Source organism: Dendrobates tinctorius, unplaced genomic scaffold (assembly GCF_039654945.1).
Source record: "Dendrobates tinctorius isolate UK_male_01 unplaced genomic scaffold, ASM3965494v1 ptg000203l, whole genome shotgun sequence".
NCBI lineage: Eukaryota > Metazoa > Chordata > Amphibia > Anura > Dendrobatidae > Dendrobates > Dendrobates tinctorius.
This window is the reverse complement of record NW_027361870.1, coordinates 5,141,449-5,213,537: the sequence shown is the minus strand read 5'-3', so window position 1 is coordinate 5,213,537 and position 72,089 is coordinate 5,141,449. Positions and strand designations below refer to the sequence as shown.

Here is a 72,089-nt window from a genome sequence, read left to right as displayed (position 1 = left end):
AAACCATTCTGTTAGTTGCTGCCCACTTCTCCAGTTTATTTAAATCTTTTTGAATCCTCTCTCTCTCTTCTCTAGTATTAGCTATCCCTCCTAGCTTTGTGTCATCAGCAAATTTAATCAGTTTACCCTCAATTCCTTCATCTAAATCGTTGATAAAGATGTTGAACAATACAGGGCCCAGGACAGAGCCCTGTGGTACCCCACTTGAGACATTCTTCCAACTGGATGTGCAGCCATTTACGACCACTCTTTGGGTCCGATCACTAAGCCAGTTATGAATCCACCTAACAGTTGCCTTGTCCATTCCATACTTAGTCATTTTTTCAATAAGGATTGTATGAGAGACTTTGTCAAATGCTTTGCTGAAGTCAAGATATACTATATCTACAGCATTTCCTTGATCCACCCAATCAGTAATACCGTCATAGAAGGAAATTAAATTAGTCTGACATGACTTATTAGTTACAAACCCATGCTGACTCTGTTTAATCACTTCATTCTTATCCAGGTATTGACATACATGTTGTTTAATAATTTGTTCAAAGATCTTTCCTGGTATAGAAGTCAGACTCACCGGCCTATAGTTGCCTGGGTCCACCTTCTTCCCCTTTTTGAAGATAGGAACAACATTTGCTCTTCTCCAGTCTTCTGGCACATCTCCTGTTCTCCAAGAATTTTCAAAGATTATGGAGAGGGGTTCAAAAATTTCTTCTGCTATCTCCTTCAGTACTCTGGGGTGTAATTCATCTGGACCTGGAGACTTGAATTCATTTAGGTTAGCTAAGTGTTTCCTCACTATCTTTCTGTTTATAGATATCCTGGATTCTTCTATTCCCTTAATAGGACAGTGAATAACAGTTGATGTTACATTTCCTTTCTGAGAGAAAACAGATGCAAAATAGGAATTTAAAAGTTCAGCCTTCTCAACATCCTGTCTTACCATTTCATCATTTTCATCCTGTAAAAATCCTATAGCATCTTTGACTTTTCTTTTACTTTTGACATATCCCCAAAATCCTTTATTATTGCTTTTGACATCTCTTGCAAGCCTCAATTCATTTTCAGCTTTAGATAATCTGATTTGTGCCCTGCAGGTTCTGCAGACAGCATTATATTCTTCTTTAGATATGCCTCCCTCTTTCCATTTTATAAACATTTTTTTCTTCCTTTTTAGCATGTGCTTAAGTTCTGTGTTCATCCATCCTGGTTTCCTTAAATGCTTCCTATTCTTCCCTCTTTTCGGAATTGTTAACAACTGTGCTTTGAGAATTTCATTTTTCAAGATTTCCCATCCTTCCTGGACATTTTTGTCTTTAAGGATATCCAGCCATTGGATCCCTCCAATTCTCTTTCTGAATCCCTTAAAATCTGCCTTTCTGAAATCTAACCTTGACGTCTGAGTCTTCACAGGTCTTCCGCCTCTAGTTATCCAAAATTCTAAAATAGCATGGTCGCTACCTCCTAGGGTCCCAGCCACTTTTACCTCCTCAACCATTTCCTCCCTGTTTATAAGGATTAGATCCAAGGTAGCAGTTCCCCTTGTTTTCTCCTTTACCTTTTTACTGGTCCCCACACTGGCCGCAAGGCCTCTGGAAAGTGTCGTCTGAAGTAGGCTTCCTGCAGAGTAGTCACTTGTGACCAGGTGTCGATAAAGCAGTGAACATCTTGCCCGTTTACTTCAGCCCAGACTGTAGGGCTCACAGAAACTATATTTATGGGACTTCCTTCCCACTTCTTCCACCTTTCTGGCTCCAGGCTGCGTCCCTCAGCTGCGGAGACTACTAGTTTAACGGCTGCCTAGTTGGGGGGCCGTCTCTGGCTTGCACAGCCTCGAGTCCCCCTTCAGCACCAAGAGGTCTCACTCCCTGACGAGGACTGGTAGAAAGGCGAGATCCTGTAACATTTCTGTCTCGGATTGAGGAATCCTTCCTTGGTGGCGCTTGAACCAAAACAGGGTCTCTCCTTAGACTGGTCCATTCTCTCCGCATCTCTTGTATCTCCTTCAGTATCTCTCGGGCCCACTGAGGCTCTGCTGCAGGTGGAGTAGTTACTTCATAGCTGAACACCATCCTTGCAAGGTCCATCACCCCCTGCTCCTGCTCTCTTACGCGCGCCTATGCCCCACCTCTAACAAGATAATGCGTGGGCTAGCGCACAAGTGTTCTTGCAATGCCTGTTTCAATAGTGCATCCCTAAGATCAAACACAAATTGATCCCTCAAAATTCGGTCAGGAGGCCCCACTCCCATGATTCCCACATCTTCCCTTTTTGTAACGTGCGCATGTACCTCCTGCAATGTGTTGATATATTGCTGGATGCGACCAAACAAATGCATGCACAACTCTCCAATGTTAGTGGGGTCCCCGTGCATTTCTTCCAAAACCTGGACCACTTTTTCAAACATATCCCGCTCAAGTGTAGAGCCACCAGCAATAGGGATCCAATACTGTATATGTCCAACCACTTGGGGAATTATCAAAAGGGGTTTCTCATCCCCTCTCTGCCTCTCATTACATACAGTGCTGTGCAAATTAATTGGGACAAAGCATTTTTTTAAGTAAAATCGTAAGTTGTTTACCAGTCAGTGATTCAAACCAGTTTTAACTGCTTTGAACAGGTGTGAGTGCCTGTTCAAAGTAGTTAAAACTGGTTTGAATCACTGACTGGTAACCAACTTATGATTTTACTTAAAAAAATGCTTTGTCCCAATTAATTTGCACAGCACTGTATATACCTGAAACCAAGTTTCCCCATGACTAAGACCCGGGAGGGTCAAGACGTTGGGTGTTTCAGTCATATTACATTGAACCCATTTTCTTGTGGCACCTTTTTGGGATTTATTTGTTAAATAAACTTATTTTATTTTTCCAAACTATCTAATAGAGTGTGCAGTGAATTTCAGTTCTTATCATGTGAAAAGCGGAACATCACAGAACAACGGGCCTCCCTGTCTAGTGCCATTAACGCTATATCCACCTGTAATGCAGGAGCCATACGGTACATTTGCAGCATGCTCCTGACTCGCTCAGTCCAGTCCCACAACATCATGTTATCTCAAGTGAACTTCGGGAGATTACTAAGCATTGCCTCCAATGGCACACTGGACCAGTGGGCACCCATAGTGTACTGGTCTGCAACATCGGTATCCCCGGACTGCATCCTGCTGACTACATCAAGTGCAATATTCAGGTGCTGGGATGCAGTAACACAAATGCTGCAGAGCTGGGGTTAGCTATATTTAATTAATCAACAGTAGAGAACTCCACGCAGGGAGATAGCAGGGTAAAAGGGTAAATAACTAAACTGAATAAATGGTTATTTAACTAACAGTCTCTGGTTAACAGTTCACTTATCATGGCTCCGCAGCCTGTCACTCGTTGAAGGTCCCGTTGGTAGCAGAATGCTGTCGGCAGTCGGTGTGGTGCAAAAGAATAGAGCTCGCCGCATGATTCCTCTCTGCGTATGTCTCTTTGAGCAGCCGCTGTCACCTGAAGGGCTGAACTGAAGTGCTCTGCCCGACATGCACCTCTCTGGATGTAAGAGCTGCGATGCTTCGTCAGTCGTACTCTCCATGCTCAGCGCTGAAATCTCATCTCTCGAGATCTTGGTGCCGAGATCTCCATCCATGCTTGTGCCGCCCGTGGCAGCCATTTTCCCGGAGTCCACCGCACAGGAAACCATGGAACTGCCGGGGCTCTGGCATTTCACAAAATGTTGGCAGAGCCCCAGCGGCACTGGAGAAACTTGCAGCAGCACTGTGCAGCACCTGAAACACCCGCAGCAGCACTGGGCAACAGTGCCAGACACCCGCAGCAGCGCCGGACACCCGCAGCAGCACCAGACACCGCAGCAGCACCAGACACCCGCAGCAGTGCGCCCACATCGGAACACCCCCTCATCCCAGCCTGCGGACTGCAGCATCACCCCACTCCTGCCTCTTCCAGCAGTGACCCTGGGACCCCTCTTCACCGCAGCCACCACCCCAGGTATGCAATAAGGCGCATGGATTATTAGAAGCACCACCATTTTACAAAAAAAAATTCCTATTTTTCTCCTCAAATTTTGGGGTGCATTTTATAACTTGGAAAAATATGGTATTCTCAACACCTTTGAGAAAGAAAATTCCATAAGGCTGGCAGTTTCTGAAATAGTGGCTTTGCTTGTTCAGCACTGATAACCAGGTTCTGCTCAAAGTTGCTTGAATTGCTCAGTTTTCTCATTTTAATATGGGTTTACACTGACTGATACATGAAAACTTGCTCACTTGATTTTATGCAACACGATGACATTAATTGTCACTGAGCCAAAAAATATATTTTTGGAACGTGTGGGTTAACCCATGCAAAGTGCAGCCTATGGAGAACATACCAACTTAATGCTGATATTGATCTAGGTCTGAAGAAAAGAACCAGTATTATAGAGCAAAACCACAAACCACTGTTGCAGCTATCTGCCCTTATATATTTTACAATATATTTGTTGACCACAATTTTGAGCATAACCAAGAATATTGCATTTTACGCAGTTTTTTTTAAAATAGGCAATCCAAGGTTTATGTTCAGTGATCTGCATGGAAACAAATGATAACTTCCAGACTTCTGAGATGGCACTATTAACCCCTTCACCAACTTGAGATTTTCTGTTTTTGTGTTTTTATTTTTTGCTCCCCTACTTCACAGAGTCGTAACTTTTTTGTTTTACCGTTAATGTATTGGAAGGCGGGAAAAAAATTCCCTCAAAATTCATTTTTTTTACCATGTTCACTAAATGCTAAAACTGACATGTCATTATATTTTCCAGGTCATTACGAGTTTGTAGATGTCAAACATTTATAGTTTCTTTTTATTTAAGTGGTGGGAAAAAAAAATCAAAGTTTGTAAAAAAAAATGGCGCTATTTTCCGTAACATCTCCATTTTTCGTGATCTGGGGCTGGGTGAGAAGTTATTTTTGCGCGCCAAGATGATGTTTTTATCTGCAGCATTTTGGTGCAGCTACGATCTTGTGATTTCCTGTTATTGCATTTTATTGCAATTTTGTGGCTACGGAAAAAATGTAATTCTGGAGTTTTTATTTTTTTTCTTGTTACGCCGTTTACCAATTGGATTAATTCTTTTTATATTTTGATAGACTGGGCATTTCTGAATGCAGCTAAACCAAATATCGGTAAGTGTATTTTTTTTATTATTGCTTTATTTTGAATAGGGCAAAAAAGGGGTGATTTGAACTTTTATTTTTTTCTTTTTATATTTTTATAAACATTTTTTTCGCTTGCTTCAATAGTCTTCTTAGGAAACTTGAAGCTTCGATCTTCTGATCACTCGTGTTACACATAGCAGGGCTTCACGGGCTGGCGCCCAAAGCAAAGCTTCAATGACAAGCACTGGGGCCTCTTAGTACCGGAGCCCGCATCAAAGATGGGGAGGCGACCTATGACATACTTATACGTCATAGGTCGTAAAGGGGTTAATACTGTATATGTCTCTGTCTGAATACATTTCTTCTCCTTTTCTGATGAAAGGTTTAGCATTATAATTCTATACCACAAGATTATGTAATTATATTACATTTATTATATTATATTTATTACTTAATTCACAAAATATTTTGCCTCTTAATGACAAACAAGGAAAAAAAAATTCCCCTGTAGCATTTACATATTTTGTTTCTTCCAGGTAGGAAATTATCTCCATTGGATTTAGTTTTAACAACATCAATAGACATTTTTTATTAAATTAAGAAATTGATTTTATAATTTCAGCCATTATGTTTTTGCATCAATATCATCAGATGACAGAAAATGTAGTTACAGCTTCCTTATTGATCTGAGACATTGTGCTCTAAAGTACTCCTGCGACTGTATTATAAGCCGAAACTTGATTTTCTTTACTGAGCCACAATTTTCAGATCACAGGAGATGTGCAAAGACTGCTTAAATGTTACCAATACATTCTGCAAAAATCCATTACAGAAATCAGTTTTTAAGCAGGTGGTCATCTCCTAGAGATAGTCTTTCACTATGTATCATCTATCTAATCTACCGTAATCTAATCTAATCTATCTATACATTAAAAAAAGCAAAGATGAGCAGCACTCCATTGCAAATTCCATACAAAAAAAACTGATGTATTTATTCAGTTCTGGCTCCAGGTTTTTGTGGGCCCCGGGCAAAAGAATCTCAGTGGGCCCCTTTAACACATTTTAACACATACCACGATTCATGATGCACAGATATGGCAGAGAAATATAGGTATAGTATAATGCCAAAGATTTCACTTCTTACATTACATAAGTGATAACAACTGTAAATTAATAGCTCAGAAACCAGACAGTATGGTTCTCCATATAATATTATGAGCATCACATAATGCTCCATACAGAATAATGAGCCCCAAATATTGCAGCATACAGTATAATGAGCCCCACATATTGCTCAATATAGAATAATGAGCCCCATGTATTGCTCCATACAGTATAAGGAGCTCCATATATTGTTCAAAACAGTATAATGAACTCCATATATTGCTCCATAGAGAATAATGAGCCCCATATATTTCTCCATACAGTAAACTGGGCTCCATATATTGTTCCACACAGTATATTGCACCATACAGAAAAGTGAGCCCCATATATTTTCACTCACAGCTGATTGTGTTTAGCTGCACATATATTCAGCACCATGGGTCTGCTCCAGACGTAGTCGGCTCGATCTACTTCAAAATCCATACTTCAAAGTACATATTTCTAAGTACTCTGAATTAGACTAGAATTCTAGAAAGCATTTGGCCACTCATGACCCCTACAGTATTGTCATCATCACCATCTAACCGAGATGTTCTTCTGTTCCCACAGGTATGCATTGCTGAATTCCACCCCTCTCTCCCATGCTCCTGAATGCCCCATGTGAACTGCATTGTATTTTTATATGCTATGCATTGCTGAATTCCACCCCTCTCTCCCATGCTCCTGAATGCCCCATGTGAACTGCATTGTATTTTTATATGGTATGCATTGCTGAATTCCACCCCTCTCTCCCATGCTCCTGAATGCCCCATGTGAACTGCATTGTATTTTTATATGGTATGCATTGCTGAATTCCACCCCTCTCTCCCATGCTCCTGAATGCCCCATGTGAACTGCATTGTATTTTTATATAGTATGCATTGCTTACCCATCTTCTTGTATCCATAATTGTACTCCATTCTTGTTATCTCTGCCACACATCTAAGTGGTCTGTATAACCCCTTCCCCCATTTATGACCTTTGCTTAACTCTGTGCATTTGGCCTGGGCAGTCACACCCCACTTTCACTCACAGCTGATTGTGTTTAGCTGCACATATATTCAGCACCATGGGTCTGCTCCAGATGTAGTCGGCTCCATCTGCTTCAAAATCCTTACTTCAAAGTACATATATCTAAGTACTCTGAATTAGACTAGAATTCTAGAATGCATTTGGCCATTCATGACCCCTACAATATTGTCATCATCACCATCTGACCGAGATGTTCTTCTGTTCCCACAGGTATGCATTGCTGAATTCCACCCCTCTCCCCCATGCTCCTGAATGCCCCATGTGAACTGCATTGTATTTTTATATAGTATGCATTGCTTACCCATCTTCTTGTATCCATAATTGTACTCCATTCTTGTTATCTCTGCCACACATCTAAGTGGTCTGTATAACCCCTTCCCCGTTTTATGACCTTTGCTTAACTCTTTGCATTTGGCCTTGGCAGTCACACCCCACTTTCACTCACAGCTGATTGTGTTTAGCTGCACATATATTCAGCACCATGGGTCTGCTCCAGACATAGTCGGCTCCATCTACTTCAAAATCCATACTTCAAAGTACATATTTCTAAGTACTCTGAATTAGACTAGAATTGGACTGGAATTGACTTTAAGGTAACGGACTATTACACCACAATAATGTTTCACCTTCTTTTTACTATCACCCCCATACTACTCTTTTTCTACCTAACTCCTGCAATCCCTCCACCCAGTAAGGAACTAGTCATTTCCCCCTCCATCCTTCCCAGCCATCTCACCTCTTCGTCACAACTGTTCCTCCACATACAATCCTTTTTCTCTAGACACACACGGCCACATCATGTCCTATCCTGCTCCCACCTTCTAATGCTCGGTCTACTACTCCTCATTGCTGGGGATGTATCCCCAAATCCTGGCCCTCCTCAACACATCCACACACTCATTTCTAACATCCTGCCACAATCCTCTACATTTTTTTGCAACCATGACAACCTCATACCTATTCATCCAGCCCCCACTCCCCTGGTCCCCCCACCTGGAGCACTATGGAATGCACGCTCTGTCTGTAGCAAGCTATCGTTTATCCATGACCTCTTTATCACCAACAAACTCTACTTCCTTGCCATCACTGAAACCTGGCTCACTCCCTCTGACATAGCCTCTCCAGCTGCGCTTTCCTATGGCGGATTCCATCTCTCTCACACCCCTCGCCCCAGCAACAAACGTGGTGGAGGAGTGGGCTTGCTCCTCTCCGATACCTGCTCCTTTACCCCAATTCCTTTGCCACCCTCCGCTACTCTTCCCTCGTTCGAGGTGCACTCCGTCCGCATCTATTCCCCCTCCAACCTCCAACTGACTGTCATCTACCGCCCCCCAGAACTAGCCATTTCCACCTTTCTCGACCACTTCACCACCTGGCTACTCCATTTCCTTTCTGCTGACATCCCCACCATCATCATGGGCGACTTCAACATCCCCATTGACACTTCCACCCCAGCTGCCTCTAAACTTCTATCGCTCATGGCTTCCCTTGGCCTCATGGTCCTCTGTGGCCACTCACAAAGATGGTCACACGCTGGACCTTATCTTCACCTGTCTCTGTTCCCTCACTAATCTCAATAACTCACCCCTCCCCCTGTCTGACCACAACCTACTGACATTCTCTTCCCTCTCCTCTCCTACTGCGCAATCCCCACTCCATAAACTCGCTCACCCTCGCAGGAATCTCAAACACCTCAATTTACAATCACTCTCTGAGTCCCTTCTCCCTCTTACAGACATAGCTTCCCTTCATGACACAGATGCTGCTGCCACTTTTTATAACACCACAATAACAGCAACACTTGATTCGGCTGCCCCCCTCACACAGAGCAAAACTCGTACAATCAACAGGCAGCCCTGGCTGACCAGCCTGACCAAAGAACTGAGATGGGTTTCCAGGGCCGCTGAGCGGAGATGGAAGATAACCCATTCTACGGAGCACTTCAGCGCATACAAGCAGTCCGTTGCCAGCTTTAAGTCCACGCTCTCTGCTACTAAACAAACTTACTTCACATCTCTCATATCCTCCCTGTCTCACAACCCTAAACAACTCTTCAGCACTTTCAATTCTCTACTCCGTCCCACAGCACCTCCTCCCCCTCCTCTCATTTCTGCTGAAGACTTTGCCTCCTTCTTTAAGCAGAAGATCGACAAGATCAGACAAAACTTTGGCCCACAGCCCCCAATGCCCCTCTTAGCCGCTCAGCCCTGTTCTGCAAAAGCCAGTTTCATCCCCATGACAGAAGATCAGCTCTCCACCCTTCTGTCAAGATCACACCTCACTACTTGTGCCCTTGACCCACTCCGTCTCACCTCATCCCTAACTTGGCCACAGTCTTCATCCCATCTCTAACACACCTCTTCAACCTTTCACTTACAAATGGTGTCTTTCCCTCATCCTTCAAACTTGCCTCAATCACACCCATCCTGAAAAAGCCCTCCCTTGATCCATCCTCTGTGTCTAACTATCGCCTGATATCTCTTCTCCCTTATGCCTCAACACTACTGGAACAGCATATATATCTTGAACTGTCCTCCCAAGTCTCTTCCTGTTCCCTCTTTGACCGGTTACAATCTGGCTTCCGACCACATCACTCAACTGAAACTAACGACTTACTAACCGCCAAGAGCAAGCGACACTACTCTGTCCTCCTTCTCCTGGACCTGTCCTCTAACTTCGACACCATAGACCATTCCCTCCTGCTACAGACTCTCTCATCTCTTGGCACCACAGACTTGGCCCTATCCTGGATCTCATCATACCTAACAGACCGAACATTTAGTGTCTCCCTCTCACACACCACCTCCTCACCTCGCCTCCTGTCTGTTGGTGTTCCCCAGGGCTCTGTCCTAGGACCCCTACTATTCTCCATCTACATCTTTGGCTTGGGACAGCTCATAGAATCCTACGGTTTGCAGTATCACCTCTATGCTGATGACACACAGCTCTACCTATCTGGACCCAACCTCGCCTCCTTACTGACTGAAATCCCACAATGTCTGTCTGCTATCTCAGCCTTCTTCTCTGCTCGCTTTCTCAAACTGAACATGGACAAAACGGAATTCATCATCTTTCCCCCATCTCACTCTACCCCTCCACCAGACCTATCCATCAATGTCAATGGCTGCTTTCTTTCCCCAGTCCCGCACGCTCGGTGCCTCAGGGTGATCATCGACTCTGCACTCTCTTTCAAACCACATATTCAAGCCCTCGCCTCCTCCTGCTGCCTCAAACTCAAAAATATTTCCCAGATCTGCTCATTCCTCAACCACGAAACCACAAAAACACTAGTGTATGCTCTTATCATCTCCCACCTCGACTACTGCAACCTCCTACTATCTGGCCTCCCCTCTAGCACTCTGGCTCCGCTCCAGTCCATCCTACACTCTGCTGCCTGATTAATCCACCTGTCTCCCCGCTATTTCCCAGCCTCCCCCCTATGCCAGGGACTTCACTGGCTTCCTATTGCCCAGAGGCTCCAATTCAAAACCCTAACCATGACATACAAAGCCATCCACAAGCTGTCCCCTCCATACATCTGTGACATGGTCTCTAGGTACCTACCCGCACGCAACCTTCGATCATCTCAAGATCTCCTTATCTACTCCCCCCTTATCTCTTCCTCCCACAACTGCATACAAGACTTCTCCCGTGCTTCCCCCATACTCTGGAACTCTCTGCCGCAACACCTCAGACTCTCACCATCAATGGAAACCTTCAAGAAGAACCTGTTCCGACAAGCCTACAGCCTGCAATGATCCTCGGTCTACTGAACCACTGCACGACCTGCTCTACCCTCTCCTACTGTATCCTCACCTGTTCCTGTAGAATGTGAGCCCTCGCGGGCAGGGTCCCCTCTCCTTTTGTACTTGTGTGTCCCTTGTCTTACACATGTTTATTATACTTGTCTATATTTCCCCTTTCACATGTAAAGCGCCATGGAATAAATGGCGCTATATAAATGCATAATAATAATAATATATTTCCCATACAGAATAATGAGCCCCATATATTGATCTACACAGTATAACGAGCCCCATTTATTGCTCCATACAGTATATGAGTCCCATATATTGTTCTATACAGAATAATGGACCCCATATACAACTCTGGCAAAAATTAAGAGACCACTTTCAAATGTTCAGATTGTCTATTTTTCTCTTTATAGGTATATTTTTGAGTCAAATGTAAAATTTTTTTTAGTCCATAAACTTCTGACAACATGTCTCCGAATTTCCAAACACTACATTTTGTGTTTTTTTTCTGACAAAGAAAAATGGTCAAAATTAAAAAAAAAAAACTTCAGTTCTTTCAGACCTCAAAAAATGTACAGAAAACAAGTTCATAATCATTTAGAAACAAGAGTACTAATGCTTTAACTCAGGAAAAGTTCAGAAATCAATATTTTGTGGAATAACCATGACAGCTTGCATGCGTCTTGGCATGCATTCCACCAGCCTTTCACACTGCTTCTGGTGCAAAAATGTAAGCAGTTCTTCTTTGTTTGATAGCTTGTGACTGTCCATCATCCTCTTGATTACATTTCAGAGGTTTTCTCTGGGGTTCAGATCTGGAGAATGGGCTGCCCAAGACAGGGTTTTGATGTGGTGGTCTCTTAATTTTTGCCAGAGCTGTATTGCTCCTTACAAAATAATGGACCTCATATATTGCCCCATACATAATGAGCCCTAGATAATGCATATAATGCTCCATACATAATAAGCCCCATATAATGCTCCATACATAATGGGCCCCATATAGTGCTCCATACAATATATGATTGTCCCCATATAATGCTCCATACAGTATACGATGGGCCCCATATAAAGCTCCATACATAATGAGCCTCACATAATGCTGCATACATAATGAGCCCCATATATTGCTCCATACAGAATAATGAGCCCCATATAATGATCTATACAGTATAATAAGCACCATATATTGCTCTATACAGTATAATGAGCACCATATATTGCTCCATACAGTATAATGAGCCCCATTTATTGCTCCATGCAGTATATGAGTCCCATATATTGCTCCATACAGTATAAAGGGCCCCATATAATGCTCCATACAGAATAATGGACCCCATATATTGCTCCATACATAATGAGCCCTATATAATGCATATAATTCTCCATACATAATAAGCCCCTAAAAATCCTGTGCAAAGGTCATTGTGACGTAAGAGGTAGTAAGATCAGCTGTGGCTTTGCCTATTGTGAATGCTGGATTCTGTGTTTTCAGCTATGCATACAAGTGTTACCTGTCACTGTAATCCTGCCTCTGATGATGATGATAATCCTGAAAGGCTTCTGTAATGAACAGGAAATATGACTCTAAAACAGAACTAGTGACCAGTGTGAAAGTGGCAAGATTTACATAAAAAAATATATAAATTGTAATATATAAAAAAATTGGCAAAAATAAAAAAATGCATTAAAAGACAATTTAAACAATAGATTATTTTCTGATGATAAAAAAGGATAGTAGATTCCTGAACTGTACTCAACTCATAAACTGTATATCAGCATAAATATCAGAAGGAGTTTTCTCATGTAAGTAATGACAATATTACTGATCACAATTTTTTCGGTATATTTCCAAAACTGAGTTGTTTTGCTGTTGAATCACAAATCCATCCATTGGAATCAGAGATCAGTTTGTGTTGATTTAACCTCTTTTCTATATATAACATACATTTACATTTAGCCATCAGGATATTTACTGTCAAGTTGTAGACCTCATTACAGCAGACTACATGATTACATTATATTCTGCCTCTAATTTACCAGACAATGAGAAAGAATATACTCTCCTGCTTCTGTCTAGGTTAACCTTTTTGTTACCCTGAATCATTGCTTTCTACGGAGAGTAATTAAATCAAGTAAGGATACAAAAAAAATTACTGAGACTTAAAAAAAGATGATGCGCTGACACCAGACAATTCCCTGAATGTAAATCTAATAGCTCACAATTATCTGTCTGATGGGTTTTGCTGTATTTAGTTTTCATAACAATAATGTGTATTGTATGGAAACATTTACAGTATGCTCCAACTGTATACTTTTCACTAAATTAGAATATCATCAAAAAGTTAATATATTTCACCTCTTCAATACAAAAAGTGAAACTCGTATATTATATACAGTCATTACAAACAGAGTGATATATTTCACGTGTTTATTTCTGTTAATGTTGATGATTATGGCTTACAGCCAATAAAAACCTAAAAGTCATTATCTCAGTAAATTGAAATAATTAACAAAAAACACCTGCAATGTCTTCCTAAGCTTTTTAAAAAAGGTCCCTTAGTCTGTTTCAGTAGGACCCACAATCATGGGGAAGACTGCTGACTTGATAGGTGTCCCAAAGGCAGTCATTGACACACTCCACAAGGAGGGTAAGCCACAGAAGGCCATTGCTAAAGAGGCTGGCTGTTCACAGAGTGCTGTATTCAAGCATATTAATGGAAAGTTGAGTGGAAGGAAAAAGTATGATAGAAAATGGTGCACAAGCAACCAGGATAACTGCAACCTTGAAAGGATTGTTAAGAAAAGGCCATTTGAAAATTTTGGGGAGATTCACAAGGAGTGGACTGCTGCTGGAGTCATTGCTTCAAGAGCCACCGCACACAGACGTATCCAGGACATGGGCTACAAGTGTCACATTCCTTGTGTCAAGCCACTCATGACCAATAGACAACGCCAGAAGTGTCTTACCTAGGCCAAGGAGAAAAAGAACTGGACTGTTGTTCAGTGGTGCAAGGTTGTGTTTTCTTTTGTAAATCAAAGTCTCAGAGTCTGGAGGAAGAGTGGAGATGCCACAATCCAAGCTGCCTGAGGTATTGTGTGAAGTTTCCACAATCAGTGATGGTTTGGGGAGCCATGTCATCTGCTGGTGTAGGTCCACTGTGTTTAATCAAGACCAAAGTCAGCGCAGCCGTCTACCAGGAAATTTTAGAGCACTTCATGCCTCCCTCTGCCAACAAGCTTTTTGGAGATGGAAATTTCATTCTCCAGCAGGACTTGGCACCTGTCCACACTGCCAATAGTACCAATACCTGATTTAAAAACAAAAGTAACAACTGTGCTTGACTGGCCGGCATATTCGCATGACCCTTAGAGAATCTATGAGGAATTATCAAGAGGAAGGTGAGAGACACCAGACCCAACAATACAGACAAGCTGAAGGCTGCTATCAAAGCAACCTGGGCTTCCATAACACCTCAGCAGTGCCACAGGCTCATCGCCTCCATGCCACGCCGTTGATGCAGTAATTGATGCAAAAGGAGCCCCGGCCAAGTATTGAGTGCATTTACTGAATACACAATTCAGTAGGCCAACATTTTGGATTTTAAAAAATGCTAGATTCTAATTTACTGAGATAATGACTTTTGTGTTTTCTTTGTCTGTAAGCCATAATCATCAACATTACCAAAAGCAGACACTTGAAATAGATCAGTCTGTTTGTAATGACTCTATATAATATGAGTTTTACTTTTTGTATTGAAAAACTGAAATAAATTAACTTTTTGATGATATTCTAATTTAGTGAGAAGCACTTGTATATGTTGTATGATGGCGAGTAAGAGTTTCCGCCTATAGGTAAATAAAACATAGATTCACCTCCTAGCCCTATTTTACATTATATTATACATACTGTGTATATTGTATAAAAAAAAGTTTAGAAACTTTGCAAATACATTACATAGCTTTCCTTATACTGATCCTGAGTCAAAGTTGGTCAACAATTTAAGAGTTACTCCCACAATGTTTTTGGCTACTATCAACACTTATCAACTGTTTTTTGACAGACACACCCCTAATAGTTTTGCTGTCCATAAGGTAAAGTTGAATTTTCCATCATCAGTTTATTAGTCTCTCCGTTTTTAGTACAACCACTAAAGGTACAGGGTCTTGTCCAGTCTAAAATACTGTTTGTTTTAATTTGCATGGATTTTTTTAAAGAAACTTGTACAAAACAATAACATTGAAAACTGAGTTTTACCCACCTTAACAATCCCCCACTGCACATTTTCCACTTTCTCAGGGATATCATGCTGTTATCGACTTACTGGACTCTAGCATTGCAATGTCAAAATCCAGTGGAGTAATTAGAGTGCGAAGGGCCAATTTGCAAAATGTGGACCTGGGCATCCCCTTCATGTTCATCAGATGTATGGTCCCTTGAAGCATTCTAAATCCTATAGGGGCATTTGTTTTACCCCCTCCCCTATTAAGTAGTAACGTCCCCCTATCCCAAGCCCCTTCCTGGTCCACCATCCTGAACCCATCCCTACATATATGTCCACCATTTTGGTATATATGTCCCCATCCTGGTCCCATCCTTGTATATATGGACATATGGATATCTAAAACTTAGTATAGACAAAATAGAATTCATCATCTTTCTCTCATCTCACTTGAACCCCCCAACAGACCAGTCCATTAGAGTAAATGGCTGTTCACGCTCCCCTAGTCCCACAAGCTCGCTGCCTCAGGGTTTTCTTTAACACTGATCTCTCCTTCAAACCACATATCCAAGCCCTTTCCACTTCCTAATAACTCCAACTCAAAAACATTATCCAGATCGTACGTTCCTCAACCAAGAATCTGCAAAAACCCTAGTACATGCACACATCATCTCCTGCCTTGACTAATGCAACCTCCTGTTTTGTGGCCTCCCTTCTAACACTCTCCAATTTATTCTAAACTCTGCTGCCTGACTAATCCACTTATATCCCTGCTATTCCCAAGCCTCTCCTCTCTGTTAATCCCTTCACTGGTTCCCCATTATCCAGAGACTTCAGTTCAAAACCCTAACCATGGCTTACAAAGTCATCCTGTCTCCTTCATACATCTGTGACCTAATCTCCTGGTACTTACCTGCATGCAATCTCCGATCCTCACAAGATCTCCTACACTACTCCCCTCTTATCTCTTCTTCCCACAATCGCATACAAGATTTCTCTTGCACATCTCATCTACTCTGGAACTCTTTACCCCAATATATCAGACTCTCGCCTACCATGGAAACCTTCAAAAGGAACTTGAAGACCTATCTCTTCCGACAAGCCTACAACCTACAGTAAACATCGACCCACCAAATTGCTGCATGACCATCTCTACCCTCACCTATTGTATCCTCACACATCCCTTGTAGATTGTGAGCTCTCACAGGCAGGTTCCTTTCACCTCCTGTACCAGTTGTTACTTTTGTTGTTTAAGATTACTGTACTTGTTTTTATTATGTATACCCCTTTTCACGTGTAAAGCGCCATGGTATAAATGGCGCTATAATAATAAATAATAATAATATGGACTCCATCCTGGCATATATGTCACGCATCCTGGCATATGTGTCCCTAATCCTGGTATATTTGCCGCCCATACTGGTGTATATGTCCCCAATCCTTGTATGTAGAGCCCCCATCAGGGCATACAGCTCTGGCAAAAATTAAGAGACCACTTTCAAATGTTCAGTTTGTCTGATTTTTCTCTTTATAGGTACATTTTTTTAGTGAAATGTAAATTGTTGCTTTTGTCTATAACCTTCTGACAACATGTCTCCGAATTTCCAAGCAATACATTTTATATTTTTTTTCTGACAAAGAAAAATGGTCAAAATTAAAAAGAACAGTGCTTTCAGACCTCAAATAATGCAAAGAAGACAAGTTCATAATCCTTTAGAAACAACAATACTAATGTTTTAACTCATGAAGAGCTCAGAAATCAATATTTTGTGGAATAACCATGATTTTTAATCACAGCTTTCATGAATCTTGGCATGCTTTCCACCAGTCTTTCACACTGCTTCTGGCGCAAAAATTTAAGCAGTTCTTCTTTGTTTGATGGCTTGTGACTATCCATCATCCTCTTGGGCCCAGCCTGATATATATATATATATATATATATATAAATATATATATATCTAATATATAAAGCTCAAAGTGTGTATGTATGTATGTATGTGTGTATGTCCGGGATAGGCATCCGCACCGTCGCAGCTACAGCCATAAAATTTGACAAAAAACCATGAGCAAGGAGCTCCAAAAAACGCGATAAATAGATCAACACATAATACGGTAGAAAAATATAAATTTATTGACAACAATGTATTAAAAAAACGAATACAGATCCAGATAAGGGGATGTTAGGAAAATAGTGTCAAATCCAAGACAGAATGGGCTAAACAGCAAAGGGAGACAGAACTGGAAAGCAAGCTGGTTTACAAAATTGATGTAAAAGGAGAAGAAAGATAATGTATTTAATGAAGAGGTAAACTCACAATCATCATTATATCGAGTGTCCATATTTCATATATTACATCAAGACATCATATGTCAGCAATGGGCACAGTACACAAGTGTAAAAGATCATAATACAGGACACTCACCAGCAGCTACCAGTCTGTACACAGGGGGCCCCCTGATGAAGGACTGACCCTCCGAAACGCGCGTCGGGGTGGGTGTACAGACTGGTAGCTGCTGGTGAGTGTCCTGTATTATGATCTTTTACACTTGTGTACTGTGCCCATTGCTGACATATGATGTCTTGATGTAATATATGAAATATGGACACTCGATATAATGATGATTGTGAGTTTACTTCTTCATTAAATACATTATCTTTCTTCTCCTTTTACATCAATTTTGTAAACCAGCTTGCTTTCCAGTTCTGTCTCCCTTTGCTGTTTAGCCCATTCTGTCTTGGATTTGACACTATTTTCCTAACATCCCCTTATCTGGATCTGTATTCGTTTTTTTAATACATTGTTGTCAATAAATTTATATTTTTCTACCGTATTATGTGTTGATCTATTTATCGCGTTTTTTGGAGCTCCTTGCTCATGGTTTTTTGTTATATATCAGTGCGATAGGTCTAATTTTTCCATGAATGTCCTATTATATTATCTTTGGTAATTGTTGTAATCCTTCATTAGGATGACATTTGTCACGAGCATACTGCTAATTTAAGCCATAAAATTTGGCACAGTCACATGTCTGGACCCCGAGAGCATCCTAAGATATGTTGTGAGGCAAAATTTTAACCCCGCGCGTTCCAATTCACCAAACAATTTTGCCCCTATCTACATACTGGGGAAAAAGTGTGTGCGGGTCAAGCCCCGCCCCTCATTATGATGTCATAATGCCCCTATCTACATAATGGGGAAACAGTGTGTGCGTATCAAACCCCACCCCTCATTATGATGTCACAATGGTTGCCATGGCAGCGCTGATGTCATCAAGCCCTGCCGCTCATTATGATGTCATAATGGTTGACTATGGGATGGAGGATGTGTGATGGGTATATGGGCACTGGACTGTGGGATGGAGGATATATATGTATGACGGGTATATGGGCACGGGCCTATGGGATGGTGGATATGTATGACGGGTATATGGGCACGGGACTATGGGATGGAGCATGTGTGATGGGTATATGGGCACTGGACTATGGGATGGAGGATATGTATGATGGGTATATGGGCACGGGACTATGGATGGAGCATGTGTGATGGGTATATGGGCACGGGACTATGGGATGGAGGATATGTATGATGGGTATATGGGCACGGGACTATGGGATGGAGCATGTGTGATGGGTATATGGGCACTGGATTATGGGATGGAGGATATGTATGATGGGTATATGGGCACGGGACTATGGGATGGAGCATGTGTGATGGGTATATGGGCACGGGACTATGGGATGGAGGATATGTATGATGGGTATATGGGCACGGGACTATGGGATGGAGCATGTGTGATGGGTATATGGGCACTGGACTATGGGATGGAGGATATGTATGATGGGTATATGGGCACGGGACTATGGGATGGAGCATGTGTGATGGGTATATGGGCACGGGACTATGGGATGGAGCATGTGTGATGGGTATATGGGCACGGGATGGAGGATATGTATGATGGGTATATGGGCATGGGACTATGAGATGAAGGATGTGTGATGGGTATATGGGCACTCGACTATGGGATGGCGAATATGTGTGATGGGTATATGGGCATGGGACTATGGGATGGAGAATATGTACATGGGCAGTAACTAACAGAATGGTTTTTAACAGGGAGAAATGCAAAGTACTACATCTGGGCAATAAAAATGAAAAAAGCATATATAGAATGGGAGGAATAGGGCTAAGTGACAGCACATGTGAAAAAGACTTGGGTATACTAATAGATCACAGACTGAATATGAGTCAACAGTGTGATGCAGCAGCAAAAAAGGCAAATGCAGTTCTAGGATGTATTAACAGAAGCATACAGTCTAGATCACGTGAAGTCATTATTTCCCTCTACTCCTCTTTGGTCAGACCTCATCTGGAATATTGTGTCCAGTTTTGGGCACCACATTTTAAAAAAGACATCAACAAACTGGAGCAAGTTCAGAAAAGAGCGACCAGAATGGTGACCGGTCTGCAAACCCTGTCTTATGAGGAAAGGTTGCAGGATTTGGGAATGTTTAGTTTGCAAAAGAGAAGACTGAGAGGAGACTTAATTGCTGTCTACAAATATCTAAAGGGCTGTCACATTGTAGAAGGATCAACTTTATTCTCATTTGCACAAGGAAAGACTAGAAGCAATGGGATGAAACTGAATGGGAGGAGACACAGATTAGATATTAGAAAAAACTTTTTGACAGTTAGAGTGATCAATGAGTGGAACAGGCTGCCACGAGAAGTGGTGAGTTCTCCTTCAATGGAAGTCTTCAAACAGAGGCTGGACAGACATCTGACTGGGATGATTTAGCGAATCCTGCTTTGAGCAGGGGGTTGGACCAGATGGCCCAGGAGGTCCCTTCCAACTCTACGATTCTATGATTCTATGATTCTATGATTCTATGATGGGTATATGGGCATGGGACTATGGGATGGAGGATATGTATGATGGGCATATGGGCACGGGCCTATGGGATGGTGCATATGTATGATGGGTATATGGGCATGGGACTATGGGATGGAGGATATCTATGACCGGTATATGGGCATGGGACTATGAGATGAAGGATGTGTGATGGGTATATGGCCACGGGGCTATGGGATGGAGGATATGTATGATGGGTATATGGGCACGGGACTATGGGATGGAGCATGTGTGATGGGTATATGGGCACGGGACTATGGGATGGAGGATATGTATGATGGGTATATGGGCACGGGACTATGGGATGGAGCATGTGTGATGGGTATATGGGCACGGGACTATGGGATGGAGGATATGTATGATGGGTATATGGGCACAGAACTACGGGATGGAGCATGTGTGATGGGTATATGGGTACGGGACTATGGGATGGAGGATATGTATGATGGGTATATGGGCACGGGACTATGGGATGGAGCATGTGTGATGGGTATATGGGCACAGGACTATGGGATGGAGGATATGTATGATGGGTATATGGGCACAGGACTATGGGATGGAGCATGTGTGATGGGTATATGGGCACGGGATGGAGGATATGTATGATGGGTATATGGGCATGGGACTATGAGATGAAGGATGTGTGATGGTATATGGGCACTCGACTATGGGATGGCGAATATGTATGATGGGTATATGGGCATGGGACTATGGGATGGAGAATATGTATGATGGGTATATGGGCATGGGACTAAGGGATGGAGAATATGTATGATGGGTATATGGGCATGGGACTATGGGATGGAGGATATGTATGATGGGCATATGGGCACGGGCCTATGGGATGGTGCATATGTATGATGGGTATATGGGCACGGGACTATGGGATGGAGGATATGTATGACTGGTATATGGGCATGGGACTATGAGATGAAGGATGTGTGATGGGTATATGGGCACGGGACTATGGGATGGAGGATAATTATAATTTGTTATAACTAACCACAGTTCATTACTATGCCCGGGCAGCGCCGGGCTCTTCAGCTAGTGTATATATATATATATATGCTGTATATGTTCTCCATTCTGGTATATTTGTTGCCCATCCTGGTATATGTCCCCCATCCTGGTATATATACCCCCAATTCTAAGCCCATCCTGGTATATATGTTCCCCATTCTGGGATATGACCCTCATCCTGGGAACAACTTGGAATATATGTTTTCAGTACTGCTATGTATGTCTGGGCCCATATTGCTGTATATATTCCCTGTTCTGTTTCTGTTCTTTAGTGCGTAAAAAAAGATTCCACTCACCTTCCTCCGTTTCTACAAAGCGCGGCAACATCATGTGTAGCTGGCAGCAGACTTTAGCTTAGAAGAGAAGAGTGGCGCATGATGTCACTTCCATGCACAGCCAGTGACCTGCTTGCTGACGTCAGCTGCGGCGTGTATTGTCATGCAGGGACCCGGCGGATTTCTGTGCTGCTATGAATTTCAGCTCAATGTACGTTCTTGGATGCACTCTCTGCTGAAATATGTGCTATATTAAACAGGAAAAAACAGGGAGTACAAGTCCAATCACATAAAAATAATGAGCAAAGTTTATTAAACATATAATATTGACAATTACATAAATGACAGAATATACATAAAGGATCAGATAAGTATCTGCTGCTTGTTAGTCCTAAGAAATTAACAAAATAAAGTGCTTAGTGCCTGTAACAAATATGGGCCATATTTGAGGGATATAAAGGTAAAAGAGATCCTAACAGGTGCGCATCCTGAAAAAATCACTATCCCAAGCCATAGTGCTTACCCATACTAAACTTAGCCAAGGACCACAAGCAGCGCCGCCACCGACGCGCGTTTCGCCTCTTTTTCAAGGTGCCGTACTGTGTTGTGTGAGGGGCCGAGTTATATATCCTGTTACCAGGTGCTCCAATCAAGCGGCGCGTGTGTCCGGAGTCCTGCCCCGGAAGCTGCATCACCACCGGCGACAGCGCGGCGCTGCGTCTCAGACGACGTCGCTATGACGTCACTGACCCGCAGACGCCACTAATGCGCCTCAGCAATGCTCCATGGGCACACACCGCAGACATGCGCACTGGAGCCAACTCTCTAGGTGATAAATACAAGAAAGGGAAATGGGTTCTAGATATAACAAATTACACAAAGTGAATATATATATAAATGAATCCAAAAGATTAATGAGCGCTAGCTCATAACAACTATATCATTAATAATAGTGAAAAATAAAAATATATATAAAATATATAATCCCATTACAATGGACATTAATGTGATTATACCATCAACTATGTATTCCTTTTATATATAAAGGAGAGATGGTACATGTGAAATACTTCAAAAAAGGTGCACATATAAGTGTGATTATACTATCAGCTATGTATTCCTTTTATATACACAGGAAAAATGGTGCATATGAAATGCTTCAAAAAGAGTGCACACATAATACATGTGACATATATAAAATGATACACCAACGTGAATAAAATATTTATCTTTTTTTCTTTCTTTTTATTATTCATCTTTTTTCTTCTTTTTCTTGTTAAATAAAAATAGTCCCATAAGCCAAACTTGATATGATGTTCTTGAGCCAGGATATAACACCAAGGGTCCCTCCAGATCTTCCCCACTAAACGTCCTAGAAATTACGGTGTTCCATTAGAGATGACTAAAGGGAAACAAACCAATACAGTGAACATACAAACATATATAATAAAAACAAAACCATGTCACAACACAAAAATTACAAATATGAGCTAAAACTCAACTGCTCATTGAGTCCAGCCGGTGTGATGGTATCAAGAACTGTGATCCACCGGCATTCCCTTTGAGCTAACACACGTTTGGTGTCACCCCCCCTTATTCCCGCACGGATCCTGTCAATACCCCAAGCTTGGAGTCCACTCGGATCACATTTATGTTTCAACCGAAAGTGTCTCGGAATAGGTTTGAGAGCATTAATATCCTCCACTTCACGTGCCGCCATTATATCTCTAACATGTTCTCTTATGCGAACGCGTAGTTCGCGTGTAGTTAATCCAACATATATTAGCCCACACGGGCAAACTGCATAATAGACCACATATGTGGTACTACACGTGATGTAACCTCTGACTGCGCGGAGGTGTAATACCCTCAAGAACATGCTAGTGAGGAGTCACTATACCACCAAAAGTATAGACTTCTTTCAGGCTGGCACACCCAGGAATGGATTTTTTCCATGTGGAGTGTGCCTAGCATGTAGGAATCTTCGGAGGGCATTATCATTCACTTCATCGGATGGCCGTCGTGAATTCAAAATTAGAGGTTACATCACGTGTAGTCTGAGACGCAGCGCCGCGCTGTCGCCGGTGGTGATGCAGCTTCCGGGGCAGGACTCCGGACACACGCGCCGCTTGATTGGAGCACCTGGTAACAGGATATATAACTCGGCCCCTCACACAACACAGTACGGCACCTTGAAAAAGAGGCGAAACGCGCGTCGGTGGCGGCGCTGCTTGTGGTCCTTGGCTAAGTTTAGTATGGGTAAGCACTATGGCTTGGGATAGTGATTTTTTCAGGATGCGCACCTGTTAGGATCTCTTTTACCTTTATATCCCTCAAATATGGCCCATATTTGTTACAGGCACTAAGCACTTTATTTTGTTAATTTCTTAGGACTAACAAGCAGCAGATACTTATCTGATCCTTTATGTATATTCTGTCATTTATGTAATTGTCAATATTATATGTTTAATAAACTTTGCTCATTATTTTTATGTGATTGGACTTGTACTCCCTGTTTTTTCCTGTTTAATATGTTATGCGGGAGTGTCTATTTCCCATTGAGACGACACTATATAGTGGGCGACTCTACTGGGATTTACATTTGGTTCCGTATGGTTTTGTTTTATATGCTTGCTATCTGTGTTTTCACAGTTACCAATAAGGAACATATGGATTTCAGTGAACGCGAGAAAGCGTGGCAGACTAAACTTGATAAAGTTTTTAATGAAGGATCTGGTATCAATACGGATTGTAAATTTGGTGACACTAGTACTTTGATTATTAAATATAAAGAGCTACTCAATAAACGTACACGGTTATGGTGGAATAAGGCATTCATGTATAAGTACTTAATCTGTGGCCTCATACCAAGAGGCTTACGGATACAAGTGTTCCCATCCTTTAATATTAATGACAGTGAGTTTGTCAACCAGTGGGAGGATGCTGCTTCCACATGTTCAAGGAAATATATGGAATTACTGTCTAAATATAATGAAAAACAACTAAATGAATTAGATGTTGAAATTGGATCTATACAGGATGAGGTGAACAAAAACCTTGCTGGTGAGATGGTAGCCAAGGTGAAGGTGGAGGTGGAGACATTTTTAAAAAAATGTGAAACGGAGGTTGTTCAGAGAAAAACTAAAAAATATCAGCGTGACCTTACTGATCGACAACAGGATCGGATTTATAAATGGCGTTATCGCCAAATGAATGGTAATAATAATAAAAATCCTATAAGAGGAAGGTCCACCTCACTTTCATCGGTATCATCACTTGAAGAACCCATGAATACTTCAGATGGTGTACGGCCTTTGTGGGACAGGAGGGATCATGTGAGAGATAGACGTTGGAAGAATGGAAAAACCAACAAAAGAAAAATGGCTAATTCACCTAAGAGTGACAAAAAAGCTCGAACAAACACACTAGAGGTAATTAACCTCTCCTCACATGTGCTCTCTGATCTTCACAAAAGTGTATTACAACTTGGTTTATCATTCTCTCCAGTAAATAATTTTGATTACTTTACAGCGGTAAAGGATCTCCACCTGTTTTCCCGAAAGATCATCCTTAGAAAATTACATTCACGCCCTCTGTCAGACCAAAGTCTATCGGTCTCAGAAGCTGAGGCAATACATACTCTAGAAGAATTGGAGAGTGAGTCTCATGGAGATTCGGTAAGTGGATCTTTACCTCCTATTGCAGCCAGATGTACCACGTTTCCCCCTTTTTCACTTTGTCCCCAGGTCGAGATATTTACAAGGTTGGTGACTGAAGATCTTAAGACCATCACCAATTATAAAAAAAGTGATAATTTGACCCCACAACAGAGAGTGGCTTTATGTGAAATTGGAAGTTGGGATGACATTGTTATTAAATCGGCTGACAAGGGGGGAAACGTGGTTCTCTGGCCTGTAGATAAATATGAAAAAGAGGCCTTCAGACAATTGAGAAATAAAGAATATTATTCTCAGTTGCCAAATAGCCCTCTTAAGATCTTTCAGAATGAATTACATAATATTCTTGAAATGGCATATGAAAGAGGTATTATAACTAAAAAAGTTTTGCAGGGCCTTTTGGTTCATACTCCGGTGATTCCCACTTTTTATCTTCTCCCCAAGGTCCATACGGATCCTGTGCTTCCTCCTGGACGTCCCATTGTGTCTGGCATGGGGGGGCTATGCGACCCAGCCTGCAAATTCATTGAATACTATTTACATCCGCAGGTTGAGACGCTGCCCTCCTATGTCAGGGACACTAATGATGTCCTCAGGAGATTGGATGGCCTGTTTGTGGATGCGGACATGATTTTGGTTACAGCAGATGTCGAATCGCTTTACACCAGTATTCGACACGTGGATGGATTGAGGGCTTCCAGATTCTTCCTGGAAACGAGTAATTTAGATCCGGACATGCGTGAGCTGGTCTTGGAGCTATTGGAGTTCGTTCTTACCCACAACTTCTTTACTTTTAAGGACAGATATTTTCTACAGAGACAGGGCACCGCGATGGGGGCGGCTTGTGCGCCATCCTACGCTAATCTTTTCTTGGGTTATTGGGAGAGGGAGATTTTCTCGGATGGCGCACTGGCCGCTCCCCAGATTGCGGGATGGTTCAGATACATTGATGACGTTCTATTTGTCTGGCAAGGCCCTGTCTCTGAGCTACATGACTTTGTGGGGGTTCTGAATCAGACTAGCTTCAATATCCATCTCACGTATGCTTTTCACCACCATCAAATTACATTTCTTGATGTTATGATAAAAGTACAGGATGATGGTTTAATTCACACCGATCTGTATAGAAAGGAGACTTCTGTGAATGCCCTTCTGCATGCATCCTCGTCACATCCGCATTCCACGATCAGGTCTATTCCAGTTGGACAATTTTTACGTGCAAGGAGGATTTGCTCAACTGATGCCTTATTTGAGGCTCAGGCGGTGGACCTTGGGGAAAGATTTACCCAAAGAGGCTATAGTGGTAAAAGCATTAGGAGAGGTTATTGGCGGGCCAAAAGATCTTCTAGGGTTGATCTCTTGGGAAACAGGTGGAAAAAATCCAAACCTAAAATGGATGGAGAAGTAAGATTTATTTCAACATATAATCATAAATGGGACCTGATGAGATCTATCTTGAACCGACATTGGGCGGTTCTGAGAACTGACCCAATTTTACGTGAGTGCCTTTCTGAACGCCCCCTTATGACTGCGCGGAGGTGTAATACCCTCAAGAACATGCTAGTGAGGAGTCACTATACCACCAAAAGTATAGACTTCTTTCAGGCTGGCACACCCAGGAATGGATTTTTTCCATGTGGAGTGTGCCTAGCATGTAGGAATCTTCGGAGGGCATTATCATTCACTTCATCGGATGGCCATCGTGAATTCAAAATTAGAGGTTACATCACGTGTAGTACCACATATGTGGTCTATTATGCAGTTTGCCCGTGTGGGCTAATATATGTTGGATTAACTACACGCGAACTACGCGTTCGCATAAGAGAACATGTTAGAGATATAATGGCGGCACGTGAAGTGGAGGATATTAATGCTCTCAAACCTATTCCGAGACACTTTCGGTTGAAACATAAATGTGATCCGAGTGGACTCCAAGCTTGGGGTATTGACAGGATCCGTGCGGGAATAAGGGGGGGTGACACCAAACGTGTGTTAGCTCAAAGGGAATGCCGGTGGATTACAGTTCTTGATACCATCACACCGGCTGGACTCAATGAGCAGTTGAGTTTTAGCTCATATTTGTAATTTTTGTGTTGTGACATGGTTTTGTTTTTATTATATATGTTTGTATGTTCACTGTATTGGTTTGTTTCCCTTTAGTCATCTCTAATGGAACACCGTAATTTCTAGGACGTTTAGTGGGGAAGATCTGGAGGGACCCTTGGTGTTATATCCTGGCTCAAGAACATCATATCAAGTTTGGCTTATGGGACTATTTTTATTTAACAAGAAAAAGAAGAAAAAAGATGAATAATAAAAAGAAAGAAAAAAAGATAAATATTTTATTCACGTTGGTGTATCATTTTATATATGTCACATGTATTATGTGTGCACTCTTTTTGAAGCATTTCATATGCACCATTTTTCCTGTGTATATAAAAGGAATACATAGCTGATAGTATAATCACATTTATATGTGCACCTTTTTTGAAGTATTTCACATGTACCATCTCTCCTTTATATATAAAAGGAATACATAGTTGATGGTATAATCACATTAATGTCCATTGTAATGGGATTATATATTTTATATATATTTTTATTTTTCACTATTATTAATGATATAGTTGTTATGAGCTAGCGCTCATTAATCTTTTGGATTCATTTATATATATATTCACTTTGTGTAATTTGTTATATCTAGAACCCATTTCCCTTTCTTGTATTTATCACCTAGAGAGTTGGCTCCAGTGCGCATGTCTGCGGTGTGTGCCCATGGAGCATTGCTGAGGCGCATTAGTGGCGTCTGCGGGTCAGTGACGTCATAGCGACGTCGTCTGAGACGCAGCGCCGCGCTGTCGCCGGTGGTGATGCAGCTTCCGGGGCAGGACTCCGGACACACGCGCCGCTTGATTGGAGCACCTGGTAACAGGATATATAACTCGGCCCCTCACACAACACAGTACGGCACCTTGAAAAAGAGGCGAAACGCGCGTCGGTGGCGGCGCTGCTTGTGGTCCTTGGCTAAGTTTAGTATGGGTAAGCACTATGGCTTGGGATAGTGATTTTTTCAGGATGCGCACCTGTTAGGATCTCTTTTACCTTTATATCCCTCAAATATGGCCCATATTTGTTACAGGCACTAAGCACTTTATTTTGTTAATTTCTTAGGACTAACAAGCAGCAGATACTTATCTGATCCTTTATGTATATTCTGTCATTTATGTAATTGTCAATATTATATGTTTAATAAACTTTGCTCATTATTTTTATGTGATTGGACTTGTACTCCCTGTTTTTTCCTGTTTAATATGTTATGCGGGAGTGTCTATTTCCCATTGAGACGACACTATATAGTGGGCGACTCTACTGGGATTTACATTTGGTTCCGTATGGTTTTGTTTTATATGCTTGCTATCTGTGTTTTCACAGTTACCAATAAGGAACATATGGATTTCAGTGAACGCGAGAAAGCGTGGCAGACTGAACTTGATAAAGTTTTTAATGAAGGATCTGGTATCAATACGGATTGTAAATTTGGTGACACTAGTACTTTGATTATTAAATATAAAGAGCTACTCAATAAACGTACACGGTTATGGTGGAATAAGGCATTCATGTATAAGTACTTAATCTGTGGCCTCATACCAAGAGGCTTACGGATACAAGTGTTCCCATCCTTTAATATTAATGACAGTGAGTTTGTCAACCAGTGGGAGGATGCTGCTTCCACATGTTCAAGGAAATATATGGAATTACTGTCTAAATATAATGAAAAACAACTAAATGAATTAGATGTTGAAATTGGATCTATACAGGATGAGGTGAACAAAAACCTTGCTGGTGAGATGGTAGCCAAGGTGAAGGTGGAGGTGGAGACATTTTTAAAAAAATGTGAAACGGAGGTTGTTCAGAGAAAAACTAAAAAATATCAGCGTGACCTTACTGATCGACAACAGGATCGGATTTATAAATGGCGTTATCGCCAAATGAATGGTAATAATAATAAAAATCCTATAAGAGGAAGGTCCACCTCACTTTCATCGGTATCATCACTTGAAGAACCCATGAATACTTCAGATGGTGTACGGCCTTTGTGGGACAGGAGGGATCATGTGAGAGATAGACGTTGGAAGAATGGAAAAACCAACAAAAGAAAAATGGCTAATTCACCTAAGAGTGACAAAAAAGCTCGAACAAACACACTAGAGGTAATTAACCTCTCCTCACATGTGCTCTCTGATCTTCACAAAAGTGTATTACAACTTGGTTTATCATTCTCTCCAGTAAATAATTTTGATTACTTTACAGCGGTAAAGGATCTCCACCTGTTTTCCCGAAAGATCATCCTTAGAAAATTACATTCACGCCCTCTGTCAGACCAAAGTCTATCGGTCTCAGAAGCTGAGGCAATACATACTCTAGAAGAATTGGAGAGTGAGTCTCATGGAGATTCGGTAAGTGGATCTTTACCTCCTATTGCAGCCAGATGTACCACGTTTCCCCCTTTTTCACTTTGTCCCCAGGTCGAGATATTTACAAGGTTGGTGACTGAAGATCTTAAGACCATCACCAATTATAAAAAAAGTGATAATTTGACCCCACAACAGAGAGTGGCTTTATGTGAAATTGGAAGTTGGGATGACATTGTTATTAAATCGGCTGACAAGGGGGGAAACGTGGTTCTCTGGCCTGTAGATAAATATGAAAAAGAGGCCTTCAGACAATTGAGAAATAAAGAATATTATTCTCAGTTGCCAAATAGCCCTCTTAAGATCTTTCAGAATGAATTACATAATATTCTTGAAATGGCATATGAAAGAGGTATTATAACTAAAAAAGTTTTGCAGGGCCTTTTGGTTCATACTCCGGTGATTCCCACTTTTTATCTTCTCCCCAAGGTCCATACGGATCCTGTGCTTCCTCCTGGACGTCCCATTGTGTCTGGCATGGGGGGGCTATGCGACCCAGCCTGCAAATTCATTGAATACTATTTACATCCGCAGGTTGAGACGCTGCCCTCCTATGTCAGGGACACTAATGATGTCCTCAGGAGATTGGATGGCCTGTTTGTGGATGCGGACATGATTTTGGTTACAGCAGATGTCGAATCGCTTTACACCAGTATTCGACACGTGGATGGATTGAGGGCTTCCAGATTCTTCCTGGAAACGAGTAATTTAGATCCGGACATGCGTGAGCTGGTCTTGGAGCTATTGGAGTTCGTTCTTACCCACAACTTCTTTACTTTTAAGGACAGATATTTTCTACAGAGACAGGGCACCGCGATGGGGGCGGCTTGTGCGCCATCCTACGCTAATCTTTTCTTGGGTTATTGGGAGAGGGAGATTTTCTCGGATGGCGCACTGGCCGCTCCCCAGATTGCGGGATGGTTCAGATACATTGATGACGTTCTATTTGTCTGGCAAGGCCCTGTCTCTGAGCTACATGACTTTGTGGGGGTTCTGAACCAGACTAGCTTCAATATCCATCTCACGTATGCTTTTCACCACCATCAAATTACATTTCTTGATGTTATGATAAAAGTACAGGATGATGGTTTAATTCACACCGATCTGTATAGAAAGGAGACTTCTGTGAATGCCCTTCTGCATGCATCCTCGTCACATCCGCATTCCACGATCAGGTCTATTCCAGTTGGACAATTTTTACGTGCAAGGAGGATTTGCTCAACTGATGCCTTATTTGAGGCTCAGGCGGTGGACCTTGGGGAAAGATTTACCCAAAGAGGCTATAGTGGTAAAAGCATTAGGAGAGGTTATTGGCGGGCCAAAAGATCTTCTAGGGTTGATCTCTTGGGAAACAGGTGGAAAAAATCCAAACCTAAAATGGATGGAGAAGTAAGATTTATTTCAACATATAATCATAAATGGGACCTGATGAGATCTATCTTGAACCGACATTGGGCGGTTCTGAGAACTGACCCAATTTTACGTGAGTGCCTTTCTGAACGCCCCCTTATGACTGCGCGGAGGTGTAATACCCTCAAGAACATGCTAGTGAGGAGTCACTATACCACCAAAAGTATAGACTTCTTTCAGGCTGGCACACCCAGGAATGGATTTTTTCCATGTGGAGTGTGCCTAGCATGTAGGAATCTTCGGAGGGCATTATCATTCACTTCATCGGATGGCCGTCGTGAATTCAAAATTAGAGGTTACATCACGTGTAGTACCACATATGTGGTCTATTATGCAGTTTGCCCGTGTGGGCTAATATATGTTGGATTAACTACACGCGAACTACGCGTTCGCATAAGAGAACATGTTAGAGATATAATGGCGGCACGTGAAGTGGAGGATATTAATGCTCTCAAACCTATTCCGAGACACTTTCGGTTGAAACATAAATGTGATCCGAGTGGACTCCAAGCTTGGGGTATTGACAGGATCCGTGCGGGAATAAGGGGGGGTGACACCAAACGTGTGTTAGCTCAAAGGGAATGCCGGTGGATTACAGTTCTTGATACCATCACACCGGCTGGACTCAATGAGCAGTTGAGTTTTAGCTCATATTTGTAATTTTTGTGTTGTGACATGGTTTTGTTTTTATTATATATGTTTGTATGTTCACTGTATTGGTTTGTTTCCCTTTAGTCATCTCTAATGGAACACCGTAATTTCTAGGACGTTTAGTGGGGAAGATCTGGAGGGACCCTTGGTGTTATATCCTGGCTCAAGAACATCATATCAAGTTTGGCTTATGGGACTATTTTTATTTAACAAGAAAAAGAAGAAAAAAGATGAATAATAAAAAGAAAGAAAAAAAGATAAATATTTTATTCACGTTGGTGTATCATTTTATATATGTCACATGTATTATGTGTGCACTCTTTTTGAAGCATTTCATATGCACCATTTTTCCTGTGTATATAAAAGGAATACATAGCTGATAGTATAATCACATTTATATGTGCACCTTTTTTGAAGTATTTCACATGTACCATCTCTCCTTTATATATAAAAGGAATACATAGTTGATGGTATAATCACATTAATGTCCATTGTAATGGGATTATATATTTTATATATATTTTTATTTTTCACTATTATTAATGATATAGTTGTTATGAGCTAGCGCTCATTAATCTTTTGGATTCATTTATATATATATTCACTTTGTGTAATTTGTTATATCTAGAACCCATTTCCCTTTCTTGTATTTATGACCTAGAGAGTTGGCTCCAGTGCGCATGTCTGCGGTGTGTGCCCATGGAGCATTGCTGAGGCGCATTAGTGGCGTCTGCGGGTCAGTGACGTCATAGCGACGTCGTCTGAGACGCAGCGCCGCGCTGTCGCCGGTGGTGATGCAGCTTCCGGGGCAGGACTCCGGACACACGCGCCGCTTGATTGGAGCACCTGGTAACAGGATATATAACTCGGCCCCTCACACAACACAGTACGGCACCTTGAAAAAGAGGCGAAACGCGCGTCGGTGGCGGCGCTGCTTGTGGTCCTTGGCTAAGTTTAGTATGGGTAAGCACTATGGCTTGGGATAGTGATTTTTTCAGGATGCGCACCTGTTAGGATCTCTTTTACCTTTATATCCCTCAAATATGGCCCATATTTGTTACAGGCACTAAGCACTTTATTTTGTTAATTTCTTAGGACTAACAAGCAGCAGATACTTATCTGATCCTTTATGTATATTCTGTCATTTATGTAATTGTCAATATTATATGTTTAATAAACTTTGCTCATTATTTTTATGTGATTGGACTTGTACTCCCTGTTTTTTCCTGTTTAATATGTTATGCGGGAGTGTCTATTTCCCATTGAGACGACACTATATAGTGGGCGACTCTACTGGGATTTACATTTGGTTCCGTATGGTTTTGTTTTATATGCTTGCTATCTGTGTTTTCACAGTTACCAATAAGGAACATATGGATTTCAGTGAACGCGAGAAAGCGTGGCAGACTGAACTTGATAAAGTTTTTAATGAAGGATCTGGTATCAATACGGATTGTAAATTTGGTGACACTAGTACTTTGATTATTAAATATAAAGAGCTACTCAATAAACGTACACGGTTATGGTGGAATAAGGCATTCATGTATAAGTACTTAATCTGTGGCCTCATACCAAGAGGCTTACGGATACAAGTGTTCCCATCCTTTAATATTAATGACAGTGAGTTTGTCAACCAGTGGGAGGATGCTGCTTCCACATGTTCAAGGAAATATATGGAATTACTGTCTAAATATAATGAAAAACAACTAAATGAATTAGATGTTGAAATTGGATCTATACAGGATGAGGTGAACAAAAACCTTGCTGGTGAGATGGTAGCCAAGGTGAAGGTGGAGGTGGAGACATTTTTAAAAAAATGTGAAACGGAGGTTGTTCAGAGAAAAACTAAAAAATATCAGCGTGACCTTACTGATCGACAACAGGATCGGATTTATAAATGGCGTTATCGCCAAATGAATGGTAATAATAATAAAAATCCTATAAGAGGAAGGTCCACCTCACTTTCATCGGTATCATCACTTGAAGAACCCATGAATACTTCAGATGGTGTACGGCCTTTGTGGGACAGGAGGGATCATGTGAGAGATAGACGTTGGAAGAATGGAAAAACCAACAAAAGAAAAATGGCTAATTCACCTAAGAGTGACAAAAAAGCTCGAACAAACACACTAGAGGTAATTAACCTCTCCTCACATGTGCTCACAAAAGTGTATTACAACTTGGTTTATCATTCTCTCCAGTAAATAATTTTGATTACTTTACAGCGGTAAAGGATCTCCACCTGTTTTCCCGAAAGATCATCCTTAGAAAATTACATTCACGCCCTCTGTCAGACCAAAGTCTATCGGTCTCAGAAGCTGAGGCAATACATACTCTAGAAGAATTGGAGAGTGAGTCTCATGGAGATTCGGTAAGTGGATCTTTACCTCCTATTGCAGCCAGATGTACCACGTTTCCCCCTTTTTCACTTTGTCCCCAGGTCGAGATATTTACAAGGTTGGTGACTGAAGATCTTAAGACCATCACCAATTATAAAAAAAGTGATAATTTGACCCCACAACAGAGAGTGGCTTTATGTGAAATTGGAAGTTGGGATGACATTGTTATTAAATCGGCTGACAAGGGGGGAAACGTGGTTCTCTGGCCTGTAGATAAATATGAAAAAGAGGCCTTCAGACAATTGAGAAATAAAGAATATTATTCTCAGTTGCCAAATAGCCCTCTTAAGATCTTTCAGAATGAATTACATAATATTCTTGAAATGGCATATGAAAGAGGTATTATAACTAAAAAAGTTTTGCAGGGCCTTTTGGTTCATACTCCGGTGATTCCCACTTTTTATCTTCTCCCCAAGGTCCATAAGGATCCTGTGCTTCCTCCTGGACGTCCCATTGTGTCTGGCATGGGGGGGCTATGCGACCCAGCCTGCAAATTCATTGAATACTATTTACATCCGCAGGTTGAGACGCTGCCCTCCTATGTCAGGGACACTAATGATGTCCTCAGGAGATTGGATGGCCTGTTTGTGGATGCGGACATGATTTTGGTTACAGCAGATGTCGAATCGCTTTACACCAGTATTCGACACGTGGATGGATTGAGGGCTTCCAGATTCTTCCTGGAAACGAGTAATTTAGATCCGGACATGCGTGAGTTGGTCTTGGAGCTATTGGAGTTCGTTCTTACCCACAACTTCTTTACTTTTAAGGACAGATATTTTCTACAGAGACAGGGCACCGCGATGGGGGCGGCTTGTGCGCCATCCTACGCTAATCTTTTCTTGGGTTATTGGGAGAGGGAGATTTTCTCGGATGGCGCACTGGCCGCTCCCCAGATTGCAGGATGGTTCAGATACATTGATGACGTTCTATTTGTCTGGCAAGGCCCTGTCTCTGAGCTACATGACTTTGTGGGGGTTCTGAACCAGACTAGCTTCAATATCCATCTCACGTATGCTTTTCACCACCATCAAATTACATTTCTTGATGTTATGATAAAAGTACAGGATGATGGTTTAATTCACACCGATCTGTATAGAAAGGAGACTTCTGTGAATGCCCTTCTGCATGCATCCTCGTCACATCCGCATTCCACGATCAGGTCTATTCCAGTTGGACAATTTTTACGTGCAAGGAGGATTTGCTCAACTGATGCCTTATTTGAGGCTCAGGCGGTGGACCTTGGGGAAAGATTTACCCAAAGAGGCTATAGTGGTAAAAGCATTAGGAGAGGTTATTGGCGGGCCAAAAGATCTTCTAGGGTTGATCTCTTGGGAAACAGGTGGAAAAAATCCAAACCTAAAATGGATGGAGAAGTAAGATTTATTTCAACATATAATCATAAATGGGACCTGATGAGATCTATCTTGAACCGACATTGGGCGGTTCTGAGAACTGACCCAATTTTACGTGAGTGCCTTTCTGAACGCCCCCTTATGACTGCGTGGAGGTGTAATACCCTCAAGAACATGCTAGTGAGGAGTCACTATACCACCAAAAGTATAGACTTCTTTCAGGCTGGCACACCCAGGAATGGATTTTTTCCATGTGGAGTGTGCCTAGCATGTAGGAATCTTCGGAGGGCATTATCATTCACTTCATCGGATGGCCGTCGTGAATTCAAAATTAGAGGTTACATCACGTGTAGTACCACATATGTGGTCTATTATGCAGTTTGCCCGTGTGGGCTAATATATGTTGGATTAACTACACGCGAACTACGCGTTCGCATAAGAGAACATGTTAGAGATATAATGGCGGCACGTGAAGTGGAGGATATTAATGCTCTCAAACCTATTCCGAGACACTTTCGGTTGAAACATAAATGTGATCCGAGTGGACTCCAAGCTTGGGGTATTGACAGGATCCGTGCGGGAATAAGGGGGGGTGACACCAAACGTGTGTTAGCTCAAAGGGAATGCCGGTGGATCACAGTTCTTGATACCATCACACCGGCTGGACTCAATGAGCAGTTGAGTTTTAGCTCATATTTGTAATTTTTGTGTTGTGACATGGTTTTGTTTTTATTATATATGTTTGTATGTTCACTGTATTGGTTTGTTTCCCTTTAGTCATCTCTAATGGAACACCGTAATTTCTAGGACGTTTAGTGGGGAAGATCTGGAGGGACCCTTGGTGTTATATCCTGGCTCAAGAACATCATATCAAGTTTGGCTTATGGGACTATTTTTATTTAACAAGAAAAAGAAGAAAAAAGATGAATAATAAAAAGAAAGAAAAAAAGATAAATATTTTATTCACGTTGGTGTATCATTTTATATATGTCACATGTATTATGTGTGCACTCTTTTTGAAGCATTTCATATGCACCATTTTTCCTGTGTATATAAAAGGAATACATAGCTGATAGTATAATCACATTTATATGTGCACCTTTTTTGAAGTATTTCACATGTACCATCTCTCCTTTATATATAAAAGGAATACATAGTTGATGGTATAATCACATTAATGTCCATTGTAATGGGATTATATATTTTATATATATTTTTATTTTTCACTATTATTAATGATATAGTTGTTATGAGCTAGCGCTCATTAATCTTTTGGATTCATTTATATATATATTCACTTTGTGTAATTTGTTATATCTAGAACCCATTTCCCTTTCTTGTATTTATCACCTAGAGAGTTGGCTCCAGTGCGCATGTCTGCGGTGTGTGCCCATGGAGCATTGCTGAGGCGCATTAGTGGCGTCTGCGGGTCAGTGACGTCATAGCGACGTCGTCTGAGACGCAGCGCCGCGCTGTCGCCGGTGGTGATGCAGCTTCCGGGGCAGGACTCCGGACACACGCGCCGCTTGATTGGAGCACCTGGTAACAGGATATATAACTCGGCCCCTCACACAACACAGTACGGCACCTTGAAAAAGAGGCGAAACGCGCGTCGGTGGCGGCGCTGCTTGTGGTCCTTGGCTAAGTTTAGTATGGGTAAGCACTATGGCTTGGGATAGTGATTTTTTCAGGATGCGCACCTGTTAGGATCTCTTTTACCTTTATATCCCTCAAATATGGCCCATATTTGTTACAGGCACTAAGCACTTTATTTTGTTAATTTCTTAGGACTAACAAGCAGCAGATACTTATCTGATCCTTTATGTATATTCTGTCATTTATGTAATTGTCAATATTATATGTTTAATAAACTTTGCTCATTATTTTTATGTGATTGGACTTGTACTCCCTGTTTTTTCCAGTTTAATATGTTATGCGGGAGTGTCTATTTCCCATTGAGACGACACTATATAGTGGGCGACTCTACTGGGATTTACATTTGGTTCCGTATGGTTTTGTTTTATATGCTTGCTATCTGTGTTTTCACAGTTACCAATAAGGAACATATGGATTTCAGTGAACGCGAGAAAGCGTGGCAGACTGAACTTGATAAAGTTTTTAATGAAGGATCTGGTATCAATACGGATTGTAAATTTGGTGACACTAGTACTTTGATTATTAAATATAAAGAGCTACTCAATAAACGTACACGGTTATGGTGGAATAAGGCATTCATGTATAAGTACTTAATCTGTGGCCTCATACCAAGAGGCTTACGGATACAAGTGTTCCCATCCTTTAATATTAATGACAGTGAGTTTGTCAACCAGTGGGAGGATGCTGCTTCCACATGTTCAAGGAAATATATGGAATTACTGTCTAAATATAATGAAAAACAACTAAATGAATTAGATGTTGAAATTGGATCTATACAGGATGAGGTGAACAAAAACCTTGCTGGTGAGATGGTAGCCAAGGTGAAGGTGGAGGTGGAGACATTTTTAAAAAAATGTGAAACGGAGGTTGTTCAGAGAAAAACTAAAAAATATCAGCGTGACCTTACTGATCGACAACAGGATCGGATTTATAAATGGCGTTATCGCCAAATGAATGGTAATAATAATAAAAATCCTATAAGAGGAAGGTCCACCTCACTTTCATCGGTATCATCACTTGAAGAACCCATGAATACTTCAGATGGTGTACGGCCTTTGTGGGACAGGAGGGATCATGTGAGAGATAGACGTTGGAAGAATGGAAAAACCAACAAAAGAAAAATGGCTAATTCACCTAAGAGTGACAAAAAAGCTCGAACAAACACACTAGAGGTAATTAACCTCTCCTCACATGTGCTCTCTGATCTTCACAAAAGTGTATTACAACTTGGTTTATCATTCTCTCCAGTAAATAATTTTGATTACTTTACAGCGGTAAAGGATCTCCACCTGTTTTCCCGAAAGATCATCCTTAGAAAATTACATTCACGCCCTCTGTCAGACCAAAGTCTATCGGTCTCAGAAGCTGAGGCAATACATACTCTAGAAGAATTGGAGAGTGAGTCTCATGGAGATTCGGTAAGTGGATCTTTACCTCCTATTGCAGCCAGATGTACCACGTTTCCCCCTTTTTCACTTTGTCCCCAGGTCGAGATATTTACAAGGTTGGTGACTGAAGATCTTAAGACCATCACCAATTATAAAAAAAGTGATAATTTGACCCCACAACAGAGAGTGGCTTTATGTGAAATTGGAAGTTGGGATGACATTGTTATTAAATCGGCTGACAAGGGGGGAAACGTGGTTCTCTGGCCTGTAGATAAATATGAAAAAGAGGCCTTCAGACAATTGAGAAATAAAGAATATTATTCTCAGTTGCCAAATAGCCCTCTTAAGATCTTTCAGAATGAATTACATAATATTCTTGAAATGGCATATGAAAGAGGTATTATAACTAAAAAAGTTTTGCAGGGCCTTTTGGTTCATACTCCGGTGATTCCCACTTTTTATCTTCTCCCCAAGGTCCATAAGGATCCTGTGCTTCCTCCTGGACGTCCCATTGTGTCTGGCATGGGGGGGCTATGCGACCCAGCCTGCAAATTCATTGAATACTATTTACATCCGCAGGTTGAGACGCTGCCCTCCTATGTCAGGGACACTAATGATGTCCTCAGGAGATTGGATGGCCTGTTTGTGGATGCGGACATGATTTTGGTTACAGCAGATGTCGAATCGCTTTACACCAGTATTCGACACGTGGATGGATTGAGGGCTTCCAGATTCTTCCTGGAAACGAGTAATTTAGATCCGGACATGCGTGAGTTGGTCTTGGAGCTATTGGAGTTCGTTCTTACCCACAACTTCTTTACTTTTAAGGACAGATATTTTCTACAGAGACAGGGCACCGCGATGGGGGCGGCTTGTGCGCCATCCTACGCTAATCTTTTCTTGGGTTATTGGGAGAGGGAGATTTTCTCGGATGGCGCACTGGCCGCTCCCCAGATTGCGGGATGGTTCAGATACATTGATGACGTTCTATTTGTCTGGCAAGGCCCTGTCTCTGAGCTACATGACTTTGTGGGGGTTCTGAACCAGACTAGCTTCAATATCCATCTCACGTATGCTTTTCACCACCATCAAATTACATTTCTTGATGTTATGATAAAAGTACAGGATGATGGTTTAATTCACACCGATCTGTATAGAAAGGAGACTTCTGTGAATGCCCTTCTGCATGCATCCTCGTCACATCCGCATTCCACGATCAGGTCTATTCCAGTTGGACAATTTTTACGTGCAAGGAGGATTTGCTCAACTGATGCCTTATTTGAGGCTCAGGTGGTGGACCTTGGGGAAAGATTTACCCAAAGAGGCTATAGTGGTAAAAGCATTAGGAGAGGTTATTGGTGGGCCAAAAGATCTTCTAGGGTTGATCTCTTGGGAAACAGGTGGAAAAAATCCAAACCTAAAATGGATGGAGAAGTAAGATTTATTTCAACATATAATCATAAATGGGACCTGATGAGATCTATCTTGAACCGACATTGGGCGGTTCTGAGAACTGACCCAATTTTACGTGAGTGCCTTTCTGAACGCCCCCTTATGACTGCGCGGAGGTGTAATACCCTCAAGAACATGCTAGTGAGGAGTCACTATACCACCAAAAGTATAGACTTCTTTCAGGCTGGCACACCCAGGAATGGATTTTTTCCATGTGGAGTGTGCCTAGCATGTAGGAATCTTCGGAGGGCATTATCATTCACTTCATCGGATGGCCGTCGTGAATTCAAAATTAGAGGTTACATCACGTGTAGTACCACATATGTGGTCTATTATGCAGTTTGCCCGTGTGGGCTAATATATGTTGGATTAACTACACGCGAACTACGCGTTCGCATAAGAGAACATGTTAGAGATATAATGGCGGCACGTGAAGTGGAGGATATTAATGCTCTCAAACCTATTCCGAGACACTTTCGGTTGAAACATAAATGTGATCCGAGTGGACTCCAAGCTTGGGGTATTGACAGGATCCGTGCGGGAATAAGGGGGGGTGACACCAAACGTGTGTTAGCTCAAAGGGAATGCCGGTGGATCACAGTTCTTGATACCATCACACCGGCTGGACTCAATGAGCAGTTGAGTTTTAGCTCATATTTGTAATTTTTGTGTTGTGACATGGTTTTGTTTTTATTATATATGTTTGTATGTTCACTGTATTGGTTTGTTTCCCTTTAGTCATCTCTAATGGAACACCGTAATTTCTAGGACGTTTAGTGGGGAAGATCTGGAGGGACCCTTGGTGTTATATCCTGGCTCAAGAACATCATATCAAGTTTGGCTTATGGGACTATTTTTATTTAACAAGAAAAAGAAGAAAAAAGATGAATAATAAAAAGAAAGAAAAAAAGATAAATATTTTATTCACGTTGGTGTATCATTTTATATATGTCACATGTATTATGTGTGCACTCTTTTTGAAGCATTTCATATGCACCATTTTTCCTGTGTATATAAAAGGAATACATAGCTGATAGTATAATCACATTTATATGTGCACCTTTTTTGAAGTATTTCACATGTACCATCTCTCCTTTATATATAAAAGGAATACATAGTTGATGGTATAATCACATTAATGTCCATTGTAATGGGATTATATATTTTATATATATTTTTATTTTTCACTATTATTAATGATATAGTTGTTATGAGCTAGCGCTCATTAATCTTTTGGATTCATTTATATATATATTCACTTTGTGTAATTTGTTATATCTAGAACCCATTTCCCTTTCTTGTATTTATCACCTAGAGAGTTGGCTCCAGTGCGCATGTCTGCGGTGTGTGCCCATGGAGCATTGCTGAGGCGCATTAGTGGCGTCTGCGGGTCAGTGACGTCATAGCGACGTCGTCTGAGACGCAGCGCCGCGCTGTCGCCGGTGGTGATGCAGCTTCCGGGGCAGGACTCCGGACACACGCGCCGCTTGATTGGAGCACCTGGTAACATGATATATAACTCGGCCCCTCACACAACACAGTACGGCACCTTGATCCAAGTGATTGGATGCAATTGTTACAAGTTGTATGAAGTCATTGCTGGAATGTGGTCAGTACAGAGCAGGAGAAAACCTGCAGGATGATACTGCAAGGCTATGTTCACATGCAGCATTTTTTTGCTTTTTTATGTAAATTAAAAGCTGCTTTCTACAGTACTAGAAAATTCTATGAGATTTCAGAAATCTTATGTGCACACTTTTTTTTTTTTTTCGAGGCTGAATTAACGAACCGCAGTATTTTTTAATTCTGCAGTATGCAAACACTGTAAAAAATGCAACAAATGTTTTTGCATTGATTTTGCTGCATTTTTTGCTGTGTTATTGAAGCATTTTTGATGAATAAAACTAACATTAGTAAACTTAAACATGTACTGGAGACAAAGCACACATGTAATTCACACCCAAAAATGCTGCAAAATAAACTGCAACAATGTCAGAAAAAATAGAACAGAAAAAATCTGCTCACCAACTCTTTGTCCAGAGCTCTTGCTTGCATACCGACACCCCGCACGGATTAGGGCGAAGCTACCACGAGTGAATACAATAAGAATCAGGTGTGTACAGCGAAAGGCGAAGATTAAAAAAAATATCCTTTATTCAATATAAATGTAAAAAATGTCCCATTATATGGTGTCCAGGACTAAATACATACTGGCTTAGAACCTGAGAGCTATCGACGCGTTTCGAGTTTACGTCTTAGTCAAGATCTCATGATCATGGACACACCTGATTCTTATTGAATATCAGAAAAGTGGGCAATTTGCCTGCAGCTTTTTTACTGCCATGACTGCAGGTTTTGGCTGAAGAAAATAATACAACAAAACCTGCTTGTGAACATAGCCTAAGCCTTAGGTTAAAAAAAAGTCAAGGTTCATATCAGATAATGCTTGAAAACTTGCAGATATTGGGTGAATTGTCAGGTAACTAGCAATAGAAAGATGCCCAACCTCCTTCCTAAAGGTGCAGTTCCCAGAAGAAAATCTTTCAGCCATAGAGGCAAGCTAGCGCTGGTACACTTTCCGCTCACAGCACTGAGAACAGCATCTGTAAGCATGCCCAAGCAGTGACTGACAGCTTGTTCTGCAGTGCAATCAGTGCAACACTCAAAGTAAAGAAGAACATGCCCCGCTGTAACTAAGAGCATGTTCCTCTGTCTGTGAAAAATATGTATTACAGTCCTGGTTTAACCTCCTGCATGACTCACTGTGGGAGAAGGGGCAGTGCAGCTGAGTTTAGCTGTGTCACAGTACAAACCTTTCTATCAGCTCTCCTCTATTCGTAGCACTGTCACCTCTGCTGTACTTCCTCTCCCTTCACACTGCTTCATGCTGATCGGTTAAGGAATAAAGTAGTGAAACAAGGTGGAAGTAAGCGTTAATTCAGTTTTACTAACCAATAAGTGCCAATAAGTGCAAAAGCCTTGCTCCAAAATTAAAAAGTGTTTTAGACATTTTTAGGCACAAAAAGGGTGTGACTTGAGGGAAATATTGAATGGCTTGCTTAGAAAGGGAATCGGTTCAGATGAACCAACGTTTTGGTTTAAAAAAATTCTTTAAAAGTAAGCCAAATGAGACCTGGTATCTAAAGATGCACAAATTAGTCCATTTCTAGACTAAGATTACGCTGGCTATATATCAGACAAGATTGTAAATTCCACTCCTATATACGCATAAAGAAGTGAGGACAACATGGTGACCTCAACAAGCACCACTTGTCCACAATCCAGACTAAATAACGCTTCCCCTGATGAGGAAACATTCATTGACTGCAGTGCAGATCATGAAATAAATCTACAGAAGAAAAATAAATACAAACTTCCTCCCAAGCTTCTTACATACCATAAATTTGCAGTTGACATAAAACTGGCATGAACATTACTGATATGTTCACAGGGCTTTTGGCACGGGTTCCGGCAGTCAGTCCAGAGCAATTTGCTAAGAAACATGTCTGTCATTTACAAGGACATATTTTTCCAGTAGAAGATAACAAAAGAAAAATTATCAAGTAGCATTTTAGTAAAAGATGCATCTTCTCTATAGAAGCTCCAGACTGAAATGAATCAAATGGCATGCAGTAGGATTCCTGGCGAGGTGCCTGGCATGGCCTGCTATAGTACATTTATCCACAGTGATTAGATTAGAAATTATTAATAGGGGTCTACAGAGTAGTGCTAAGGGTCATCTAGAGTTTAATTCTGCTCTCGGATAACTTTGTTTTATTTGATGGAATTGTTATGGTCCTGGGTTTCATATGTTTATAGGAAACAATATACTCAATAATGAACCCATGCATGCAGCTCCAAGGTCAGAAAACCTATTGTGATGCAAGATTGAAGTCCATACAATTGTGTTAATTAAAAAACACTGATTTGACTTTCCCTGGTAATGAAGAATTGACTAACAAACTGCTGAGAATGTATTTCACAATGAAAGTAAATGGGCCTTTGGGAAAAGGAGAACTGGACAATGCTAATGTTATTTTTGGAATCAATGTAGATAGCAGAAGAAATATTTATTGTCACTGAGATAGATAATCTTATCGTCACACCTAGCCATAGGTTCAAGATTTATGTTGTTCTATATGCATGAAAAAATGTGCAATTGATGTTCCTTGACATGCAGAATTACCTCTGGCAATGCTTATAAACCAAAGCTTGATTCACATGTCAGTATCTGATCAGAAGAATGCACTCATTCTTTAAGATCAAAAAAATAAAAATTCACGTAATGAATCTACAACAAATTGTGAAAGATTTCACTTCAGATTTTTTTTTTATCATATTTCCCTACAGAAAACAACTGAGAAAAAACAAACACAAAACACTATAGGCCAAATTCATCAAAGCCTTTACGCCAGTATTCTGGTGTAAAAATGATGAGGTATAAGGAACAAAAAAAGCTGAAAAAAATTGTGACTAAATAATAGTACAGAGAGATAATCGATTTTTTTTCTCAATTTTGTTGGGATTCGAAAAAATTTTCAAAAAAGTTTGAATGAAAGGTACTCCAATTGCCCTGAAAAGATATACAGTATATAATACTCTGATGTCTTCTAAAACTGTATACCATCTCTTCAATCTATTTAATAGAAGCACAGCCTTAGGCTGGCTTCACATTTCCATATGGAGGAGCTGCGGCCGTCTGCAGACTTCCTCCGTGAAGCTCGGCCCATGGCCGCACCTCCTCCGGTCAGCTTCACCTACGTCCGCATACTTCTGCATGTGGCCTGCGTACCCTATCTTTAACATTGGGTAAGCAGGTCGTGCGGATGTATGTGGATGCCTCCACATGTGTCGTTTTGACGATGCGGCGACCCGCATCAAAGTCATCATATTGGAATTTTTTGCGGCGCCGCATCGTCAAGATGACACATGTGGAGACATCTACATACATTCGCACGACCTGCGTACCCAATGTTAAAGATAGAGTACGCAGGCCGTATGCAGAAGTATGCGGCTGTAGGCGGAGCTGAGTGGAGGAGATGCAGCACTTGGCGGAGTTTCACGGAGGAAGTCCGCAGACGGCCGCAGCTCCTCCATACGCAAATGTGAACCTAGCCTTAGCAATGTCAAAGTGCTCTGACCATAGAAACAGATCGTAACCAGTTACTAGCCAACAGCCTTTGCAATTGTATCACAAAATTCCCATTCACAGAAGTTGAAGGGATTTAGGAAAAAGCACAATTACTATTCACTCAATATAAAAAGATTTTTTATTGAACACATTTTATAAAAGCATAAACAAATGATGAAAAAGAAAGGTACCCCTGAGGAAGCAAAGTGAAATGTGTGCCGGGGCTCCGGACAGCAATAGGTAGGTTATACTCTTACAGGTGCGCATGGGTTATTTAATTACTTAGCATTATTCACATCTACTTATTGTGGTCATTGATACATGTACCCTGTTTCCTTTTTTCTTCCCTGCAATATGCTCCGATTTCCCTATAGGTTTCATTACCTTATGATGGCATCTCTGGATATTAATGATTGCATTTTGGAAGCCAAGACCCTTTTACATTAGATTAGCTTGTCTCTTTACATATGAACATATTTACCACATGGACTACTGTCCTTTATATTATGTATAGGGATGATGATGTTTACTTTGGCCTGCAGGACATACTATATGTGGGAATAATTCATTGCTTTCACTCTGACTTTATGTCACAGATTGAGAAAATATTATTCTAATTGCCATTTACCACATATGGCATCGGAATCTCTGTCTTGTATATATCACAGTATGACACATTGGCTTTGTTATATTTGTCACTATTATTCTGTCAATATTCACTATTATGAGTTAACCCCTTCATGACCTATGACATATATATGTCATAGGTCATGTCCCTGCATTCCATGTGGGCTCTGGCACTGAGCCAGCATCTTTTCTAGCACATGAAAGCTGATGAACAGCTGTCATGTGCCCATAACAGCTATGGGTGGAATCGCGATCCACCCGCGGCTGTTAATATGATAGAAGCCACTGTTAATCTCATGCAGCACTGGAAACATGTCACTAATCTCGCCATCATCGCCCCCTTGTCACATGATCACGAGGCGCCTATTGGTTGGCATGACAACCCAGGGTCTGCAGGAGATCCCTATGGTTATCATTGCTTATCTGCTATGATCAATTCTGCTGCACATAGGAGTTCTCAAGCCCTGCTATGTGTAGCACAAGCAAATGGATGATCGCAGCTTCAAGTCTCCTTGAAAAGTGATTTTAAAAATATTTAAAAAATATAAAAGTTCAAATCACCCCCCCTTTTGTGCCATTCAAAGTAAAACAATAAAAAAAATCAACAATACACATATTTGGTATCACTGAGTTCAGAAACTCACGATCTATCAAATATAAAAATAAATAATCCAATCAGTAAATGGCAGAATTACGTGTTTTGACATGCTGCAACATTGCAATAAAATGCAATAACAGGAGATCAAAAGATCATATCTACCCCAAAATGGTATCGATAAAAACATCAGCTTGGTGCTCAAAAATAAGCCTTCACACAGCCCCAGATCCCGAAATACGGAGACGTTATGGAAAATGATGCCACGTTTTTTTCACCACTTAAATAAAATAGAACCTATACATGTTTGGTATCTGCAAACTCGTAATGACCTGGAGAATCATAAAGATAGGTCATTTTTTGTATTTAGTGAAAATGTATATATATAAAAAAAAACAATTGTGGAATTGCACTTTTTTTGCAATTTCACCACACTTTAATTTTAATCCCATTTTCCAGGGCATGATATGGTTAAACAAATAGTGTTGTTCAAAAGTACAACTTGTGTTGCAAAAACAAGCCCTCACATGGCCATATTGACAGAAAAATAAAAAAGTTATGGCACTGGGAAGAAGGGGAGCAAAAAACAGAAACATAAAAACAGAAAATCCCAAGGCCATGAGGGGTACACCTAGGGTTTTCCTTGAAACAAACTTGTTCTTTTTATTGTCTGTTTATACTTTTATAAAATATGTTCAATAAATAATGTTTTTTCATGGAATGGATAGTAATTGCACATTTTCCTGTATCTCTACGACATCTGTCTACGGGATTTTTTTGCTAAAATTTAATTGGGTGCATTCGCATACTTTGCATATAGGTCGGTTTAAGGATTGGTGTGAGTACAACAACCTATTCAATAACACAGTACATAAACAGACTTTTCATGCTTAACATTACATTTTAAATAAAAAAAGGTCCAAAAATTATCCCTTTTAGTTTGTGTTCAACTGACAATGTTGCTGCTAGAGGTAACACCATTTTGCTGTGATTGAGACAAGTCATGTTCCATATATTCCAAAATGGTTTCCACTTTCTCCTCACTGATATGGTTGCTGGAGGCAAAGGAGGTAAATTGTGCCAGTGGTGATGATGGTGCTTCTGCTGCTTCCTAACAGCTCCAAAATTCTTAGACGTTTTATGTTTTTTACATTACCCCATGCATTGACACTGATACTTTTTCTTTTACCCTATATTTTGTAAGCAACAATAAATAACATTGGACAGTTATTTCAAGGCTAATTTTGCAACTGATAAATGCTAGGTTGGTAGGTACACATATAGAAAGTAAAATATGGCAGTGGGAAACCATAATTTTCTGACATGTATGGTTGTCAAACTGGGCTAGTAAAACAAGTGTGCAAAACCAGACATGCACAGGTAAATATCTACCTTTTTAAAAACTTATTCTTTTTTTTTTTTTACAAAATTCAACCCCATTCACAAAAATGACTAAAGACCTCACTGTCTGAAATGCGCCTGCTGGACCATTTTTTTCCCTTGTAGGGATGTAACATTCATGCTATTTATTTTCAATATATACATAATAAAGCCATGTTTTTTTTCTGCATTCAAAAAATGCTAGATAGGTACACTACCAAAAAGCCACCACCTGCAACAAGGTGCTGTATTGATGTTGCGCATACAGATATATATATATATGTTTATATATATATTTATATATACTCATGTATACTGTATATATATATATATATATATATATACATACAGTATATGATTTTTTTTAAGGAATGGGGTTCTTGTTTTTATGAAGTTATTAAATCTGCACTAAATTTAGCAATAATATTCTCTAGTAGAAAAGATATTGTAATTAATAGTCAAATTGTAATTTGATTAATTTCTCATAGTCTATTCTAGATGTTATTCCCTCTGTATACATAGTACATACCTGAAAACAGCTTTGCAGTGCCAGTAACCCTGAGCCAATTAATGAAAGGAAGTTGGTGCTCAATGTGTTTTGTAATAAGTGCCAGATGATTAGGAAGCTGGAGGCATCGCCTATATCTAAGAACATCAGTTCAAGTCATCAGGTGGCAAATTCACCAAGGAGTTTGAAACCAGATGTTTAATGCAATTACAGTTCATTATTGTGTTTGCCTTTGTTTTTCATTAGAACATTGCTGAGCCTAATATCATTATATCATTTTTAAAAAAAAAATCAGGTAAGAAAAACAGAATCTATAGGAAACTGGCTTAATAGTAGAATGATTAAGCGGTGCTTACTTTAGTTTATAGTTATTAGAGCTTTGTTTGCATACTTTATATCATACAAGACATTGGTTTTCATTGTTATTATATAGTATCCGGGTTTTATGAAATAATGAATTTTAAAGGGATTCTCCAACAATCGCAACTTCCTATCCATAGGATAGTTGATAACCTGCTCATATATACAACCAGACAGCCAAGAGATCCAGAGATACAAAGAACCAGAGACTCTTTACAAAACCACAGCCAGGAACACTCTACAGAATAGCTGCCAGCTCATGGCTCCATCACGAGGGACACAGATTTGACATTCTTCAGGATATCGCCTGGATCCATGGAGATGTTTATAACACTGTTATACCTAACAATTTTTAAGTGGAAATCTGGCCTTCTGATTTGCCACTGAAACACAGTTTTATCACAAACGATTTGGAGTAGCTAATTGGGCCTCATGGCTGCACTCCAATATTAAGCCTAACAGTTTTTAAGTGGAAATCTGACCTACTGATTTGTCACTGAAACACAGTTTATCACAAAACATTTGGAATAGCTAATAGGGACTAGTGGCTGCACCACAATATTAGGCCGAACAAATTTTTTAGTGTAAATCTCTCTGTACTGAGACAATGGCGCCATCAAAACAAGATGTCTGCTTTTTATATGGCCAGGGACATGTGACTTCAGCAATGATCTGGAATTGGTATGGTGATCTCTCTGATCTGTCCGTTCTGCAGAATAGACTCTGCAAAGAGCTCTATAACACAAGCAAAAAGGAAAGGTTAAAGAGGACTGCCTTGATGAACCACAGAAAGTACAGGAAAGGAGTCAAGTCTACCAGCCATTAACCAGTATTGTTTTAAAAATATCAAGGTACATCAGGTTAACATAGGAATAGAAATTTTTTGCAGAAACCAAACCTTTGCAGTGCATTGCCCATGAATTCATAAGAGATTTGGTCAAAGGCCTGTTCCTGATAAAAACTAACCAGGGCCACATATACATGACAGTCCTTGATTAAATGGAACGTGTCTCTCGTGAGACAACAGTCTTGTGTCCAGGAAAGAAGCAGGTCTAGTCAGGGTGGATGATCCACCCTATAACAGTCGGCATGAAACTTAATTAGGATTTTGTAGTCCATGTTGAAGAAAAAGACTGGACCATTTCTTCTTTCATTGATTGATTCATTGTGCCTTTTGTCACAAGATCCTCGTACAGCACAAAAAAGTTCAAGAAAATGAAGTCAGTTAGTGCCACATAGAGCTCTGCTCTGATGACCTTGTGTAACAATTATGAAGATACTATGCAGTCACGTGATCGGGGGTCAGCGATGCATTGCCATAACAACCTGAGGTCTTATAGAGCCCTCTATGGTTGTTGATGAGGCATTGGTATGGGCACCACCCGGTGATTGGTGCTCATAGCAATGCAGTAATTCTGCTACATATAGGCAATCTGCTCATTGCCTATATGTAGCAGTGCCAATCAAGTAGTGGATGCTTCTAAAGAAGCATGCCAAAAATTAGAAAAAATTTGAAAAAATATTAAAAAAAATAAAAAAATATTAAAGTTTAAATCGCCCCCCTGTTGCCCCATTCAAAATGAAACAATAAAAATAAATCACACAAACACATATTAGGTATCGCCACTTTCAGAATCGCCCGATCTACCAATAAAGAAAAGGATTAACCTGATGGCTAAACGGCGTAGGCAGGAAAAAAAATCGAACCACCAGAATTACGTTTTTTTGGTGGCATAGACATTGCATTAAAATGCAATAACGGGCGATCAAAAGATCGTATCTGCACATAAATGATATCCTTAAAAACATCAGTTCAGGGTGCAAAAAATAAGCCCTCACAAAACCCCAGATCACAAAAAATGGAGACGCTATGGGTATTGGAATATGGCAAATTTTTTTTTTTTTTTAGCAAACTTTGGAATTTTTTTTTCACCACTTAGATAAAAAAAACAAACCTAGACATGTTTGGTGTCTATGAACTCGTAATGATCTGGAGAATCATAATGGCAGGTCAGTTTTAGCATTTAGTGAACCTAGCAAAAAAAAAAACAAGTGTGTGGGATTGCACTTTTTTTGCAATTTCACCGCACTTGAAATTTTTTTTCCCATTTTCGAGTACACGACATGGTAAAACCAATGATGTTGTTCAAAAGTACAACTCGTCCCGCAAAAATAAACCCTCACATGGCCATATTGATGAAAATTAAAAAAGTTATGGCTCTGGGAAGAAGGAGAGCGAAAAATGAAAATGAAAAAACAAAAAAAAAGCTCTGGTCATTAAAGGGTTAACAAGCAAGGTGTACAACATAAACTAACAGAGGTCATCCTGAATTTACATTGAAGAGCAAACAGCACAAAACAAAAATGCCCAGCAACAGCATTAAATGAAGCTGAGTACGAACGGCACTTATACGTAACGAAAATGTCCTGCAACTTTCAGTCCAGAAATATGCAGCTGATGTTCGGCAATGAGGGGGATTTGCAGTGTACTACTTTGTGACTGAAAAAGTCCCACAAAGTCCAGCACCGCAGCCCGCACAGACAAAGTTCAAGAATTGGTACGCTGATAATAATGTCAAAGGTTCTTACGGGCACAGCAATTCCAGGAAAGTATAACTCCTCACTTAGATGTCTGAACAAAGGTAACCACAGTCAGGATCAAGAAGCAGTACAGATGACTGAAGGCAGCTGGAAGTGATGAGGCAGAGCACCAAGTAACGAGCAGCAGTAGGAACAACAGAAGCAAGCCAGGAGGTAGCTCAGGAGCCAGCAGCACACAAAATACTCAGGCAAGGAGTGTTTCCCAACTGGGACTTAAAGAAAAGGACATAAAGGATGTTCAAGGGCAGGAAGAAGTACCAGAGTCCATCTTGAACAAGGGCAAAGCAGGCTCCATGGAACATCCAGAATCCTTACACCTTCACTGCACGGTGTCGTATTGGGCCTAATGGATTTAGTGGCAGAAAGAAGCTCCTCCAGAGTCATAGCAACATCCATGACCTCTGCATTTGCAGGATCAAGATGATTAGTGATATCTTACAGGAACTTATTGCTAGCTTTGGGGTTAGTGGCCTTCTGAAAGTGGTGTTCACTGTAGAAGACTGTGATGACCTTCATTACTTCCTCCTAGTCAAGTTTTATTTATCCTTTTTTTACTGTGCAGTTCATTAAAGGGCTTGTGGCTGGTGTGAAGTTTTTTGAAAAAGAATGATTAAATTTTTCACCCGTCTCCAGATTCTTCACTTTGAGGTGGAATCATTGTGACTTGTTTTTAGGTCTAAAGTGTCTTTTCAGACTCTTTTGGTCTCCTCCAGCTCCTCATTGACATCACAGCTGCAGTGGAGAAGGTGTTGGAGAGATTTAAGTTGCCATCTCTGAAGTTCCTCTTCTGCTCACATACCTATTGTCTATGCTTAACCTAAAAAAAAGCAGTGTAACAGAACAGTAACAAACTCCTACGAATCACATACAATTTAGAAACAATCCTTGTAGTTCAGTCACATGATACAGGCATCTGATAGTTCTTTCAGGACTTCAGCCGGTTCCAACAAAGAACAATTAAGTGCCTAATCTGCCTAACTGCCTAACAGGTGTATACAGAGTTTAGATGCAACATCCAATTTGTCAGATGTGCCAAAATGGTAACTGCACTCTCATAGAGTCATAGAGGTTGAGGAGCAGCAGAGGCCGCAGGGCTTGGAAAAGCTCCAGACACTCACTCTTCTCAGAGGAGGTGAAAACATTGATGAACCTGACAGGTTTCCCTGACAAAGAGATGTCTTCTACCAGTAACCTGCCACAGACAAGCTCCACAACTGACTCAATTGTAAAAGTGTTATGAATGAGTCACCGGAGGAGGAAAAAACAAAAATGCAAGCTAAGTCCAGAAAACTGGAGAGGTTGGTAGCTAGCGGATTGCAGACCCCTGATCCTACTCACAACAACTAACAGTAGCCATGGAGCGTTCCTACGGTGGTCCTAGATGCCTCGTCACAGCCGGAGCGCTAACTAAGCCTAAAGAAAGAAAGGGGAAATCTAAACTGCCCCAGAGCAGACCCCCAAAGCAATAGACAGCCCCCAACATGTATTGTCGGTGAAAACAGATGAAAACACAAACACAGACAGAAAGACAGGCAGAGCAAACGATGGGGCCCAACTAACTAGATAGGAAAGGACAGAAAAGATGCTGGCTGCAAGCCGCAAAAACCCTACCAAAAATGTTCCAACACATCTGATAGAAAAAATGGCCCTGAAGTCACTAGACTTCAAAATCCCTTTATCAGCACTCCGATATATTCTGAAGACAGAGCAAAAGAGATTCAACCCATCAAGGACAAAAATGGAAATTCAGCAAAGCCCCAGCCGGGGCTGGCTGAACACACAAACTAAGCAAATCAGACAAAATCTCATGGAACAATAACAGAGCAAAACTTAGCTTTAGAAGACAGGAACTGAACTGGAGGCCAGAGCTCAGAGCAGAGAAATCACCAGCAACCCTACAGGGCGTCGGCTGCCTTATATCCACTCAGAGATTCTGGATGTCCAATCGCAATCCACCTGTTCAGGTGACAGGTCTCTCCCATCCAAATCAATTTCACCACCTCCTTTCACCAGCAGAGGGAGTTTATCGGACATTAAAGGTGAAAGAGAAAATGAGCTCACAACAGTACCTCCCCCGAACCCTCATCCACGCCACCAGGCCGATCAGGATGGGCCCGATGAAAAGCACGAACCAATCTTTCGGCATGAATATCGGAAGCAGAGACCCAAGAATTATCCTCCTGGCCATAACCCTTCCACTTAACCAAATACTGGAGTCTCCATCTAGCCAGACGAGAATCCAGTATCTTCTCAACCTCATATTCCATATTACCTTCAATCAATACAGGGTCAGGAGGTGTCACCACAGGAACTACTGGCTCAACAAACCTCTTCAATAGAGACTTATGAAACACGTTATGGATCTTAAATGTAACTGGAAGAGCCAATCGAAAAGAGACCGGATTAAGTAGCTCCAAAATCTTGTAAGGTCCAATAAATCTAGGTTTAAACTTTGGAGAAGCCACTTTCATAGAGATATTCTTTGATGACAACCAAACCATATCACCCACCTTAAACCGGGTACCAATGGTCCTATGCCGGTTGGAAAACCGCTGGGCCTTTTCCTGGGAGAGAGACAACTTATCCATCACTTGGTCCCAAATCTGGTGCATTCTCTCCACCACAGTGTCAACACCTGGGCAGGCAGAAGACTCCACCTGCCCTGAAGAGAATCGAGGATGAAACCCAAAGTTACAAAAAAAAGGTGACATCAAAGTGGCAGAACTAGCTCTATTATTTAAAGCAAATTCGGCCAAGGGCAAAAATGAGACCCAATCATCCTGATCAGCAGAGATAAAACATCTCAAATAAGACTCCAAAGTCTGGTTTGTTCTCTCTGTCTGCCCATTGGTCTGAGGGTGAAACGCAGAGGAGAAGGACAACTGAATTCCCAGCTTGGAACAAAAAGTCTTCCAAAATCTAGAGACAAAGTGAACTCCTCTGTCAGATAAAATGTTCTCAGGAATCCCATGCAAGCGAACCACCTGTTGCAAAAACAAGGGCACCAACTCTGAGGAAGATGGCAACTTAGGGAGTGGTACAAGATGGACCATCTTAGAGAATCTATCACAAATCACCCAGATAACAGTCATTCTCTGAGAGACAGGCAGATCAGAAATAAAATCCATTGAAATATGGGTCCATTGCCTCCTGGGCACCGGCAAAGGCATCAACAACCCACTAGAGCGAGAACAAGGTTTAGACCGGGAGCAAGTCCCACAGGAATTTCCTGACATCACGAGATAAGGCAGGCCACCAAAAAGACCGACTCACCAAATCTCTAGTACCAAAAATACCTGGATGACCAGCCAATGTGGAGCAATGAACTTCAGACATTACTCTCTTACTCCACTGGTCAGGACCATACAATTTTCCAATGGGACAACGCTCAGGTTTGTCCTCCTGAAACTCTTCCAAAGCACGTCTCAAATCGGGCGAGATGGCAGAAAGAACTACCCTCTCACCTAAGATGGTAGCAGACTTGGTCACAATAGGAGAATCAGCAAAGAAACTACTAGAGGGGGCGTCTGCCTTGACATTCTTAGTGCCCGGAAGAAAAGAGACCACAAAATCAAATCGTGTGAAAAACAAGGCCCACCTAGCCTGTCTAGGATTCAGCGTTTGGCCGACTCAAGGTAAATCAAATTCTTGTGGTCAGTGAGGACGACGACTTGATGTCTAGCTCCCTCCAACCAATTTCTCCACTCCTCAAATGCCCATTTCTTGGCTAACAGTTCCCGATTCCCCACATCATAGTTGCGTTTCGATGGGGAGAACTTTCGGGAAAAGAAAGCACAGGGATTCATTTTAGATGTTACTGGATCTTTTTGGGACAAAACAGCTCTGGCACCAATCTCAGAAGCGTCCACCTCTACCTGAAACGGGAGTGAGACATCAGGTTGCCGCAAAACCGGAGCAGAAGTGAACCTCCGCTTCAGCTCCTGAAAGGAAGAAACAGCCTCTGGAGACCAATTCAGCACATCAGCACTCTTCTTAGTCAAATCAGTCAATGGTTTGGCAATACCAGAAAAATTAGCTATAAATTTACGATAAAAATTAGCAAAACCCAAAAACTTCTGGAGGGCCTTCAAAGAAGTGGGCTGAACCCAATCATAAATGGCCTGTACCTTGGCCGGGTCCATTTCAGTAGTAGACGGAGACAAAATAAATCCCAAAAATGAAATCCTCTGTACACCAAAAAGGCATTTCGATCCCTTAAGGCTACTTTCACACTTGCTTTGTTTTGCAGTGCGTTTTTCCCACAAAAAACGCATAGAAAAAATGCATACAAACGCATACAAATGCTGCTTTTTTTTCAAGCATTTTTATGAGCATGCATGAAAAAAACGCAGCATTTTTATGCGTTTGTATGCACTTTTAGTGCGTTTTTACGGCGTTTGCGTTTTTTCCAACATTAGTTGGCCCCTCACACTAACCCTAACCATGACTTTACTAACCCTAACCCTAATCCTGACCCTAACCCTGACCCTAACCCTAACCCTTAACCAAACCATACCCTAACCCTAACCCTAACCCTGACCCTGACCCTAATCCTAACCCTAACCCTAACCCTAACCCTAACCCTTAACCAAACCATACTAACCCGAACCCTTAACCAAACCCTACTAACCCTAACCCTAACCCTAAACCCTAACTAACCCTAAACCCTAACCCTTAACCAAACCATACTAACCCTAACCCAAACCCAAACCCTAACCCTAAACCCCCTTAACTAACCCTAATTCTAACCCAAACCCCTAAATTCCATTGTCTAACTAATGGTCAACAAAAAAACGCATACATGAGCATGCCAATGCGCACATATGCGCACCCATAGACTTATAATGGGTGTCTTGCTGTAAAAAACGCATTGCGCGCGCATGCGTTTTTTTGATGCAAGTCGGATGCCCAAAAAATGCAACAGGATGCATTTTGTGCGCCCGAGCGCACACCACAAAAAACGCATGCGCGTAAAAACGCATACAAACGCATGTGTATGTGCACATAAGCGCATCCCATGCAAAATATAGGAAAAAAGCATGCGTTTTTTAGCGCTAAAATACAGCGCAAAAAAACGCAAGTGTGAAACCAGCCTAACATACAGGGAATTCTCCCTCAAAATCCAGAACACAGTCTGAACATGTTCCACATGAGAGTCCCAATCCCTGGAAAAGATCAAAATATCATCCAGAGACATGATCAAAAATTTATCCACAAAGTCCTGGAAAATATCATTCATGAAGCACTGGAAGACAGAAGGGGCATTAGTGAGCCCAAAAGGCATCACCAGGTACTCAAAATGTCCCTCCGGAGTATTAAACGCCGTCTTCCATTCATCCCCATGCTTAATGCGAATAAGATTATACGCCCCCTGAGGTCAAGCTTGGTAAACCAGCAAGCACCTTTAACTCTGGAGAATAGGTCAGAAATCAGGGGTAACAGATACTGATATTTAACAGTAATTTTGCTGAGGGCACGATAGTCAATACAAGGCCTTAATGAACCATCTTTCTTGGCCACGAAAAAAAAACGAGCACCCAAGGGTGAAGAGGATGGTCTGATATGACCCTTCTCCAACGACTCCTTAATATAGGATCGCATAGCCTCGTGCACTGGTACAGATAAATTGAAAAGTCGACCCTTGGGAAATTTACACCCAGGGCTCAGCTCAATTGCACAGTCATAACTCCTATGAGGAGGCAAAGACGCTGACTTATTCTCACTAAATACATCATAAAAATCAGCCAAATAGTCAGGAGCATCATGCGACTGGGGAGAGGTGGAGAAAACAGGAGCGTCACTAAGAGCACATGGACAACCCCAACTCACCACAGACACAGATTTCCAATCCAAAACTGGATTATGGATTTGCAACCAGGGAAACCCCAGAACAATGGTATCATGCAAATTATGCAACACCAAAAATCTGCAATTTTCTTGATGGTCTGGGGCGACCTGCATTACCACCTGACCTGGGTCCAAAACTGAGGTTTATTCTTCACCAAAGGAGTAGCATCAATACCCCTCAAAGGGATAGGCGTCCGCAGAGGTGTCATAGGAAACCCACAACGTTTAGCAAAATCCAAGTCCATCAGGTTCAGAGCCGCTCCTGAATCCACAAAAGCCTTAGCGGAAAATGTGGACAGGGAGCAGATCAGAGTAATTGCCAGAAGAAACTTAGGTTGTACACCACCCACAGCAAATGTGTGTGCAAAACGTTTCTCTCGTTTAGGGCAGACAGAAATAATATGAGAGGCATCTTCACAGAAAAAACATAGCTTATTACGCCTTCTGAACTCCTGACGCTGTGCCCTAGACAAAACTCTATCACATTGCATAGGTTCAGACATTTGTTCAACAGGTGGCAACATTTCTCGTGTAATTTTACGTTCACGTAAACGCCGATCAACCTGAATAGCTAATGACATAGAATCGTCAAGACCAAAGGGAACAGGAAATCCCACCATAGTATCTTTTACGGTTTCTGACAAACTCTTCCAAAAGAGAGCTGCCAAGGCACCATCATTCCAGGTAGTAAGGACCGCCCACTTTCAGAATTTTTGACAGTACAACTCTGCAGAATCCTGACCCTGGCTCAATGCCAACAGGGCTTTTTCAGCTTGATCAATACCATTAGGTTCATCACACAACAACCCCAAGGCTTGAAAAAATGCATCCACATTAGTTAGAATAGGATCATCAGGTGTCAAAGAAAACGCCCAATCCTGGGGATCGCCGCGCAGCAAAGAGATGACAATTTTAACCTGCTGCGCAGAGCTCCCCGATGAGCTAGGCTTCAAGGCAAGAAATAATTTACAATTATTCTTAAAATTCAAAAATTTAGACCAATCCCCAAAAAACATATCAGGAGTAGGGATCTTTGGTTCAGCAGCATGTGAATGAGCAAGATAGGCGGAAATTCCCCGCACTTCAGCAGTGAGCTGCTCCACACAATCAGACAATTGCTTAATCTCCATTAAGAAAAAAATTCCTCCTACGGCCCCAGAGAAAAAGAGGAAAAAATATACATAAAAAAATAATTCTGACACTTTTTTTTTTTTTTACAATTCTTTCCTGCTATTGAGCACCCTAGAATCTGCGGTATGGCTGGTGATTCGGTTATGAATGAGTCATCGGAGGAGGAAAAAACAAAAATGCAAGCTAAGTCCAGAAAACTGGAGAGGTTGGTAGCTAGCAGATTGCAGACCCCACAACAACTAACAGTAGCTGTGGAGCGTTCCTACGGTGGTCCTAGATGCCTCGTCACAGCCGGAGTGCTAACTAAGCTTGAAGAAAGAAAGGGGAAATCTAAACTGCCCCAGAGCAGACCCCAAAGCAATAGACAGCCCCCAGCATGTATTGTCAGTGAAAACTGATGAAAACACAAACACAGACAGAAAGACAGGCAGAGCAAACGATGGGGCCCAACTAACTAGATAGGAAAGGACAGAAAGATGCTGGCTGCAATCCGCAAAAGCCCTACCAAAAATGTCCCAACACGTCTGATAGGAAAAATGGCCCTGAAGTCACTAGACTTCAAAATCCCTTTATCAGCACTCTGATATATACTGAAGACAAAGCAAAAGAGATTTAACCGATCAGGGACAAAATTGGAAATTCAGCAAAGCCCCAGCCGGGGCTGGCTGAACACACAAACTAAGCAAATCAGACAAAATCTCATGGAACAATAACAGAGCAAAACTTAGCTTTAGAAGACAGGAACTGAACTGGAGGCCAGAGCTCAGAGCAGAGAAATCACCAGCAACCCTACAGGGCGTCGGCTGCCTTATATCCACTCAGAGATTCCGGATGTCCAATCACAATCCACCTGTTCAGGTGACAGGTCTCTCCCATCCAAATCAATTTCACCACCTCCTTTCACCAGCAGAGGGAGTTCATCGGACATCAAAGGTGAACGAGAAAATGAGCTCACAACATAAAAGTTTCTGCCATAATCCGAATGGTGGCCACTGCAGACAAAGATTCACCACTAACAGACCAGTAGGATAGATCATGGTTTCACTCCCTGGCCAGATGGTTGGAGGATCTAGAAGAGGGAACAGCACATTCTTGTAACATATAAATATCAGACGAATGAGCAATAAAGAAAGCACATATATTCTGACATCTAAACGTATCTCTCATACTCCAAATATTAAGGATAAAGATGTTAAGATTAGCTGTAATAAAGCTAAAAGAAGAAAGATTAGTGCAGGTGATACATCTTAGATACTATCTAAGAAGCCAGAAGGGGTAGTCGTGAGCAAGCTGTAGCTGCTGCACACTCAGGCACCCTACAAGATATTTGTGTCACATTCCCAGTGTGTGTTAGGTGTGGGGTGCATCAACCTTACTTGTGGGCAATAGGCCAGACTTCCATATTCAGGAATCGCCGCACACAATCCAGGGAACACCAAGTGTTTTTCAGCAGTCAAACTTCTGCTGAACAGTTCACAGTCATTACAGGAACAAGTGGGAAAGGGCACAATAGGTCACAGTCTTTCCCTTAGGTACCGGACATAATGTAAGACCTAGCACTCATTCGTGATAGAGCATCCCTTTCCCTGCTGTCTGTACTACCTCTAGGGATCCCTCTCAACCGATGACAGTGCACCTGGATTCCATCATCCTCTGCCTTTGAGGATCCATGTCCATCTTCCCCTGTAGACCTGCAGGTGCGATGTGCTCAATGGCCCAGGTGCAAATCTCGAGGTCCAGGACCCGACAAATGGATTTGCATGGAGGAGTTGTATGGCAATCCACTGCCCCTAGAGATAGGCCCATGTTGGCCCTAGCAGCCCACTGCACTTGAGCTCCATGAAGAACTTGCTTAAACCTTCCATTACTCCTAACCACACATAACCAGGAAGTACGTCACCTTTTAGCACTATTCCCCTTCAATATGTGGCCTGCACCTAACATTAACTATTTCTTATCTATTTCCCATTTCCTACTGTATATTACTAATAATCCTTGCTTCCTTTTATCTATAAACACTTATCTATATACTGTACACTATGATGAGGTTTTGGCATTTTTGCCCCTCTATTCTACACATTACCATAGCATAATACAAAGGGATTATACACATACACATCAATTACATAAGATGTATAACACTTTTCACACTACGCATAAGCATAAGGTGGTTGTTTTCAGGGTAGTCACGAGGTAAGACAGTCTACATCCTTACAACTACTTTCAACTCTGCCCTGTCCTTCAAATCACACGTCCAAACTCTTGCCACCTCCTGTCACCTCCAACTCAAAAATATTTCCAGAATCATTCCCTTCCTCAGCCCTCAGTCTACTAAAACTTTTGTACATGCCCTCATCATCTCCTGCCTTGATTGCTGCAACACCCTTATCTGTGGCCTCCCACCAACTCTCTTGCACCACTCTAGTCTGTCCTCAACTCTGCTGCCCGACTAATCCACTTCTCTCCTCGCTACTCCCTTGTTTCTCCCCTCTGCAAATCCCTCCACTACCTCCAGGGTTGGTCTGGCCCACCGGTGAACCGGTGCTAGCGTAGCAGCAGCTGGAGACAGGATCCTGTCCCTGCTGCTAAAGCAAAATGAATATTCACACTTCCCCTAACCCCTATGGGCGTGGAGAGGCGTGAATACAATATCTCTTTAATAGCGGGCACTCCACAGCCGCAGCACATCCCGGCATCCTTCTTCATGCCCGGCGCTTCCTGTCTGAGACAGACCAGCTGGATGATGTCATCATCCAGCGTGCTGTCTCAGACAGAAAGCTGTCGGTGAGGAAGAGGCTGCCGGGATGTGCTCCAGCTGTGAGGAGGTGAGTTGTGCTGTGTGTCTGTCTATGTGGTGCTGTGCTTTGTGTGTGTGTGAGAGAGTGATGCATTGCTGTATGCCTGTGTGTGTGTGTGCCTGTGTGTGTGTATGTGGTGCGGTGCTTTGTGTCTGTGGTGTGGTGCTTTGTGTGTGTGTATGTGGTGCAGTGCTTTGTGTGTGTGTGAGAGAGTGATGCAGTGCTGTGTGCCTGTGTGTGTTTGTGTGCCTGTGTGGGTATGTGGTGCGATGCTTTGTGTGTGTGTGTGATAGAGTGATGCAGTGCATTGTGTGTGTGTGAGAGAGTGATGCGGTGCTTTGTGTGTGTGAGAGAGAGGGGTGGTGGGGAAAGACAATGATATTGGTAGGGGGAGGCAATGATGGCGGTGATTGGCAATGATGACAGTGGGGGGAGGAAATGATGGAGGTGATGGACAATGATAATGTTGGTGGGAGGTAATGAAGGAGGTGATGGGCAATGATGGTGGGGGAGGCAATAATGGAGGTTATGAAATGGGCAATGATGGTGGGGGGAGGCAATGAAGGAGATGATGGTCAATGATGGTGGTGGGGGAGTCAATGATGGAGGTGATGGACAATGATGGTGGTGGAGGGAGGCAATGATGGAGGTGATGAAATGGGAAATGATGGTGGTGGGGTAGGCAATAATGGAGGTGAAGGGCATTGATGGTGGTGGGGGAGGCAATGATGGAGGTGATGAAATGGACAATGATGGTGGTGGGGAGGAGGCAATGATTGAGGTGGTGGAATGGACAGTGATGGGGTGGTGGGGGAGAATGATAGGGGTGGTGGGGGAGAAGGCAATGATGGGAGTGGTGATGAGGACAATGATGGGGGTGGAGGGGGAGAACAATGTTGGAGGTGGAGAGGGGCTGCATTATACTTTATATTCTGGGGGGCTACATCATACTATATGAGGAAGCTACAGTATACTCTATGGGGGGCTGCATGATATATTCTGTGATGGGACTGCGTTATTCTCTCAGGGGACTACATTATATTCTGGGGGCTACATCATATTATATGAGGGGGGCAGCATTATGCCCTATGAGGGGGCTACAGTATACTCTATTGGGGAGCTACATTATATTCTGTGGTGTATTCTTATTATTACAATTACATTTCTATAAGGTTTACATGGTTCACTACTGTGACATTAAGATCAAAGCACAGTCAGCATTGGTAGATGTGAATAATTTGTTATGAACTATTATTGAACTGTAAATTGATGGCAGATAGCTAGCAGCACTATGGGAAGTGTCCAGGAAGTGGCCAAGAAGCCACCCTGCTTTAGCCAAGGTATTTACACACAAGGAAAAGTAAGAAAAAAAAAGATTTTTGGTCCACATTAAGGAAAGTCTATCTAGTCCTCAGCTGTATGTGTGCAGAGTTTTATTACGATCTAGCATAATTTTTGCTCCTTCCTAAGTTTCTTCCTTTCTAAACACTAGCTTTTTTCTTTCCTTCTCCTAAGAAAGAAAAATTCTAAGAGTTTCTCTTGTGGTATTTTTGTCTGAAACTGATGCAAAATACACTTGTGGTTTTTCAGGAAAGTGGACCAAATGAGCTTACTTTATCCAGTGATGATCGTAATCCAGCGGAACGGAGACGAGACGAGGAGAGGAAGTTTTTAGTGCATGACTGCTGAAATGAACACATTATACATTATTTGACTTTGTTAACCATTCATACCCGATCCTGACAGTTTACATTGGAAATAAAACCTTGTCGGAAAATATTTGGATAACATTTAGTGCAGCCATTAGTTGCAGAATAACACAACGCCCCCACCCCGTGTTTTTTGAGGCCTATGTGGTACAGGAACCATAATGATTTCTATAAAATGCTCTTATTTTCTGTTCAAGGCCTTTGTAAATTATATCACTTACAACTGCCTGATATGATGTCCAGAAAACACTTTGGAGAACTGAAAGAGGCATGTCGGAAATCATATAACTTTTCTAACGTCCGATCGTACCAGAGAATATAAATTTTTCATGTTTCATAAATGAAAAATACATTAGGGGAAGCTCTCAAGTGACCCGGAGGATTCTATCATATTTTACGGTCAGAATAACCAGTCTACACATCTACGCTATGATAAATCCAGCAAATAACAATGCTTCAATATGGGTTTTCTGCGGCAAGCAAACGTAGCTTGTATCTAAGTACTGATATTGACAGTAAAATTTAAATTTTTCTTCATCTCCCGGAGCAGATGTACCTCCGAGTCCATAGACTGCAATACTTAACTGCAGCTACTCATCTGTGACCTTCAGCCTCAGGCACAGTGCAATAAAATTTTCATGCAACCATATGGAAGAATATTTTAATAGAGATTTACTGTCAGTAACTGTCCCAAAAGAGCAAATAAGGAAGCTGTAACATATTGCGTACTGTAAATCAAGGGGACTTCAATGGAAAAATGAAACCTCCCTGAGGCTGAAATCTTTAAAATTACAGACAACATTTTGTACAAATATGTGTATAAAGGGCTATAGATGTATGAAACTAAGCAGCTTTAAAATAGTTACGATGTGACGGTATTTATTACAATTTTATTATGGTGCAATTAGTCCCGGTAATATTAATAATACACTACATTAATTCATGTCCTTAATATCCCCATCTGGCTTCTGTGCATTTACCCAGCCTACTTTGATACTCTTGTGCAATGAAAGTTTTTGATCCGATCTTCCAAAAGGAATTTGTTATCTTCAGAAATAGATGGCCACGCACATGCGACGTGTCTTGTCAGGGTCAATCATATGGGATGGCGCTATACAAAGTTGTAAAAGATAACGTAAATATCACAAGTATGTAATAACCATCTCTTGAGGTCTTTTAAAGGACTCTAATGATGCCAGACAGCAATGAAGTCACCTTTATTTGGTCGTTAACCTTGCTTGCAGGGATACGTCTGGCTCTCCTTAAGGAGATCAGTTACGTATGGAATCTTATTGGCAATGCTCCATGAGAAAAATATGAACATGAGCTCTTTCCCAGAAGATAAAACTATCTTGTAAGTCAATGTTTGACCCTTTAACAAGTCTAGCAGGAAGATTAGCAAAAATAGGGTGGGCAGAGGATTTTTCTAAGAACAATGTGTTCTAGATATTGAGTGCATAGCAAAAGTTACAGTACCGTTACACATAGCGATGCACCAGCGATCCCGACAACGATACGACCTGGTAAGGATCGCTGGTGCGTCGCTACATGGTCGCTAGTAAGCTGTCAAACAGGCAGATCTCCTCAACGACGCAGCAACGATATGGTGATTCGTGTAATGACCTTGGTGGTCGTTGGGACCTTGTCACACAGCAGCTATTCTGACGACTTGACCTCCATAAGCGTGAGTTCTGCGTCGCCAATGAGGTCGCTTGTCATTGTCATGGTGTCAAACACAGCGATGCATGCTGGCAGCGGGACTCCAATCATCAAAAAATGGCCTGGGACATTCGAGCACGATCAGCAAGATCGCATCGGGGGCCAGTTGCCGCTATGTGTCACACATAGCGAGATCGCTGGCGAGGTCGCTGTTGCGTCACAAAATCTGTGATGTTTCAGCGATCTCGCTATCGATCTTGCTTAGTGTAAAGTACCCCTTAGTTTTTGTACTGTGAATCAAACTCACCAGGAGGGCTCCACAATATTCAATAGCAATTCTTTCCAAGGGGTAAAAAGTTGGACAAGGAACTTTGTTCTGAGGCAAGTAGAAGCGTGGGAGCTGTAAATCTGGTAAACCTTCTTGAACCACTGGTGAATGTCAGGTGTAGAAGAACTTTGTTGTAATTGGATAGGTAGCTTTACAGCCATGATCAAAAACATAGTAAAAATTATTTGGCAGGTCAAAAATAAGGAGTATGTGTCTGGAATAAGATCAACCAAGAAGTGAAGGAATTTTTACTGATCTTCCCATTTATGACTCTTAAAAGCCAATCAGCTTGCTATTACAAAAAACACTAAACTCGGCATTATTTAACTACACCTACTCTAGCAATGCCTCTTTGCCACTGCACAACGGCAGCACATGTGACCGCTGCGGCCAATCAAGGGACTCAGCTGCTTGTGCTGTCTACATCGCCAGAGTCATCACACCAGAGTTTAGAGCTATTTTCACTTTGATAAAGAAGAGTGAAAGTATAATTTGTGGAATTTACCTTTTATTTTTTTAAGTAATAAAAATATAGGCAATAAAGACCAATGTGATAAAATAATTTAAGCATGCTAAATATATGACTTGTAGTCTTGTGTAGAGATGAGCGAGTATGTTCAGATTCGGTTCTGAATACGATCGGACTCAAATATTGTTTAGCAATATTTGTCAAACACAGACGAAAGTCATCAAAGTCATTGGGAGTTAAAATTACTGAATATGTTCGGAACCGATCATAAGACATACATTCGGCACAAATAGTGTCCGAATATGGCTCAAATATGTCAAAATCAGATTTGGGGCCAAAATCTGAACAAATTCGCTCATCTCTAGTCTTGTGTTGCCACTTCAGTGCTTCTGGATGGTCTTTATGTACTTGGCTGCAGCCATGACATGTTCATATGTGACTGCTACTGCTAATCACTGGTCTCAGTGGTAAACTGTCTTGATTGGCTGCAGAGGTGACATGTTCTTTAAAGTACATGATTGCTGCAGCTATGCATACAAAAGCAATTTAGACACATCGGAGAGGCAAAGCTGGAATAACAGAATTCTTCATGCAATAAATGCCTATTTCATTATTTCATTCAACTTGCCCCCTTCTCCTTTATCTACTTTTCCAAAAATTGAAAAAATCTTTTAAAGAGTATTCACTGCACTCATATGCTCCCTCTACTGGTGACTGCAAGAAGCTAAAATGTTCTCTTTTTCTAAAATATCTATGCAGCAAATTTAAATATCTGTATATGAATATTAATGTATTATGTAGCACAGACTTTTCAATTTGTTTAAATAAAAACAAGTTACAAAAATTTTGCTTACAAGTAGACATTCCCTTTAGGCTCATGAAGATATTTTTTCAAAAACGAAGATCTCTAATTTCAGGTAGATATCCTCTTTAATGTCATCCATCCTAGGAGTTGGAGTATCTAATATGAGTATCATTAGTTCAGTATGTTTGCAGAGAAGTTAAAAAAAAAAATAAATAAATTGGAGAATATAAAAAGTGACAACATATTACAAAACAACCCAAAGGCTATGATCAGCAATATGGAATATATTGTATGGAATATATTGTGTTTTACTGCGCATACTTCTTTGGAATAATTTGCCGAAAGAGGAACAAAGCATGAATGATAACTTTATCAATGTGCATGCTTGGAGTAATATCACCAATATAGACAATAACTTAATTATACATTCCAGAATGATTACATTTAAATTTGCAGATTAATATGTGGAAAGAGTTTGTCTTCGTGTATGGTGAAAAGGGACTGTTGTGATGGCAGCTAGTGCATCGGAAAGACCCTCGGATGTCCATGAACAGAATACAGGCTCCATAAATGGTGCCTGAATTTTTTTGACTGCTAAGGTTACATCTCTCCAATTTAAAGAGGGAGCAATTTGGGGAAATGATAACCAAACTCTGATTATTTATTTTTTCATTTTCATGCAGTAAATGTAATTTGAAAAAGATTATAGTATGGTAATTACCCAATTTTGCTTCCTCCATAAAGAAAATGGAGGATAAAGAAGTCTGACATGGTGCAACCAAGATTATTTGTCTTTGTGGAAACTTTGGTGCAATTTTTACTAATGGTTTGGAATCTCCGCACCGCTTTACCTCAAAGTCCATGCTCCATGATGGAGAGATTTAAGACCTTAATCCAACCATCCTCTGTAACCCTGACTTTCTTCATGTACAGATGTCCTAGATAAAGACCATTTTTGGTTGTAGCACTGGATGTTATCAGTTCCTCTTACTTGTCAGAGCAAAATAAAATATACAATTTGCAGCAAGAATTTCTAATTTCTTCTTCGGTGCTGAGGTTTACTTTACACCATGGTCAATAGACACAAAAAGTGTCTTATAGTAAATTTGGTGTTCAGCATGTAAGACTGCAGTTTTTTGTCACAAATTTGATCCATAATTAGCTTAATAAGTCTCTTTCATAGAATACAAAATACTCCATTGTAGTCGGATTAATTAACAAGAGCCAAACACTCATGAAAAAAACACTTGTAATTTAGCATTGAAAGGGAATCCATCACCACATTTATCTAAAAATTAACATGGGCATACAGGTTATAGACTTAGGAAAAGAGTGAAAATATGGGCATACAGGTTATAGACTTAGGAAAAGAGTGATACCTGTAGGTCTCATATCAGATGGCTTACTACTGATAAATAATATTTTATTCATTTATGTAAAAGACTTCCTCTCCAGGCTATGGGAAGATCATTGCCTGGAAGAAAAGTCTGCCTCCACACTTTATCTCTATATAGAGTGGGGAAAAAAAGTATTTAGTCAGCCACCAATTGTACAAGTTCTCCCACTTAGAAAGATGAGAGAGGTGTGCCAACCTTGTGAAGTCTTACAGAAAACAATTGACCTCTGTCATTGCCAACAAAGGATATATAACAAAATATTGAGAAGAACTTTTGTTAATGACCAAATACTTTTCCACCATAATTTGCAAAATAAATCTTGCCAAATCAGCCAAGGTAATTTTCTGGATTTGTTTTCTCATTTTGACTCTCATAGTTGAGGTCTACCTATGATGTCAATTACAGGCCTCTGTCATCTTTTTAAGTGGGAGAACTTGCACAATTGGTGGCTGACTAAATACTTTTTTTCCCCACTGTATCTCACCACCCATTACCGTCACTCACTCTGTCCCTGTGATATCGGCAGCTTAAGAAGAAATCTCACTCATGTGCATAACTGTTCTCTTTTTCCTCTGCATTCTTCCACCCTTCTATGGGTGCAGGCATCAGGAGGTTGATTCTCAGGGTGATCTATGTCCGGCCCATAATCTTTAGAGCTCATTTACATATTAGGAAAAGTGTGAATTTCTCTGGACAAGACATCGGATCTCAGTAATCAAGGAGTCATTTTAATCAACTTTCCATGACCCACATGCCCATTAAAAAGCTTAAGGAGGTTGATCCTACTGGGAGACTCCCTTTAAGGAGCTTAGAACTGTACTTCATAGCATACTGTTGTATCCCCCATAAAACTATAAATATTTTTGCACACAAAACTATACTGTCCAACTCTTTGTACCATTAGGCCTGCTTTACAAACATTAATTTTTTAGCATTTGTTAAATACTTTAATTTTTTTAATAGGTAGGAAGGAGTTAGTGGATAATCTCCATGCTGCCGACAGGATTAAGACATATATCTGTCACGATGACCCATCCTGTGTGATGCGACCCGCAGGCCGGTAGCTAAAGTAACAAGACGCGGGGAAACAGTTACAACAGTGGGCCCTGCGATAGGGAAAGAGGAAGTGGAGACCTCCTGCACTCCCCTGAGTCAGTGTCCCTAACGCTCCTAACATTCCCTATGCCGGTTCCGCACCAGGCGACGATCAGGAACCTGTCGCCCTACACCTATCCCTTGCTAGGGAGCTGGGTGGCGCAGGCACTGGCCCCACCGCTGTACAAATATACACTAAGGAAAAACACAAACAGGGAAACACCACTTAGCTTTACTCTGTTGCACTTGCTCCTGGCAACAGAGTCCACCACCAGAATGCAGCTCTCCTCCTGAATAGCTGCCACCAAGCTCTGTCAGAGCTACAAGGAAATCACCTCTGACTCCTTCCACACCAGGGCTAAGACAGTGCTGCAAGGAACGCTCTCCAGCGTCTTCCTCCAACAAGGATGGTTGAAATGAACACTATCACCAACACTGATTGCAACCCCTGTGACTCTTTTATAGCAGAGCCAGGCAATCACACCTGCATTATAATCATGTGCAGTTAACTAAAGAAACAAGAGTGCAATGACGCTCACCACCAGCGGGGGCAAACTTAGAAAAAAATGACACCACAGTGCAATAATCCTAATGGCCACCGGGGGCAAAAACCAACTTAAGCACAGCTTAAGAAAAAAAAAGGTTACCTGTGCTTTTTATCAGTCCTGATCCAGCATGGATCATGACAGTACCCTCCCCTTAATGAGGGGACTCTGGACCCGCAAGACCACTCCTCATCAGGGAACCACCTACAGGGGAGACGCCCAGACCCAGAGTTCACCCCAGCAACTACCTGCACATCAGGTTGATGAGAAACGAGCCCGCTGGAATTGACAACGTATGTTCTGGAGGCACCACACATCTCCGAAGCGCTGACCTGGGGAACAAGTTGTGTATGTGTATGTTTGGTATGAGCTGGTAACACTCCACAACACACTTCCACTAGATGTTTTTGGTGGCCACCCATACATGCTCATTCACACACAGGTCCGGACCTGAATGTTTATTGCCACTCGTTCGTTTCTCACCATTTGGAGAACTCTTTCTGGGATTGACAACAGAGGCGTCCCCGTGTCACCACACTCACACCCCCGCACTTCACCAATGGGTACACCACCCTCCAACCCCTTCCATAACGAGGTCTGCACCTCCCAGGGTTGGCCAATGGCGAGGGTTGAGACTTGCCCCTACTCTCCTGCAACACATCTGCTGCCCTCACCGGAGAGGAAGGGGTCTGTTGAAGAGAGACAGCAGAGACAGTAGCTCCTAGGCAGCAGCCCTCACATGAGTGCCCCCAGCTGACCACTTCCCTCGCCCGCCAATCTATTACCGGGTTGTGTCTTTTCAGCCAAGGGAGGCATAAAACAATAGGTACTGGCATTCCCTCCAAGACGTAGCATGACAAGGACTCCTCATGATGTCCTATACGCAGATGGATATTCTCTACGACTTGGGTTAAGCTCCCCTGGCTCAGTGGAACAGAGCTTAAGGTCTGGACGCTAACAGGTTGGGCTAGCGTCCTACACCTCAGACCATGAGTCTGGACAAAGCGAGCATCCACCAGACTGACTCCTGCTCCACTATCCACAAGCACCGGTATCACCTCCGGTACCCCGCCAGCCAAGACCTCTGCTGACATGGAACCTTGGGGGGGCAAAATGGAGGAAATGTATACTCCCTGGTCGCCTCCCTCCAAGCAACCAGGGGAATGCGGCTTCTCAGATGGCACAGATAATTTGGCATGCAATGGGCAAGCCTTCAGGACATGACCAGTCTGCCCACAGTACAAACATGCCGACACCACTCCCCGAACCGTAGGCAGCTCCGAATATAAACTAGCTCCTCCTACTTGCATAGGTTCGTCTGGAGACTTGGCATGAACTGGGCAGGCTCTCATAAAATGGCCAAGCTTTCCACAGGAAAAGCATACCCCCCACCACGACGAGCCACAGACACCCCCTTTTTTGTATCAACAACACCGGGCTGTCTGGGTTCCTCCGTCCACACTGGTGGGTCGTCCTCCCTAGCGAGGACATCAGGGGGCACTTTTTGTATATGTCTTTCCCTAAGGCATCTATCCACCCGGATGGCAAGGGACGTGGCGGCCTCCAGCGACCTGGGGGCGGCGTACTGCACCAGAGTATCCTGCAACCTTTGGAGACAAACCCTGTATAAATTGACTCCTAAGTGCAGGGTCATTCCACTGAGTGTTAGTGGCCCATCTCCTAAACTCTGAGCAGTACTCCTCAGTAACCCGGGCTCCCTGTTTACACCTACGGATTCGGGATTCCGCCAGGGCGACGCCATCAGGATCCCCATGCACAAGTGCCAAAGCCACTAAAGATTCGTCCACGGACACCAATGATGGAGAATCGTCCGGTAGGGAGAAGGCCCAGGATTGGGGATCCCCTTTAAGAAGGGACATAATGATTCCCACCCAATGCTCTTCACTCCCTGATGAACGAGGGCACAGCCTGAAATACAATTTACAGGCTTGCTGAAACACCAAGAATTGATCTCTCCCTCCAGAAAATCTGTCAGGTAGGGATATCTTGGGTTCTGGCTGAGCCTGTTCCTGAACCAAGCCCCCAGAGCCCACCAATAGCTGCACCTGCTGCACCAACCCTCCGCGCAGCCCCCTAATCTCATTAGTAAGGATCTGCATCATTTGGGCAAAGGGTTGAACTGGGTCCATGGCTCAGCAGAAGAAAAAAGTTGTCGGTTGGTGATAATGCCACGTGGACCCGTCCTGTGTGACACGACCCGCAGGCCGGTAACTAAAACAACAAGACGCGGGGAAAGGGGAAACAGTTACAATGGTGGGCCCTGCGATAGGGAAAGGGGACATGGAGAGCTCCTGCACTCCCCTGAGTCAGTGTCCCTAACGCTCCTAACGTTCCCTATGCCAGTTCCGCACCAGGCGCAGATCAGGAACCTGTCGCCCTAGCACACCTTACACCTATCCCTTGCTAGGGAGCTGGGTGGCACAGGCACTGGCCCCACCGCTGTACTAATACACACTAAGGAAAAACACAGACAGGGAAACACCACTTAGCTTTACTCTGTTGCACTTGCTCCTGGCAACAGAGTCCACCACCAGAATGCAGCTCTCCTCCTGAATAGCTGCCACCAAGCTCTGTCAGAGCTACAAGGAAATCCCCTCTGACTCCTTCCACACCAGGGCTAAGATAGTGCTGCAAGGAATGCTCTCCAGCTCCTTCCTCCACCAAGGATGGTAGAAATGAACACTATCACCAACACTGATTGCAACCCCTGTGACTCTTTTATAGCAGAGCCAGGCAATCACACCTGCATTATAATAATGTTCACTTAACTAAAGAAACAAGTGTGCAATTACGCTCACCACCACCGGGGGCAAACTTAGAACAAATGACACCACAGTGCAATAATCCTAATGGCCACCGGGGGCAAAAACCAACTTAAGCACAGCTTAAGAAAAAAAAAGGTTACCTGTGCTTTTTATCAGTCCTGATCCAGCATGGATCATGACAATATCCCTGTGTAGTAAAATAAGATGATGGTTTATTTTGACGCGTTTCAAAGTATAAAGTTGCTTCTTCTTCAGGATAAAACACATGTATACCTTATTTTACTACACTGGGATATTTGTCTTAATCCTCTCAGCAGCATGGAGATTATCCACTAACTCCTTCCTACCTATTGATGTCTGAT

At 41.8% G+C, this 72,089-nt stretch overlaps 3 protein-coding genes across 3 annotated transcripts; all 3 read left to right on the top strand.

Moving 5' to 3' along the window:
* Positions 1–14,429: 14,429 nt before the first annotated feature.
* Positions 14,430–27,724, top strand: LOC141057222 (uncharacterized). The gene is made up of 3 exons (XM_073553753.1): positions 14,430–14,469; positions 24,149–25,173; positions 27,334–27,724. The coding sequence occupies exons 1-3, from the start codon at positions 14,430–14,432 to the stop codon at positions 27,361–27,363; spliced, it is 1,095 nt and encodes a 364-aa protein (XP_073409854.1). The 3' UTR covers positions 27,364–27,724.
* Positions 27,725–28,565: 841 nt separating this feature from the next.
* LOC141057221 (uncharacterized) lies at positions 28,566–32,181 on the top strand. The gene is made up of 2 exons (XM_073553752.1): positions 28,566–29,630; positions 31,791–32,181. The coding sequence occupies exons 1-2, from the start codon at positions 28,566–28,568 to the stop codon at positions 31,818–31,820; spliced, it is 1,095 nt and encodes a 364-aa protein (XP_073409853.1). The 3' UTR covers positions 31,821–32,181.
* A 5,288-nt stretch (positions 32,182–37,469) lies between these two features.
* Positions 37,470–41,094, top strand: LOC141057220 (uncharacterized). Its single transcript, XM_073553751.1, has 2 exons — positions 37,470–38,534; positions 40,695–41,094. Exons 1-2 carry the CDS (start codon positions 37,470–37,472, stop codon positions 40,722–40,724), a joined length of 1,095 nt encoding a protein of 364 aa, XP_073409852.1. The 3' UTR covers positions 40,725–41,094.
* The last annotated feature ends 30,995 nt before the right edge of the window (positions 41,095–72,089 follow it).

What these genes read in the sequence shown, in the direction of transcription:
- LOC141057221 (XM_073553752.1), top strand. Translation starts at nt 28,566, where the DNA reads ATGGTTTTGTTTTATATGCTTGCTATCTGTGTTTTCACAGTTACCAAT. An exon ending in GTGAGTCTCATGGAGATTCG is followed by an intron (nt 29,631 to 31,790) that starts GTAAGTGGATCT and finishes GTTTCCCTTTAG; the next exon opens with TCATCTCTAATGGAACACCG.
- LOC141057220 (XM_073553751.1), top strand. Translation starts at nt 37,470, where the DNA reads ATGGTTTTGTTTTATATGCTTGCTATCTGTGTTTTCACAGTTACCAAT. An exon ending in GTGAGTCTCATGGAGATTCG is followed by an intron (nt 38,535 to 40,694) that starts GTAAGTGGATCT and finishes GTTTCCCTTTAG; the next exon opens with TCATCTCTAATGGAACACCG.
- LOC141057222 (XM_073553753.1), top strand. Translation starts at nt 14,430, where the DNA reads ATGACCCTTAGAGAATCTATGAGGAATTATCAAGAGGAAG. An exon ending in GAGGAATTATCAAGAGGAAG is followed by an intron (nt 14,470 to 24,148) that starts GTGAGAGACACC and finishes GTGTTTTCACAG; the next exon opens with TTACCAATAAGGAACATATG. An exon ending in GTGAGTCTCATGGAGATTCG is followed by an intron (nt 25,174 to 27,333) that starts GTAAGTGGATCT and finishes GTTTCCCTTTAG; the next exon opens with TCATCTCTAATGGAACACCG.